Consider the following 72089-nt stretch of genomic DNA (forward strand, 5'->3'; position numbering starts at 1 on the left):
AAAGAGGCTATTTTAAATGTGGGTCATTGAACCATTTTATTTTTAGCTGTCCCGAAAAGGTCGAGAAAGATAAGGATCAAAGTATGAGATCAGGTAACGTTCCTTCAAGGGGTAGACTACATAAGAACCCAGGAAGTGGGGCTAGCAGTAGAGGTGCACCTAGAGATGCTACTGTGAGGTCCGAGGGTAGAGCGCCTACAAGGAATTATGCTATACGTGCCTGTGAAGAGGCAGAGTCTCCCGATGTGATTACGGGTACTTTTTCTATCCATGATATATCTGTTATTACTTTGATTGACCCGGGGTCTACCCATTCCTATATTTGTATGAAATTAATACCCCGTATGAACATGCTAGTCGAGTCCACTGAATTTGTGGTAAAAGTGTCCAACCTGTTAGGCAAACATGTGTTAGTTGACCAAGTATGTAGAAATTGTCCTTTGATAATTAGAGGTCATTGTTTTCCGACTAACTTGATGTTATTTCCATTTAAAGAATTTGTTGTAATCCTTGGGATGAATTGGTTGACTTGTCATGGTGTTGTAGTAGATTGTGGACGAAACGTTTTCAAGATAAAATGTGGGAACGGGGATGTTCTTCAGGTTGGAACGGGTGAATTAGATAATTCTCCTGTAGTGATATCATCCATGTCGAAAGTGAGATATTTAAGAAAAGGATATGAAACTTACCTCACTTTTCTATTGAATACCCAAGCATTTGAATTGAAGAATGCGTCAGTACCAGTGATATGTGAGTTCACAGATTTGTTTCCAGAAGAATTACCCAAATTGCCTCCAGTGAGGGAAGTTGAATTTGGAATTGAGTTAGTTCCTGGTACGGCACCCATCTCGATTGCTCTGTATAGGATGGCTCCGACGGAGTTAAAAGAGTTGAAAGTTCAACTACAAGAGTTAACGGGTAAAGGTTTTCGAAGATCGAGCTATTCTCCGTGGGGTGCTCCGGTGCTTTTTGTGAAAAAGAAAGCAGGTCGATGAGGTTATGTATAGACTACAAATAGCTTAACAAGGTGACTATAAAGAACAAGTATCCCTTGCCAAGGATAGACGACCTGTTTGACCAATTGAAAGGCGCCACTATGTTTTCCAAGATAGACTTGAGGTCTGGTTATTATCAGCTCAGAGTAAAGGAGCAAAATGTATCGAAAATCGTGTTTAGGATGAGGTATGGGCACTATGAGTTCCTTGTTATGCCCTTAGGTTTAACAAATGCCCCTGTGATATTTATGGATTTGATGAATCACATTTTTCGGCCGTATTTGGATAAGTTCATGGTGGTATTTATCGACGATATATTGATTTATTCTCGAAATGTGAGTCAACATGTAGAGCATTTGAGAACTATTTTGCAGACCTTGAGGGATAAGCAGCTGTATGCCAAGTTTAGTAAAAGTGAATTTTGGCTCTGAGAGGTCGAATTCTTAGGACACATCATGTCAGGTGATTGAATTAGAGTTGACCCAAGTAAGGTCTCACTATTGTAGGGTGGAAACTGCCGAGGAATGTGTCAGAGATTAGAAGCTTTCTGGGCTTAGCTGGGTACTACAGACGATTTGTTAAAGGATTCTCGATGATAGCTACTCCGATGACTAGACTGCTACAAAAAGAGGTCAAGTTGAGTGGACAGATAATTGCCAGCAAAGCTTTGAGACATTAAAGACCATGTTGACTGAGGCCCCGGTTTTAGTGCAACCGAAATTGAGAAAGGAGTTTGTGGTATATAGTGACGCCTCATTGAATGGATTGAGGTGCATACTCATGCAAGAAGGTAAGGTCATAGCTTATGCTTCGAGACAGCTAAAGCCACATGAGAAAAACTACCTGACATACAATTTAGAGTTGGCCACTATAACGTTCATGTTGAATATTTGGAGACATCATTTGTATGGTGAGAAAGTCGAGTGTTCACCGACCATAAAAAGCCTCAAGTATTTGATGACTCGGAAGGAGTTGAACCTACGAAAATGGAAATGGTTGGAGTTGATAAAAGACTACGTGTTTATAATCGACTACCACCCAGGAAAAGCAAATGTAGTCGCCAACACTCTGAGTAGAAAGTCATTATTTGCCTTGAGGGCCATGAACGCTCAATTGTCTATGGCCAATGATGGTGCGGTTCTAGCAGAACTGAGAGCTAGACCGATGTTCCTTCAAGAGATCTGTGAAGCTTAGAAGGGTGATGAGGAATTGCAAGCCAAGATGACTTAAAACAACACAGATTGTGAATCAGACTTTCGAATTGGTACTGATGGGTGTATAATGTTCAAAGATAAGGTTTGTGTACCTAAGGACAATGAACTTATTCAGAAGATTCTATGAGAAGCACATAGTGGTTGCTTGTCTATCTATCCGAGTAGTGTAAAAATGTATAATGACCTGAAGAAATTGTATTGGTGATCGGGAATGAAAAAGGACATTTCTGAGTTTGTTTCTAAGTGTCTAGTTTGTCAGCAAGTAAAGGCTGAACACCAAGTATCTTCGGGTATGCTTCAACCCGTAATGGTTATCGAATGGAAATGGGACCGTGTAACCATGGATTACATGTCAAGGTTACCTTTGACGCCAAGGAAAAAGGATTTTGTTTGGTTTGTTGTTGATAGGCTTACCAAGTCGGCATATTTTATACTAGTGTGCACAGACTATTCCCTTGAGAAACTGGCTGCATTGTATGTTTCTAAGACGTGAGACTTCATAGAGTACCCTTTTCGATTATTTCTGATACGTGATAATCGTGACAGGTTTTAAAGATTTATGAAAGAATTGTTCTTGAGACTAACTTATTATCACGATTAAGGCAAGTGTACCTATCGAACAGTAGTATAGTTTGGCAAGACCGGATTGTCGAACCCAAAGGAGCTACGGGTACTAGTATTTACTTCCTTTTTATTATCTAGCCTAAAAATTAAGAGGTTTGGTTATCTAAACTAATTATTAACTAAGAATGCACAGAAAGAAAATTTGGGAAAATATTTTTGGGAAAATTCGATTGATTAAGACAATACCTAAGGAAAAATCCACCTAGACTTCACTTGTTATTTGACTCTGAATCAGACGATTTATTCATTTGGCTTGATCCATAGAAATCTTTAAGTTATATTATTATCTCTCCGATACTAATAACGTCTAAACCTAGGTTGAATAATTGAAATCTCTTTCTAATTAACACCCTAGAATTGCATTAACTCAATCTATAGATTCCCCTATTAGGTTTCACCCTAATCTGGCAAAATCTTATCACCCTATCTCTAGGCGTGTAATCAACTCCGCTTAATTATGACAAATTTACTCTTAGACAGGGTCTATTCCTCCTCTGAATAAGAGCTTAACTTGAATCAATATCCTGGAATATCAAAACAAGAATTAAGAACACATAATTAAGAACAAGTCAAATATTTATCATACAATTCAGGTAATAATAATAAGATCCGTCTTAGGTTTCATTCTCCTTAGGTATTTAGGGGGTTTAGTTCATACTTATGAAAGAAAACATCTCAAAAGCATAAAGATAACAAAACATAAGAAAGCCCAAAACTCCTGAAGGAACTTGAAGGGAGATCTTCAGTCTTGATGATGAATCAGGCTTCTGAGATGGATCAATCGGCTTTCCTTGAGTAATTCCTTGCTTCCTACTCTGCGCCCCCCTTCTAAGTGCCTCCTCAGGTGTTTAAATAGGCTTTAGAATGCCTAAGAGCCCCTAAAATTGGCCTTTTTTGAATAGGGTTATACTTGGGCTCAGTAGGGACATGCCCGTGTGACACGTCCGTGCGCGATTGCTTTAGACTGTGGTCAAGGCTGTTGAACAGGCACGGATGTGTTGTATACCCGTGTAAGTTGTGCTTCAATCCTTCCAAAGGGACACAGCTGTGTGACACGCCCGTGTGAGAAAGCCCAGGCCGTGTTGATTTCCTACGTGGGTCAATTTTCACCGTTTTTGGCCCGTTCTTGCTCTTTTTACTCTCCTATACTCTCCAAGTATAAAAAATGAAATTAAATGATTAGGAGCATCGAATTCACCCAATATAAGGAGAAACCATTCATAAATAGGCTAAGCATGAGATAAAAATATGTATAAATTACGGTTTATCAAATACCCCCACACTTAAGCATTTGCTTGTCCTCAAGCAAAAATCCTCAACTCATAATCAAAATAAATTCTTCTCAATTTATAATATCTATCAATAATATCTCATAATAATCCATAAGTACTCATACAATGAAAAATGAACTAAAAGTACATCAAAGTTTCAAACATTCCAAGTTGAGCATTTTATCACGAAAACATAGGTGTCTCCCTTCATCTAAGTGATGACCTTTGATCAAAATATCACCGAGTTTAACATCCTCACTAAAGATTCACTCAAATCACTCAAGGTGTTTAAGGACATCAATAAAAGCACTCATTAGTCAATATGAAAAGTTATTACCATAGGCTTGCTTGAAAATCAAATCTCCACCACTATATATTGAGTTGATACATCAATCAAATAGGTCTTTTAGAGGGTTGTAACGTGGCTTTGGTTAGGGGTGTGGTCACAAGCTAAAATAAGATGTTAGAATCGAGATTGAATTGAAAATTTACCTAGCTAGAAAAATAACTAGTCATCAGTTGACTACAAGTGAGCTTCTTTTCAGAATATGGAATTAACACTCAAGCTCAAAAATGACGAATTACTACTAATATGTATGTAAGTATTGTTTTTTTTTTCTTTTTTTTCTTTTTTTTAAGAACAAGTCAAATATTTAGAAGAACAAAACATAACTAAGCAATTTGTTCAAATCAAATCTTGACAAAAATATGGATCAAATTAGAGGATTTCAACAATAATGGGTTATGGGTTAATATTGAGGGTAAATCAATTAATGGCTTTGTTAGGCTCAAAAGGGGTTCACTAAGGGTTAATTATGGAGGTAGGCTTCTGTGGAGTGAGTGGGTTAAACCTAAGTACCTTTATCATCTTAACATATCAAATCAAATGGTGTGGTCTTGACATGCATAATCAAGCAAGTTCTAGAATAACAAATCAAAACTGACGCACTCATAATGAAAATGAGCATGAAAGGAATAAAATATGATCTAAAGGCTCAAGATCTCACAAAAATTATGGCTTTTTGATGTTTAAACTTGTGAATTTAAACTCAAGATAATACCTAAACTTAGAGAAACAACCTACAGGTTTTTAATTATTCAAAAATCAACTTATCATGCTTGATTCCCTAATTTCTTAAAGTTTAAACAATCAATGCATAAATAGCTATGTTTTAATTCAAGGCATATCAATAAAAATCATAAATTAATCAAAATTCATTCTAATAGTGATATGAGTGATTCACATGAGAATAAGACAAAATTCAGGGATTTCTAATGATGATATAAAAGACGCCCTACACTTAAGATGTACATTGCCCTCAATGTACAAAGAAAGTTATATTGATAAAGCTAGATTTATAATCATAAGATAGGGAGAGAAGTGAAACTTCCTGAATGATGAATGAGCTCTTTGAATTGGAGTCATAGAGAATAAACAGCTAAAGCAATGATGAGGGTGGAGGAGGATACTCCAATGGTGGTAGAGGTTAGGTTCCACAAATGCTATGCCAAAAGATTATTATATCTTAAGTTGGCTATGGTCGTGGTCGAGCAGGGCATGGCAGTCGTGGATAACCTTTCCCAGTGGAGTTCCAAGTTCCTAAGTAATAGTGAGCTTTGGAGCTCTTTATAACTGTGATAGAATCAGGAACTTTTTTAGGAAATATATAAAAAGAATAATTACTCATAATGAAATTGCCAAAATTAAAAATTGTAAAATAATAATTATAAAACCTAATAAAAATAAGCTTAAAGAAAAATAAAAAGTAGTCCTAAAATAGAATAAAAGTAACAACATAAAATAATAAATAAAAGTTTCTAAACATCTTCATCGCTAGATGGTTTGCGAGGTGAGTGTGGCGATGAGATGTGGAAGTATTGACAAATCTGCTATAGAGTAGCATCAATGTTATCGAAGCATTGAAAACACTGCTGCTCGAATCGAGTAAGGCGCTCAGAGATGTCAGCTATGAAGCCCCCGCATGAACTAGACAAGAGGGGGGTGGTGGCTGAGACGGTGGGTCCTCATGACGTGGAGGGACATCATCAGTAATGTCCTCTGGATCCTCCTCCTCGGTGGACTGGACGAGGCGGTACTGAGGAGGGTAGGTGCCACGTCATTTCTCGATCATCCTCATACTTAGCATGCTCGAGATGCTCTGTGGGGACATCTGGCCAATGAGAGTGAGGGAGGATGATTGGGTTGCTGTGTTGAGGAGCCCGAAGTGCCGAGCCAGTCGAGTCACATGAGGCCTGATAGAGATGACCCATTTCCTGTGTCGCTCCGTCTGGTGGCAAATGGCGAGGGCAATAAAGTAGGCGAGGTCGATGACGTGCCCATTTGCCATACTCCATAAGAAATAGGCGTCGTGAGTGGTGACGACACCGGTGCTCTCTTGTCTCCCTGTCAGAGTGTGAGCCAAGTTGGCTTGTAGATAACTCAAGGATGGAGGAAGAGCCGATACCTTGGAGCGGCTAGGGTCATAGGTGGCCAAGGCAGGGATGAGGTCCCTCCAGCATTTTGAGGGGGAGTAGTGGATGTGGTGGTGGAGAGTGTTGAGTTCATTATCGTCCATGAATTCCTCCGTGTATAGCCCTAGTGCAATCCCAAACTCGGGTACGCTCAACTGGCGTACTAGACCATCAAGACAAAACTAGACCGTTCTAGGATCGTCGAAGTTTGTCATGAAGGTCTGAAGATGGAACGTCGAGCAGAGTTTCAATGTAAACTCGAGATATGTTGGATCAACGATCTCAAAGAAGAGCCCCCACGGGTCAGTCGTTAGAAGGGCTCAGACCGCGTCAGCCAATTGAATCTGCTCTAGTACGACCCAGTCAATGCAGCGGCCCACACCTAGGGGTTGGGCCTGTAATATCTGATATAATTCCTCGTGGGGTCCCAAGGGAACCTGGAGGAACGGGTGCCTAATATCCATGGTAGGACCCGAGGATGACGCTGCTCCTTTCCTCTTCTTCGAGGCGAGAACAGCTGTCTTATTACCACGTGAGGATGACATTGTACCTGCATTGAAAAATCGATGTTCAACCAATATGCCCCAAGAATAGTATGGAAAATCAAGGCTAAATATGTAACGCCCCAATTTTCGAGAATTCTGTGAATGTTGGCATAGGTTTAATTATGTTAGTGGGCTTCTAGAAGGCCCAAGCTTAAGATAGAACTCGGCAATTTTAGTTAATTTTTGTTCCATAAGAAAAAGGGGGTGAAATTAAGAAATAGGACCTATGTGAAAATGTTTGAAAATGCTATAGGCTAAATTGAAGTGGCCAAATAGGAGTGCAAAATAGGAGGATTTGCATGACAAACCCCCCATTTTACATTAAGTGGCCGGCCATCATGTTGTTGTAGACAAAATATGCACTTGATATCCATAATTTATGGTACAAATTGATACAAATTGATAATGGGTTAGGTAAATGTTCCATGATAATGGGTTAGGTAAATGTTTCATGATAATGGGTTAGGTAAATGTTCCATGATAATGGGTTAGGTAAATGTTCCATGATGGGAATTTCATGTCTTTTGTATTAAAGAATTAAATGGATGAAATATGAAATTTTATTGAAAAAAATGGGTGAAAAGAACAAAGTTTTGTCCATCTTTGTTCATCATAGCCTAAAGTTAGAGAAGAGAAAGGAGAGGAGAAAGCTCTTGAATGTTCGGTCACTTGGGGAAGAAAATTGAAGGTAAGTTCATGGTAGTTTGCTTCTATCTTGATGTTCATGAGTTCTTCTTGATTCTACCTCAACTCTTGAAGCATATTTTGATTTTTGGTTGTGTTGTGAGCATTTGGTCATGAATTAAAATGAAGGAAATGGTTGTTGTTTCATGTTCTTTTGATGAACAATGGATGATATGTGAAGTTGAGCCAAACAAATGAGCATGCATGTGCTTAGATGCTAAGGGGAAAAATCGGCTAATATGTTGTGCTTTAAAATGATGAAATGGAGATTATACTTAAGTAAAATCATAGATATGTGATGATTGATTGGTGATATACATGTTTAAAAAAACATGCATGCAAGTTATGTGTGAAAGAGTGATTTGGTAATAAATCTGCTTGGGACAGCAACAGTAACGTGAATTTGGAAAATCACCATAAATTGTGGGAGATGAGTTAGAAGCTGAATAAATTATGTAATTAAAGATTAATGAGTCTATTTTCAAATGAAATAAACGAGAACATATTTTTAATTCTGTACAATGAGAAATTTGATTCGTGATGAAGAGTGGTTAGATTAGTCAAACAGTGAAACATGAGAAACTTTAAGAAAAATCTGGTATTGATTGGCTAAACCAAAAATTCTGAAAATTTTATGGATAGAAGATATATGAGTCTATTTTCAGGTAAAATTAACGGTACTTGATTTAGAGTTTCGTAGTTCCAGTTATAAATGATTTAGTGACTGTTGTTTAGGAAGACAGCTTGCAGTGAGATTATGATTATGTGGTAAACATTGACAAAAATTTGTTAATGAGTTGCTTATTGATTTCTTATAAGCTTACTATGATCTGTAGGTGTGGTTGGTCGAATATTGTAAGGGGTTTGTAGACACTCAATTTTGCCCGGCCCATTTTAGTATTTAAAATAATAAACCCCCCAAAAAAACGAAGTCCAAGTTCAGTCCAGAATTACAAATATAATTTGGCCCGATCGGAATGGCCCATTACTTGAAAAGATTTAAGGTTCATCTACAAGCTTGACTCATATGGAAATATAATCTTCAATGATATGCAATCTTAGATATGATACAATCTTAGATATGATTGCAATCTTAGATATGATATACAATCTTAGAAGATATGATTTTGTAATCTTAGAGACTTAATTTGTAGATATCCTTTAATCTTAACCGTTGATGTAATTGATCTGTATCGTTGGATTTGGGGAGGCTCAACTATAAATAGAGGCCTCTGCCTTCATTGTAAAGGGACTGGAGTTTTGGGAAGCAATAAGAATTCTTGAGAGCATTCACTCAAATTTCTCTCCCTCTTGCGTTCTTACTCTCTCTGGTTTGTTCTTATTTTATTCTTCGTCTATCTTAGTTTTTCAACTTTTTTTTTTAATTTCACCCCTTTTTTATATACTTTTAAACTTATTTTTAATTTATTATATATATTATTTATTATATTATTTATATTTTCAAAATTTGTAAATTATTATTATATATTATATTTTAACTTATATATCTTATATATTTATTTATTTATATTATACATTATTTTGAAAACTTACATTTTTATATTATATATTATAAATTATTTCATTTATTATTATTTTTATATACTATCATATATTATCTATTTTAAAATTCACTATTAAATATTATATTTTTATGTATTATTAAATGTTTATATTATTTGATATAACACAATATCATATTTTTTTATTATTTTATCTTAAAATTAAAGTTTATCTATAATATATTATTATCACCCATTTCTAAATTGTATTTTAATTATCACACATATATATCCAAATTACTCACTTTATTTTATTAAACCTTTTTATATTTTTTATATTATAAATTGTCCATGTATTAAATGCTATTTTCATGATTTTATAAAGTGTTGATTGCTTGATAACATATGTTACTATATTATTATTATTATTATTTTTATATATTATTGTATTTGTTTGTCTTCTTTTATTTTTATACAATCATACATCATGCATCATGCATCATTTTCTCGTTTATTAATTTGTTTAAATATATGTTGAATTACATGTTTATATGTTTTATCTATTCTTCTTTAATATATGTTGTTTTTTTGGATGTATATTTTACTTATTTAAAATTTGCCATATTTTATATTTCTTATATATATATATATATTAATTAATGTATGACATTTATGTTATTGTTATTATGCTTTTATTTACCTATTTCTATAATATGTTATCTTGTATGTTATGTTTTATTATGTTGATGTGCTCCTTCATGCATCAGTTTTAAAAACGAGACTTCAAAGTTTTCAAAAATAAAAAGGCAATGCTAGGTGTTTGGAAGCTTCAAAAAATTAGTGCCCTAACTTATTGGGTTGCAACTTTTCTCGTTGAGTTCGAATAGACAAGTACCCTTCTAATTTTTTTTAAGGTTTTCAAAATACGAGCAACTGTCTTGGAATTTCAAAGCGTTGTGTCTTAAGTTATTGGATGTGGCATTTTGTCGTTTCGAGATAGGGATTTCAAAAAGGGGGGCTAACTTAGTGTCAATATGTTGATACGAGTGAACCCAAATTTTCAAAATCAAAGTATTTTAAAGAGGATTACATCTTAAAATTTTTTAAATTTCCGACATTAAAGACATTTGATAATCAATTAGGTACCAATTTTTGGGCATTACGAGGGTGCTAATCCTTCCTCGTACGTAACCGACTCCCAAACCTGTTCTTTTATTTCGTGGACCAAAACTAATGATTTTAAAACAAAATGTTTTAAAGGTGATCCAATCACACCTAAAAAGATTGGTGGCGACTCCCGTTTTCGTTTTTAAAATCGATTCTCATTTTCCAAAACTTGATTTAAAATGGTTTCGACAGCTTGGTGACTCCACTGGGGAACTAATAAGAGAGTCAAGCGTGTAATTGATTATTTCTTGTCTTGATGTCGGAAATTAAAAATTTTAAAATTTAATCTTCTTTGCATTACATGTGTTTGTGTTATTGGATGTGTTGCTATATTCTAATACGCATTGCATTTGGATGACCGTTGTGGTCACACCCTTAAGTCGGAGTGAGAAGCTACGCCTTCGTGAGGTTTTCGCCTCCGTGCAGGATAGTGGATCACTTTCGGGATACATCCGTACCTATGGTTTCGTGAGATTTTCATCTCCGTGTAGCCATAGGGAAATGTGTCCCCCTGAACTGAACTCGATTCAAATGAGCCTATAATGGGTGAGGATCGAGGAATCTGCTGGTTCAGGTACCTCAACTTTAGAACTAAACCACATATAGAAGGACCGTAAGAGCTCAACCTAGATAGAATTATACCGTAATTATTACCCTTGCAGGTTATTTTTGAGTTTATTGTTATCATGTGATACTAACTATCTCCTTTCTTTTGTTGCATATCATTTCGCATTTAAAAGGTATTGATTTTCAGTCAGTTTCTAAGTTAGAGAGTTTTATTATGGAGAACGGACTTCTTGATAGAGTGGAAGACAACGCTAACGTCCATATATGGTCAGAGCAAACTCAGTTAGTAAAGGAAAATAGTCTAGCCATGGGATATGTGTCAGAGCTGTCAGACTACATTCGTATCAAACAGGATAATCAGCATGAGTTAAAGGAAATATGGGATCAATGGGGTAGCGAAGCCAAGCAGTTGTTCTACAACAACCATGGGGACTTGCAATACTTGCTTGACTTGGGAATAGGCGAGAATTTGTTTCGGGCCATCACTCAGCATTGGAATCTTGTATACAATTGCTTTACGTTTGGAAAAGCCTATATGGTACCCGTGGTGGAGGAATATTCAATTTTGTGGCGTTGTCCTATGACTCAAGTTGATAAAGTTTACTCAAGGGCTAATTGTATTCCAACTTTTGTGAGGAAGTTGATGAATGTCATAGAGATAGGGAGTGAGCTAAAATGGAAAGAGCAGGAGGGAAAAGAGGCAGTCTTGGAATTCCTGCCTTTTCCGCCACTAGTGCGTCTTAATGTTGTTTCCAATCAAAGCAGAATTGGATACGAAAAAGATTGTTCGACACTCTATGGCAAGGCGTGCTGCATGGCAAAAGGTAATGTATTCACCAATCATTTTAAGGTGAACAAGAAGAGTATTGATGGACATTTCCACCATTACAACATTTCTCTTTCATAGGAAGATGGTCGATGGTAAGAGTGTTGGAAGAAAAGTGATTGACAGAATGCATGGACCTACAAAGGTGAGTTGGATGGAAAGAATTGTGCCTATGATGGTAAAAGGCTTACTTATTATAGGACCAAACAACAAGCATGAGTTCACTATGTTGCACTTATCAGAGATAATGGAAATGCAAGCCCTGATGATTTTTCAAAATGGACGCAAAAGAATGAGATTAAAGAAGTCCATATCATTTAAAAGACCTTTAAAGTAGAGATTAACTATACTGAGAAGATACCCATCTAAGCATTTCAAAATGCTTTGCATGGACAGGAATCTGAAAGCTCTCAAGAAACCCTAAAGGTGTTGGATATCATTTTAAGGTAGCATGTTAAGCAGGAATGCCCACTTGTTTGCCAATCTTTCTTTCAAGATAATCACAACAACTTCACAGACATTGGAAGAGGTGTCCATAGATGTAGGGATTATCTTATGGGTGAAGCCATTGCTCAAATTCGGGATGGTAGTAGATCATTTACGGACCATGAAGGTACAAGCTGATACATTGAGCACAGTCAGATCATTGTCAAGAGTTAGCTTTGTTGAGTTAAAACTTTGGGCCATGGGATGAAGGCATATTTGTAATCCATTCATATATAAAGATATTCTTTTTCTAAATAAAGTTTTCTAAATGAAATTAAGTCGAGATCGATACCTTTTTGCATTCATGCATTTGTATTACATCACATCGCATTATATGCATTTAAATTATAAAAAGACCATAATTAGTTAAAGTTATTAAAAAAAGAAAGAAAAAGAGAGAGAGAGAGAGAAGAGGGTCACGGCTAAGTGAAAAAGAGACGTTCCCTTACATATCCCTGACTTTTGTGTCAAGAGGGATAGCTTACCCGAAGAAGGGGGTGTTTGGAAATGAAAATAATCCCATCAATGTCATACATGAGGAAGGGACTGAACAAAGAAACCTTGAGGGCATTCGCCCTTACGAACCGGGAAGTTCTTTAAACAATTGGACTGTAGAAGAACTTCCTGTAATCTTTAGGAATTTTACGGAGTAATATTCAGAACACTCTTGTTGCTCTAAAGCCTAGCAGTAATGAGATTTCTTTTGAGAAGTGGGCTCATGTTCAGACATTTTTATTTTCAATAAAACATACTTTTATTATTTATCCGAGTAAATATTCTTTCATTCTGATTCTTTTGACCTTTGACATTCTTTATAAATTTTCATTTCATGTAAATAGTCATTTTTGAATTCATTTATTCCTTGTATATTCTTTTGTGTGCCTATCATAGATCCCTAGATATCAATGACACAAGCAACGATACTATAGATTCAGAGTTCCTTTTGAGTGCGATATGTGTTTAGAGGAATCTCAGTACTTTAAAGGTGACAGAAATTGTGACTAGTTTCTAAATTTGTTGAAAATGGTTTTTACCCCATGAAGTGGTGGTAGGAAATATAGCCTTAGAGGAAGGAAAGATTGCGAAATTGGAATTAGCCGAGGAGACAAAACAAGACCTTGTTGAGACTATTATGGGAATTCAGAAATATGGTCCAAAGACGCATGCAGGAGGATTTGCAATTGCCAGGATAAACATGAGGTTTTAGGGCACTGTTGGTCCACCATGGAAAGGGATCGCATTAGTTGTACAATGAATGCCAAATTTAAAGGAGTAAAGACTTATGGGGCATGTATGTTATGGGCCCGAGCTCATCAAAAGTTTCAAGCTGACAATGACTCATCTTTGTAGACGTCAACTACTCCATTAAGAGGGGGAGATAGCTTCATATACCAATATTACAAAGTCAAAAGTCATCTATTTCAAAAAAAAAAAAGAAAAAAGATTATATATAACTGCACAATGCCAAAAGTTTGCAGTCTTTTCAAAGATAATGCGCCATACCACAGTACAACAAAGGTTGCCAAAAGAAAAAAAAAAGAAGAAAAAAACAAATTACAAAAGATGACCGAGACTGGTAAAAATTGGCATAAAAAACTACCGCCTACTCTCTATGCTTACGCTGGGGAAAACACCTTCAATTCCAGTTGTTTCAAAGGTTCCAACCATTATCCTTGGAATGGGTGCATTGTTTGGCTTTCCTGAGCAGTCTGATGTGCCATCAATAGCTGTGATGGTTAGCTCCAGGCAGTGGCCATTGATTTCAGCTATGGGGCGTCAGGCCGTGCACAGTCTCTGAAGCTTAAAATGATAGATTCTTTCTTCAAAACCAGTTTCTGACAAAGTTGATGACGGTATCATGAAGGAAGCTCTCTTAGACTTCTATACAAGTTCAGAGAAGAGGAAACTTGATCAAATCATTATTTTCAGGGAGAGGGTTAGCGAGTCTCAATTCAATCAAGTTTTGATCAAGTTATTGAGGCTTGCAAGTTCCTTGGCGAGAAGTGGAACCCTAAAGATTGTGGTTATTAATTGTACGAAAAACCATCATACCAAGTTTTTTTTCAGCAGGGATCTCCTGACAATGTGCTACATGGTACAGTCATTGACAACAAAGTATGTCATCCAAAGAACAATGATTTTTACCTTGGTCCCATGCTGGAATGATTGGAATCACGAGGCAGACCCACTATCATGTTCTCTTAGACCAGGCTGGGTTTTCGGCTGATGATCTGCAAAAGTTTGTTCATTCTCTATCCTACATGTATCAAAGGAGCACTACAACCATATTTGTTGTGCCTTCTATTTGCTATGCTCATTTGGCAGCTTCACAGTTGGGGGCAATTTATGAAGCTTAGGGATGCTTCAGAAACATCATCGAGTCATGGTGGGATGTATGCTCCAAGAGTAATCTCTGTACCTCAGCTTTCCAGGTTGAAGGATAAAGTCAGTAATTTCATTCTTGTCTGCTGAGAATCATTGAACCATCTTTTTGTAGGGTTTGACAAACAACAGCCAGGACGGCTGCTGGGGTAATCCCTTTCTCATGGGTTTATGAATCAAGATTTTTCCTCCAAGCTTTGATGGAGTCAAGAATTGAATACCTCTAGTAAACTTAACTTGAAAGTATTCATCCTAAGCAAATGTACCAAGAATGGATGGCACAGACTTATGACAAAGAAGGTTCGTCCAAAAGAATCTCATAAAGGAAACCTTGCCAAAGGATGTCGAATTGGGAAGGGCCATATGTTACGAAAAGGGCTTTCTCTAGAGGTGCATTGATTTTGACAAGAAATGGATAGGAAGAATTTATCTGATCCAGTGAATTCGAACTCAGTCAAAGAGTACTTTGTCTGAAGGAGAAGGGAAGCCAAGGTGAAAACCCGCAAAGGGCACTTTGGGACTTCTATTTCAAAAAAAAAGAAAAGAAAAAGAAAAGAAAAAGAGAAAAAAATAAAGAGAAAAAAGAAAAAAATGGAGAGGCCAAGGTGAAAACCCGCAAAAGGCGCCTTGAGACCAGAGGGGTTTTGAGTTGAAAACCCGAAAGGGCAGCTCAAATTTGGAAAGTCATGCAGTGACCTTGCTATACCGGATTCGACGAGAAGTGAAGTATGTTACATATCGAGGCATCAATGAATTAATTTGGATCTTTTAAACACATGTTGAACTCAAGAAAGTCTTCATGGAGCTGGTGTATAGACACTCAAGCGGCGATATCTGGGGCATTTGATTTTTTGTCCTATTTACTATCTTTGGATTCTCTTTCTTCTCAAAGATAGATTCCTAGATTAACCTCCTTTGTCTTTTTGATAAATCATTATCTTCAAGATCAATTTATTCGTCCCATTATTCATACAGTGTGTTGCATAGAAATAATAATTGATGAACTAAAAATCTTTACAAACGAAATTTTGCATATTACTCTGGAAATTTCTAGATAATACAAGAAACTGAAACAAGACAATTGTTTAAAGAATTTCCACATTTGAGGGTCGGATGTACTCGGGGAAATTTCTTCTTCAGTCCAAAAGGTGGTTGGACATTTTAAATTGATCTTAAGAAAGGATCGTTTCATAAACATCTCCAGTGGCTCACAACATTTGGAGAATGGCACAATAGGACTAAGTTGATTCAAAGCATACAAGAAGAGTATGATTGATACATCAAGAAGTATAAAGTTAAAACTTCGATGAGGGAATGAGTGATAACGCCCGAAATATGGGTCATATTCATAACATTTTGCATTATAACATGTCTAATTAGGCGAATTTGACTCACTTCGATAATAGGCATGAACTCATACGCATTCTACAGGTTATGTCTTTTATGGGACAATGTAGATCAAAGAAACAAGATTTGGCATCCCTATGTTTATAGGGAACAGATCGAAGATAGTAGATCTGACATTCCTGTGCTTACAGCGAAGTAGATTGAAGATTTCAGCATGGCATCCCTGTGTTTATAGGGAACAAGTTGAAGATAGCAGATTTGGCATCCCTGTGTTTATAGGGAACAGATCGAAGATAGCAAATCTAACCTTCAGATGTTTATACTGAAGCAGATCCAAGATGATTTGGCATTCTTGTGTTTACAAGGAACAAATCGAGGACATAGCAGATTTGACTCTCAGACGTTCTCAAATATAACAGATCTAACCTTCAGATGTTTATACTGAAGCAGATCCAAGATGATTTGGCATTCTTGTGTTTACAAGGAACAAATCGAGGACATAGCAGATTTGACTCTCAAACGTTCTCAAATATAGCAGATCTAACCTTCAGATGTTTATACAGAAGCAGATCCAAGATGATTTGGTATTCTTGTGTTTACAAGGAACAAATCGAGGACATAGCAGATTTGACTCTCAGACGTTCTCAAATATAACAGATCTAACCTTTAGATGTTTATACTAAAGCAGATCCAAGATGATTTGGTATTCTTCTGTTTACAAGAAACAAATCGAGGACATAGCAGATTTGACTCTCAGACGTTCTCAAATATAGCAGATCTAACCTTCAGATGTTTATACTGAAGTAGATCCAAGATGGTTGGCATCCTTGTGCTTACAAGGAACAAATCGAGGACATTGTAGATATGACTCTCAAATGTTCTCAAACAGACTCAAGATGGTTTGGCATCCTTGTGCTTACAAGGAACAAATCGAGGACATTGCAAATATGACTCTCAAATGTTCTCAAACAGACTCAAGATGGTTTGGCATCCTTGTGCTTACAAGGAACAAATCGAGGACCTTGCAGACATGACTCTCAAATGTTCTCAAACAGACTCAAGATGGTTTAGGCATCCTTGTGCTTACAAGGAACAAGTCGAGGACCTTGCAGATATGATTCTCAAATGTTCTCAAACAGACTGAAGATGATTTGACATCCTTACAAATCGAAGAAGCAGACTCAGTGTCTCTGTGTTCGGCAGAAAACAGATCAAAGATATCAACATAGCATTCTTGAGGTCGTAGGGAGAAGGTAGAAGACCATTCGAGGAAAAGATCGCAAAGATTGGGCTAGGCCGGGCAAATTTGGTCCTTTATGGTCTTTGCTTAATTCCTATTACATAGCAATGAGCAAAGAGGGGCAGCTGTAGACACTCAATTTTGCCCGACCTATTTCAGTATTTAAAATAATAAACCCCCTAAAAAAACGAAGTCCAAGTTCAGTCCAGAATTACAAATATAATTTGGCCCGATCGGAATGGCCCATTACTTGAAAAGATTTAAGGTCCATCTACAAGCTTGACTCATATGGAAATATAATCTTCAATGATATGCAATCTTAGATATGATACAATCTTAGATATGATTGCAATCTTAGATATGATATACAATCTTAGAAGATATGATTTTGTAATCTTGAAGATTTAATTTGTAGATATCCTTTAATCTTAACCATTGATGTAATTGATCTGTACCGTTGGATTTGGGGAGGCTCAACTATAAATAGAGGCCTCTCCCTTTATTGTAAAGGGACTGGAGTTTTGGGAAGCAATAAGAATTATTGAGAGCATTCACTCAAATTTCTCTCCATCTTGCGTTCTTACTCTCTCTGGTTTGTTCTTATTTTATTCTTTGTCTATCTTAGTTTTTCAACTTTTTTTTATTTCACCCCTTTTTTATATACTTTTAAACTTATTTTTAATTTATTATATATATTATTTATTATATTATTTATATTTTCAAAATTTGTAAATTATTATTATATATTATATTTTAACTTATATATCTTATATATTTATTTATTTATATTATACATTATTTTAAAAACTTACATTTTTATATTATATATTATAAATTATTTCATTTATTATTATTTTTATATACTATCATATATTATCTATTTTAAAATTCACTATTAAATATTATATTTTTATGTATTATTAAATGTTTATATTATTTGATATAATACAATATCATATTTTTTTTATTATTTTATCTTAAAATTAAAGTTTATCTATAATATATTATTATCACCCATTTCTAAATTGTATTTTAATTATATACACATATATATCCAAATTACTCACTTTATTTTATTAAACCTTTTTATATTTTTTATATTATAAATTGTCCATGTATTAAATGCTATTTTCATGATTTTATAAAGTGTTGATTGCTTGATAACATATGTTACTATATTATTATTATTATTATTTTTATATATTATTGTATTTGTTTGTCTTGTTTTGTTTTTATACAATCATACATCATGCATCATTTTCTCGTTTATTAATATGTTTAAATATATGTTGAATTACATGTTTATATGTTTTATCTATTCTTCTTTAATATATGTTGTTTTTTTGTATGTATATTTTTCTTATTTAAAATTTGCCATATTTTATATTTCTTATATATATATTAATTAATGTATGACATTTATGTTATTGTTATTATGCTTTTATTTACCTATTTCTATAATATGTTATCTTGTATGTTATGTTTTATTATGTTGATGTGCTCCTTCATGCATCAGTTTTAAAAACGAGACTTCAAAGTTTTCAAAAATAAAAAGGCAATGCTAGGTGTTTGGAAGCTTCAAAAATGTAGTGCCCTAACTTATTGGGTTGTAACTTTTCTCGTTGAGTTCGAATAGTCAAGTACCCTTCTAATTTTTTTTTAAGGTTTTCAAAATACGAGCAACAGTCTTGGAATTTCAAAGCGTTGTGTCCTAACTTATTGGATGTGGCATTTTGTCGTTTCGAGATAGGGATTTCAAAAAGGGGGGCTAACTTAGTGTCAATATGTTGATACGAGTGAACCCAAAATTTCAAAATAAAAGTATTTTAAAGAGGATTACATCTTAAAATTTTTTAAATTTCCGACATTAAAGACATTTGATAATCAATTAGGTACCAATTTTTGGGCGTTACGAGGGTGCTAATCCTTCCTCGTACGTAACCGACTCCCGAACCCGTTCTTTTATTTCGTGGACCAAAACTAATGATTTTAAAACAAAATGTTTTAAAGGTGATCCAATCACACCTAAAAAGATTGGTGTCGACTCCCGTTTTCGTTTTTAAAATCGATTCTCATTTTCCAAAACTCGATTTAAAAATGGTTTCGACAGGGTTAATACGTAGTTCGTATTTGAATAGTTAGATTAATGTGTTAGTAATCAAATTGTAGGCAGTTCGTGTGTAGATCTCGTCAGCATATCGTCGCAAACAAGTGTGTAACTAACACCCTCTTTCTTAGTCTGGATCGGCAAAAGCGAAAAGCCGAAATGCCGAAAACCGGTGTTTTGTAGATTTGCGAGTGTGCGAATGCTCGTGAGGTAAATCAATTAATGTTTTTGGTAAGCTGCACAATTTGGACTGCAAAGTGCATGATTTCTGTGCCCTCGATATTTTTGGGCTTAATGGGCCAAAATTGGAATGATGGGCCAACGGGCCCAATTCGGTAAGAACCCTCGGTACGTGATTCTGTTAGTACGTGAAAAGTAGGAATATGCATGAAAAACCCTAAAATAGATAAATTACTGAAATACCTTTAAAAGGGGAAAATTTACAGTTTTACCCCTAGTAGATAAATTACCGAAATACCCCTAGGGTTAAATTGACCTAAATGCATGTTTGACTATTGTTATTTACTGCATGCCATGTTGTTATTATCTAATGCATGGGATTGGGATATTGACGGAGGAAGTACTGAAAGTGGCTTGTCCATGTACTGGAGGCTTTGCCTCAATTTACTGTTAATTGAGCAGCAAGGCTGCAACTGTGAAGTGTTGGGCTGGGTGGGTTGAGCTATTCCCCACATGGAGTGTAAGGCTGGTACGGGTGGAGTGTAGTGGTTGGTGGGTTGAGTAGTCTCCCCAAATGGGCTTGCATATGTTATTGATGTTGCATGTATTTTGAAATGGGCCTATGGGCCATACTGTTATCTGAATAAGGGGCTAAGGCCCAGTTTATTGTAATCTGAAAAGGGCTATGGTCCAGTACCACTGTTACCTGAATGGGCTTAGGCCCAATAGGCTTGAGCTGACTTGGGCTTTGAATGGGTTTTCCTTACACACTGAGTTCCCCCAAACTCACCCCTTTTATTTTCATCCACGCAGGAAATCCCCAACCACAGTGGGCTTGGAGCTGTGAGGGAATTCGGAGTGGCCACCCGTTCTGAAAGTTTGGTGTTCTTCTGGTGAACTGGACATCCTATTATTTACGTTGAGGTTTGGGTTTTTAAATGTAATAAGGCCGCTTAATTATTTTTGATGGTTTTAATATGTATTACTAAGGTAGGTATTACTTATTTTAACTGTTGAAATTGGATAGTTTTAGGGCGCGTTTTCAAAAAAAAAACAACAACAATTGATTTCAAAATAACACGACAACAAGCAAAGCTTCCGCAATGAAATTATTTTCCAAAATTAATCACTTTTCCTAAAAATGACTTAATCAAATCGGTTTCCTAGAAATATACATGACGTTAAGGTGTGGCAATGGCGGTGTGCATGTCTAGGATTGGATCCGAAGGGAGCTTGGTACTTAAGTAGTCCGATAGACTCACCTCCTCTTTTTCGGTTTCCTACCTGGTGCACAGCTTCCATTCACTTTAACCTATAATGAAATTATCTTTTATAACACAAAGTAGATTTTTCTGGATCAACAATATAAAATGTTTTGAACGCTTCGATGTGGCATGTCGGATCCGGCCATAACGTCTGGGCTGGGTTTGGGGTGTTACAAAATATGAATATTTTTTGAGATTTATGTACGAGATGATACAAACTAAAACCACTAAATATATCAAGTTAGAGGATTATGGAAATAATGAATGAATGTGGGTAGGCATAAATTTCATGACAAGGAAAACTGAAAGAGTATAGCATAATGTAGTAACTAAAATGAAAATTTTTTTATTAAACAAGCATGAGTATTTTAATATTCTAACTATGAATATTCATTCAAAATAGTTAAATATAGCAGCAGAATCATGAAATAAGCAACATATTTAAAGAAAATAGAGAGAAAAGAGTAAACAAACACAAAAATAAGGAGCTTGGGGCGTCAGAATCGGTGTTATAGGCGTCGGACGAGCATGGGGGTAGGACATGTGAAGTTGCAGAGGCTAGGGTTAGGGTTTTTTGGGGAGGGAGATGATGAATAGTGAGGGGTTTATAAAGATTTTGGGGCACACGACCGTGGGGCACATGACCGTGGGACACGCCCGTGTGGCCTAATTTTTGCCTGTGTATTTTGCGAATTTTGAATTTGGGCGCATCTGACATTTGGCCCACGCCCGTGTTCTTTGGGCGTATGGGTGCACACAACCGTGTCGCATGGCCGTGTCTTACTTCGCTCGCTTCTCCCACGCCCGTGTACATAGGTCCACGTCCGTGTTCGTTTTGACAGTGTCGACCACGGGTGGATGGCATGGGCGTGTCGCACGCCCGTGTTACATTCACGATTTTGAGGGACGGGCGTGTCTAACACCTGTGTTGTTTTGGCAGTTTCGTCTACAGCAATGTCGCATGGCCGTGGCAACTTATTGCATCCCGTGTTAGGAAAAAATCTTGCCCAGTTTTCACACGGCCTAATGCATGCCTGTGTGTCTGGCCGTGTGGTCTTTTGAAAGTCTGTGTTCCATGATTCGATTAATATGTTAGATGTTAAAAACTAAATTTTAAAGAAATTAACACTGTTAGTGCTCGGGTTGTCTTCCGATAAGCACTTATTTATAGTCTAAGCTCGACTTAACTCTCTTCTGCATGGTCAAGGTGGTACGAGAAGTTTACACTCCTCATCCCTGCTATCAACTTTATCAACATAAGGTTTAAGATGGGTACTTTTTACCTTAAATGTGCCAAATTTGGAATGAATTACCTCAACTATACCATATGGGAAAATACTGAGTACCGTAAGAGGAATTTCTTCATTAGGTTCAGGAGTGGCAAAGCGAGGATCTGCTGCATCTAGTAGTACTTTGTCTCCAACCTTAAGTTGATTTGGTGAGGTATTGAGCTTGTCCTGGCTCGGTTTTGGTTCATCGGGTGTTCTCAGTTTCTGTGTCCGCCACTCATCTAGCTCCTCGATTTGTAACATTCGTTCTTCATAGATAGGTCTTTTGTTGTTGTTTGAACACGGCTCATATGTATTCTTCGAAACTGTTTCCTGCATAGAGGGTGTCACCACATGATCAGTACTAGTAGAATGATTTATACAACCATCTTCAATTTTTGATGTGTTACTCGAATTACGAGCTTGAAGAGTGATTGTTTCGTCTCCCACACAAAGAGTGAGTTCACCTGCACCAACATCAATAATGGTTCTAGCAGTCGCTAAAAAGGGTCGTCCTAAAATTAAAGGTGCATTACTATCTTCTTCCATGTCTAGAATAACAAAGTCTACTGGGTATATAAATTTATCAATCTTAACAAGAACATAAACAATGATACCCCTAGGAAATCTAATGGTTTTATCAGCCAATTGAATACTCATCCTAGTTCGTTTGGGTTTCCCAAAACCTAGCTGTTTAAACATTTTATAAGGCATAACATTAATGCTTACCCCTAAGTCAGCCAATGCATGATGAACATCTAAACTACCAATTAAACAAGGAATCGTAAAACTCCCTAGATCATTCAATTTGTTGGGTAACTTATTTTGTAATATGGCTGAGCAAACTGCATTCAACTCGATATGCAACGCCTCATCCAACTTTCGTTTATTTGTTAAAAGCTCGTTCAAAAAGTTGACTGCGTTTGGCATCTGTGAAAGGGCTTCAAAAAACGGTAAATTAATATGTAATTTCTTTAAAAGTTTGAGGAATTTACCAAATTTTTAGTCTGATCAGTCTTTCGTTGTCGCATTGGGGTATGACAGACGAGGTTTATATCCTGTACTCATCGACTTTGGGTAATTTTGGCCAACCTCATTCTTACCTTTGCTTACCACCGTTTTTGCCCTTGGTTTTGCAACTAACCCTTCCTCATCTTGAATGGCAATCACATTGAGTTGCTCCCTTGGGTTAGATTCAGTGTTGCTTGGCAGGCTACCTTGTGGTCGTTCAGAAATCAGCTTGGCGAGCTGTCCAATCTAAGTTTCGAGCCCCTAGATTGATGTTTGTTGATTATTGAATGTTGTCTCAGTATTCTAAAAACGAGTTTCTGACACCGAGATGAATTTGGTTAGCATCTCCTCAAGGTTTGGATTTTTCTCCTATTGGTACAGTGGTTGCTGAAAGCCTGAAGGGGGTGGTGGTCTCTGATTTCCTTGGCCTCCCCATGAAAAATTCGGGTGGTTCCTCCAACCTGCATTGTAAGTATTACTATAAGGATTATTTTGATATCGAGGATTATTACCCATGTAATTTAACTGCTCGTTCTGCATGTTGTGGCCATAGGGTGGGTAATCTAGATTGCTCGATCCATCTCCACTTGCTTCGCACTGCATTATTGGGTGAACCTGTGAAGAACTAAGAAAACCGTCAATTTTCTTGTTCAAGAGTTCTACCTGATTAGAGAGCATGGTGACTGAACCGACGTTATAAACACCGACTACTTTTGTTGGCTTTGTCCTCATGACTTGCCACTGATAGTTATTCAGTGACATCTTCTCTATAAATTCATAGGCATCTTCAGGTGTCTTATTATTGATGGTTCTGCCAGCAGCTACGTCAACCATATGCCTTGTCAAAGGATTCAGGCCATTATGAAAGACTTGAACCTGTAACTAGAGTGGTAACCCATGGTAAGGGCATCTTCTCAAGAGGTCCTTGTATCTCTCCCATGCATTGTAGAGTGTTTCTAAATCCATCTGCACAAAATAAGAGATATCATTACGTAATTTAGTTGTTTTAGTCGGCGAAAAATATTTTAATAGAAACTTTTCGGTCATTTGTTCCCAAGTAGTGATTGACCCCCGTGGCAATGAGTTCAACCACTGTTTAGCCTTATTTCTCAACAAAAAAGGGAATAACCGAAGGTGAATGGCGTCATCAGAAATGCCATTAATTTTAAATGTATCACATAGTTCCAAAAGTTTGCCAAGTGAGCGTTGGGATCTTCGTCCTGTAAACCATCAAATTGAACAAATTGTTGTATCATTTGAATTGTGTTAGGTTTCAGGTCAAAAGTATTTCCAGCTACAGCAGGTCTAACTATGCTTGATTCAGTTCTTGTTTTTAGCATAATCATACATAATGCGCGGATCAGGATTCTAATTAACAGCCATGGCAGGAGGTAGCGGATTTTTTTAGTTTTCAGTCATCTCCTCGGTTGTGGTTGAAGTATCGTCCTCTTGCTCTTCCTCTATGTATCGTAAGCTTCGCCTTATTTCTCTTTAGTTTCTGTGAACTGTGCGATCGAGCTCACTATCAAACAGTAATGATCCTGACGCGTTTCTTCTAGTCATAAACTAGAAAAACCTGTCAGAAGAAAATAAATGAAGAATTAGAAAAGAAAATAAAAATTTAAATTGCAATAAAAGTAAAATGGCTAAAGTAATAAAAATCTAGTGTTCTTAATATCCTAGTTCCCCGGCAACGGCGCCAAAAACTTGGTACGTGATATTCGTGATAGGTTTTAAAGATTTATGAAAGAATTGTTCTTGAGACTAATTTATTATCACGAGTAAGACAAGTGTACCTATCGAATAGTAGTATAGTTCAGCAATACCTGATTGTCGAACCCAAAGGAACTACGGGTACTAGTTTTACTTCTTTTTTATTATCTAGCCTAAAAATTAAGAGGTTTGGTTACCTAAACTAATTATTAACTAAGAATGCACAGAAAGAAATTTTGGGAAAATACTTTTGGGAAAATTCGATTGATTAAGACATTACCTAAGGAAAAATCCACCTAGACGTCACTTGTTATTTGACTCTGAATCAGACTGATAAACCATAATTTATACATATTTTTATCCCATGCTTAGCCTATTTATGAATAGTCTCTCCTTATATTTGGTGAATTCGATGATCCTAATCCTCTAATTTCATTTTTTATACTTAGGAGAGCATAGGAGAGTAAAAAAAGTGAGAAACAGGCCGAAAACAGAGAAAATAGACCTACGTGGGAAATCAACACAGCCTGGACTTTCTCACACGGGTGTGTCACACAGCCGTGTCCCTTTGGCAAGATTGAAGCACGATTTACACGGGCGTGTCCCTGCCGAGCCCAAGTATAACCCTATTTGGAAAATGACAATTTTAGGGGCTCTTAGGCATTCTAAAGCCTATTTAAACACTTGAGGAGGCACTTAGAAGGGGGACACAGAGTAGGAAGCAAGAAATTACTCAAGGAAAGCTGATAGATCCATCTTAGAAACAGGATTCATCATCAACACTGAAGATGTCATTCAAGTTCCTTCAGGAGTTTTGGGTTTTCTTATGTTTTGTTATCTTTATGCTTTTGAGATGTTTTCTTTCATAAATATGAACTAAACCCCCTAAATACCTAAGGGGAATGAAACCTAAGACGGATCTTGTTATTATTATCTGAATTGTATGATAAATATTTGACTTGTTCTTAATTATGTGTTCTTAATTCTTGTTTTGATATTCCAGGATATTGATTCAAGTTAAGCTCTTATTTAGAGGAGGAATAGACCCTGTCTATGAGTAAATTTATCATAACTAAGCGGAGTTGATTGCACGCCTAGAGATAGGGTGATAAGATTTTGCTGGATTAGGGTGAAACCTAGTAGGGGAATACATAGATCGAGTTAATGCAATTCTAGGGTGTTAATTAGAAAGAGATTTCAATTATTCAACCTAGGGTTAGACGTTATTAGCCTCGAGAGAGATAATAATATAATTTAGGGATTTTTACGGATTAAGTCAAATGAATAAATCGTCTGATTCAGAGTCAAATAACAAGTGAAGTCTATGTGGATTTTCCCTTAGGTATTGTCTTAATCAATCAAATTTTCCCAAAAGTATTTTCCCAAATTTTCTTTCTGTGCATTCTTAGTTAATAATTAGTTTAGATAACCAAACCTCTTAAATTTTAGGCTAGATAATAAAAAGGAAGTAAATACTAGTACTCGTAGTTCCTTTGGGTTCGACAATCCAGTCTTGCCACTATACTACTGTTCGATAGGTACACCTGCCTTAATCGTGATAATAAGTTAATCTCAAGAATTCTTCATTCATAAATCTTTAAAACCTGTCACGAATATCATGTATCCTAGACGATTTATTCATTTGACTTTATCCGTAGAAATTCCTAAGTTATATTATTATCTCTCTCGAGACTAGTAACGTCTAACCCTAGGTTGAATAATTTAAATCTCTTTCTAATTAACACCCTAGAATTGCATTAACTCGATCTATGGATTCCCTTTTGAGGTTTCACCCTAATCTGGAAAAATCTTATCACCCTATCTCTAGGCGTGCAATCAACTCTGCTTAATTATGACAAATTTACTCTTAGGCAGGGTCTATTCCTCTTCTGAATAAGAGCTTAACTTGAATCAATATCCTGGAATATCAAAATAAGAATTAAGAACACATAATTAAGAACAAGTCAAATATTTATCATACAATTTAGATAATAATAACAAAATCCGTCTTAGGTTTCATTCCCCTTAGGTATTTAGGGGGTTTAGTTCATACTTATGAAAGAAAACATCTCAAAAGCATAAAGATAACAAAACATAAGAAAACCCAAAACTCCTGAAGGAACATGAATGACATCTTCAGTCTTGATGATGAATCTGGTTTCTAAGATGGATCAATCGGCTTTCCTTGAGTAATTTCTTGCTTCCTACTCTGTGTCCCCCTTCTAAGTGCCTCCTCAAGTGTTTAAATAGGCTTTAGAATGCCTAAGAGCCCCTAAAATTGGCCTTTTCCAAATAGGGTTATACTTGGGCTCGGCAGGGACACGCCCGTGTGCGATTGTTTCTGATCGTGGTCAAGGCTGTTTAACAGGCACAGGTGTGTAGTATACTCGTGTAAGTCGTGCTTCAATCCTACCAAAGGGACATGACCGTGTGACACGCCCACGTGAGAAAGTCCAAGCCATTTTGATTTCCCACGTGGGTCCATTTTCTCCATTTTCGGCCCGTTTCTCGCTCTTTTTACTCTCCTATGCTCTCCTAAGTATAAAACATGAAATTAACGGATTAGGAGCATTGAATTCACCAAATCTAAGTAGAAACCATTCATAAATAGGCTAAGAATGGGATAAAAATATGTATAAATTACGATTTATCAATTTCGGATAGAGATCCAAGATGTACTTCGCGGTTTTGGAAAAAATTGCAAGAGGCATTGGGAATAAAACTGAATTTCAGCATGGCATTTCATCCGCAAACTGACGGTCAGTCAGAAAGAGTGATTTAGATCTTAGAAAAAATGTTGCGGTGTTGTATTCTCAAGTTTCAAGGCAGTTGGGAAAAGTACTTACCATTGGTAGAGTTTGCCTACAATAATAATTATCAGTTAAGTTTGAAAATGACACCTTATGAGGCTTTATATGGATGCAAGTATCAGACGCCCTTATATCAGACCGAACTTAAATAGAATCAGATTCACGGGGTTGTTTTAGTCAAAGACACCAAAGAGAAGGTTAAGGTGATTTGTGATTACTTGAAAACCACTTCAGATAGACAGAAATCCTACGCAGATTTGAAACAAAAAGAGATAAAGTTTCAATTCGGTGATAAGGTGTTTTTGAAGGTATCCTCGTGGAGGAAAGCCCTAAGATTTGGTAGAAAGGGTAAGCTGAGTCCTCGATTCATAGGACCCTATGAGATTATCGAGAGAGTAGGACCTGTTGCCTACTGATTGGCTTTGCCCTCAGAGTAGAAAAAGATTCACGACGTGTTTCATGTATCCATGTTACATTGATATAGATCAGATCCTTCGCATGTGATCGCGCCAACAGAGGTTGAGATTCAGCCGGATATGACTTATAACGACAAGCCGATTAAGATTTTGGCTCAGGAGGTCAAACAACTGAGGAATAAAAGTATAGCACTCGTGAAAGTTTTATCGCATAGACATGGAGTCGAGGAAGCCACATGGGAACCTGAGGAGACTATGAGAGATCAATACTCGAACCTATTCATTAGTAAGATTTTCAGGGACGAAAATCATTAAGGGAGATAATTGTAACAGCCCGATTTTGGGCTTAGTCAGAATAGTGGTTTTGAGACCACAAATCTGAGACTGAGGAATTATTTTTATTATTATTTTGGTGTCAAAATATGAATATGAGAGTGTATAAAAATTTTGGTGAATTAATTTTAGCGTTTATGAGCTTAATTGCGAAAAAAGACTAAATCGCATAAAGGGCAAAGGTATTATTTTACTAGGCGGATATACCAAATAGCTAGAGAACCAAAATTAGGGGGTTTTTAAAAGAAAAATTAGACCTTTAATTGAGGGATGGCAGGCCATGAGACAAGGAATTGAGATAGTCAAATGTTAGGCGAAATTTGGTGGCTTGTTTGACTAAAAAGAAACAAAATAAACAAAGAATGATATCATCCCTTTCTCATCTACTTCGTCATCAAAATTTTCAACAAGAGTAAGGGTTTTGAAGCTTGAAACTTTCAGCCACTTATTCCTCTCTCAAGTAAGTGATTTAGATGATTATTTTTGATAATTTTTGTACTTTCGGGACCCTTGTAGCATAAGCTAATTAATGAGAGGACTATTTTACAAAATGGTTGAGAGTCTAGGGTTTTGCCATGAAAGCATATATGTTGTTAACTGAAATTTTATGGAGGAATATGAGTTATGGTTTGTGAAAGAACTTCTCATGAAAACCCTAATAGGACCATTTTGTAAAGATTGTAAAATAGATAGTAATATGGTGAAATAATGGAAATTTAAGGTTGCTATAAGAGTAAAAAAAGGTTCGGCTAGGCTTAAGGCTTGAAGAAATTCAATAAAAATTGATTTTCGAGCCTAGGGGTAAAATGGTCATTTTTTAAAAATTTAGGGGCAAAATGGTCTTTATAACACCCCAAACCCGGCCCAGACATTATGGCCAGATCTGGCATGTCACATGGACTTACGACTTAGTATGCATTCGTTGGTTTAATTGATTGGGGTGGTCTTTGTAAAAATAGTGGTTGAATGAAAAGTCGGTTTATCAATCTTTGGGCTATCCATTTGTTGTGCTTGTTGAGTCTTGGAAAAGTTTATTAATTTTGAAAACTCGCGCAGCCTAACACCAGCAATTTCGACATAGTATAAATATAATCAGAAAATAAAACCATAGCGGAAAAAAATAAATTTAAATAGCGGCCTTATTACAACTTAAAACCCAAAATTAAATCAGAATATAAAATAATAAAAATAAACTAACTTAGAAAAACCAACTTTGCAGATGATGTGGCCACTCCGAATCCCTCACAGCTCCAAGCCCACTATGGTTGGGGATTTCCTGCAGAGATGAAAATAAAGGGTTAGTTCGGTAAACTCAGTGTGTAACATAACCCAACCATAGCCCAAAACAGATCAAACCTCAGAGTCAGACTTATCTGGGCCTTGGCCCAGTACAGAAATCAGAATGAAAGCTATAGGCCCATAGTAGATACAGAACAAATATATCATGAATGCAGAAATCCCAACCTAGAGCCATCCATAACACCTCCGTACCAGCCTTACACCATGTGGGGAGACTACTCGACCCACCCAACCGCTACACACCACAAAAATTGCAGCAAGGCTGCCAGATATTGTGACGAAGTCACCGGATACAAATATTGTGGCTAGGCCACCAGAACAGATATATGTGGCGAAGCCACCAGATTGCAGCGAGGCTGCCAGATATTGTGACGAAGTCACCAGAACAGATATATATGGCGAGGCCATCAGATTGCAGCGAGGCTGCCAGAACACTTCCTCCATCAATATAAACCCATGTTCCATGCAACAAAAATAACATGTCATGGCATACGTATACAGAAACAGAACATCATGCTTTTCAGAAAAAAATAACCCTAGGGGTAAAATTGTAATTTTGCATGCATAAGGGTATTTTAGTAATTATTACCTATTGCCAAGGTTTCATGCTCATTCTAATGTTTACCAAGTAATCAAAAGTACTTACCTCGTCTTTTTACCAAAGTGGACCCGTTGGCCTATTAGCCCGTTTCAGCCCATTAAGCCCAAAAATACCGTTGTGCACCAAAATGCACACTCTGCACTATAATCATCCAAATGTACCATATTCATTAACAACTCTCTAACGAGTGCTCGCACGCTCGTGAGTTCACAAAATACCAACGTTTCGGTATTTCAGCTTTTACCGATTCAATCTAAGGGAGGGTGTCGTTTACACACCTGGTTAATGACGATTGATGACGATATCTCCCATGCGATAATCCTACAATCGATCACTAACACATTAGACTTACGAATTAACGATAACTAACATAAATCCATGTCAACTAACCCAATCGTCACACAAGTTAGTCATTTACGCACGAGGGGCCAAATAGTCATTTAACACCCTAGGGGCAAAATGGTAATTTTACCCCACAAAGGTATCTCGGTAATTCTACCTTACAGGGGTATTTTGGTATTTCTACCCTACAAGGGTATTTCGGTAATTTTATCCTATAGGGGTATTTCAGTAATTTTACGTTACAGGGGTATTTTAATAATTCTACCCTACAGGGGTATTTCGGTAATTCTACCTTATAGGGGTATTTCGGTAATTCTACAACTTATCCACTTGGGCCTACGGACCCATTGGGACCACATGGCCCATTTCAGCCCATCGCGGCTCGAAATAGCCGTCCTACTGCTAGAGTAATGAGAAATACACACCTGTTAGGAGACTGCAGTTAATCTGCGCTCCAAACACTCTTAGCTAACGCCCAACCCAAACGAACACGTAACAAAGTGAAAGGGATCAGCCAAGAAGGGTATGCCTACTCTCCTCATGGTTTGCTCTATTTAAAGCCAGCTCTCCATCTACTCTTATGTTAGCTTCCTGATATGGGATCCCTCTATCACTAGAGTTTAAAACCAACACCAACTCTTGCCGTCCCAACATAGCAAAATAATCAACCTTTGCGTGCCAAGGGATTCGAACCAAAGTCCTCTCACATGCCAACTCACGCCACCACCACTAGGCCATCAACTCATTTGTGTCATAAATCCAACACATTAAACTTTAAAGCGCACCTACTTGCTTCCAAATTTATTGAAAAGAAAAACCAAAATATATTGCAAGAGCCAAGATTTGAACCTTGGACCCCTTGCTTCCTCTATGGCATCACTTCCTTGTCCCCTAAGTGGCGCCACCTTGCCACTACACCACACTCCTTTTTGTGTCATCTTTTACCCCTTTACTCTTAAAAGCCCAAACGCCAATTGCATCACCTGTTCATAAAATTAAAATTCTGAAGACTACCACGGATTTAACTTAAGTTTGGGCCTTCCAAAGGCCCACTAACCTACTAAAATATATATTAACCAACCAGAACACATACAAATTTTAAAAATCACAAAAACACAGAAAACCCGAAAATTGGGGCGTTACAGTCATTTTGCCAAAATATAAATTTTTGATTGTATAAATTATCTAGTGATTAAATGGATGAATTTTTATTATTTTAGATTAAGAAATACAAAATCTGAACTTAGACTGGGGGAAGGCCAAGCAAGTAGACTAAAACATACTAGTCGCCTACGTTTTGTAATCCGAGGTAAGTTGTATGTTAATAATGCAACTATATTGTTATGATATGTGATTGAATTGATATTGTAAAAATTGTTTTGTTTGTGAGTATGGGTATGCATGTTGAGAAATTAATGTAATAAAGAATCTCGGTTGAACATTAGAAATAGAATTGGGTATTCATGCCATGACATTGGGTGATACGTGTGCCAGTGTAAGACATGTCTGGGACATGCATCGGCCACATTATGAGAGCTAGTGAGATATGTTTGGGAAATGCATCGATCTCGAGATATACCAACCAGAGTAAGACATGTCTGGCACATGCATCGACTTTTATATGAGAGCTAGTGTAAGATATGTCTGGGACGTGCATCAGCCTCGAGACATACAAGCTAGTGTAAGACCTGTCTGGGACATGGCGTCTGCTTGTTGTGTGTCAGTGTAAGACCTATTTGGGACATGGCATCCACATCGATAGATGAGAGCTAGTGTAAGACCTATTTGGGACACAGCATCAACCTTGATATATGAAAGTCAATGTAAGACCTGTCTGGGACATCACCTCGGCATCTTATTCCATGTTTAGGGCTATTGAATATCCTATGGTATTCCAAATGGTTCAGCGAGAGATTTATGGTTTATGATAAACCGTAATTTATACATATTTTTACCCCATACTTAACCCATTTTGTGGGTGATTTTCCCTTAGAATTGGTGAATTTGATGCTCCTAATGCCTTAATTTCATGTTTTATACTTAGGAGAGCATAGGAGAGTGAAAGGAACGAGAAACGGGCCAAAAACGGAGAAAATGGACCAAAGTATGAATTTAACATGGCTTGGACCTCCTCACACAGGTAGACCACACGGCCGTGTCAATTTTGCAGAATCGAAGCACGACACACGGATGGACCACACGGCCGTTCCTATTTAACAGCTCATGCATGGCCTGAAGTAATCGTACACGGGCGTGTCTCTGTCGAGCCCAAGTTGAGTCCAATTCTGAAAAGGATAATTTCGAAGGTTCTTAGGCATTCCAAAGCCTATAAGTACACCCTAGAGGAGGAAGAAAAGGGGACACATAGAGAGGAAGGAAGAAATTACTCGAAGAAAGCCGATTGATCCATTTCAGAAGCCAGATTCATCATCAAGACTGAAGATCTCCCCTCAATTTCCCTTCAGAAGTTTTGGTTTTCTTTATGTTTTGTATTCATTATTATTCTGAGATGTTTTCCTTTTTAGTTATGAACTAAATCCCCTAAATACCAAAGGGGAATGAAACCTAAGATGAATCTTGTTATTATTTTCTGAATTGTATGATAAATATTTAACTTGTCCTTAATTATGTGTTCTTAATTCTTGTTTTGATATCCCATGATACTGATTCAAGATAAGCTCTTATTCATAGGAGGAATAAACCCTGTTTAAGAGTACATTTGTCATAATTAAGCGGAGTTGATTGCGCGCCTAAAGATAGGGTGACAAGATTTTGCCGGATTAGGGTGAAACCTAATAGCGGGATCCATAGATCGAGTTAATGCAACCCTAGAGTGTTAATTACAGAAAAGTATCAATTATTCAATTTAGGGATTAGATGTTATTAGTCTTGAATAGGGATAATAACATAACTTAGGGATCTCTACGGAATAAGTTGAATGAATAAATCGTTCGTTTCGGAGCCAGAATAACAAGTAAAGTCTAGGTGGATTTTTCCTTAGGTATTGTCTTAATTCAATCGTTTTCCAAAAGTAATCCCTCAATTCTATTTTCTGTGAATTCTTAGTTTAGATAATTAGTTAGTTAAAACAAAACCCCTTTATTTTTAGGCTAGATAATAGAAAGACATTCATTACTAGTACTTTTAGTTCCTTTGGGTTCGACAATCTGATCTTGCTAAAACTATACTACTGTTTGATAGGTACACCTGCCTACATCGTGATAATAGTTAGTTTCAAGAATGATTCATTATAAATATTTAAAACCTGTCACACGAAAATCGCGATCAAGTTTTTGGTGCCGTTGCAGGGGAACTAAGATATTAGGGACGCTCAATTTTTATTACTTAAGCCATTTATTTTACTTGCAATTTAATTTAATTTTTATTTTTTATTAATCTACTTTTTCTTTTTCTTGGCAGGTTTTTATAGTTTAAGGTTAGAAGAAACCCGTCAAGACCACTACTTTTTGACGAAGAAATCGATCGCACAGTTCGCAAAAACCAAAGAGAAATAAGGTGAAGCTTAAGATACACAGAGAACGAGCAAGAGGACGATACTTAACCCCCAACCGAAGAGATGGCTAAAAACCAAGACAATCAACTACCTCCTGCAATTGCGGTTAATCAAAATCCTATTCCACGCACTATATATGATTATGCTAAACCTTCTTTAACAGGAACTGAATCGAGCATAGTTACACCTGCTGTAGCTGCAAATACTTTTGAACTAAAACCTAACACTATTGAAATGATACAACAATTTGTTCAGTTTGATGGTTTGCAGGATGAGGATCCCAATGCTCACTTAGCAAACTTTTTGGAACTATGCGATACATTTAAAATTAATGGTGTTTCTGATGATGCCATTCGTCTTCGGTTATTCCTTTTTTTGTTGAGGAACAAAGCTAAACAGTGGTTGAACTTGTTACCACGAGGGTCAATTACTACTTGGGAGCAAATGACTGAAAAATTTCTAATAAAATATTTTTCGCTGGCTAAAATGGCCAAATTACGTAATGATATCTCTTCGTTTGTACAGATGGACTTAGAAACAATCTATGATGCATAGGAGAGATACAAGGACTTTTTGTGAAGGTGCCCTCACCATGGGTTAGCGCTTTGGCTTCAGGTTCAAAAATTTCATAATGGCCTGAATCCTTCGACTTGAAAAATGGTTGATGCAGCTGCTGGCAGAACCATCAATAATAAAACACCTGAAGATGCTTATGAGTTTATAAAGGAGATGTCACTGAATAACTATCATTGGCAAGTCACGAGGACAAAACCAACGAAAACAACCGATGTTTATAACATCGATTCGGTCACCATGCTCTCTAATCAGGTAGAACTCTTGAATAAGAAAATTGATGGTTTTCTTAGTTCTTCACAGGTTCACCCAGTAATGCAGTGCAAAGCAAGTGGAGGTGGATCAAGCAATTTGGAATACCAACCTTATGGCTACAACATGGATAACGAGCAGTTAAATTACATGGGTAATAATCCTCGATCTCAAAACAATCCATATAGTAACACTTACAATGCAAGTTAGAGGAACCACCCAAATTTCTCATGGGGCAGTCAAGGAAATCAAAGACCACAACATCCTCCAAGTTTTCAACAGCCATCCTATCAATAGGAAAAGGCTCACAAAGTTTATCTCGGTGTCAGAAACCCATTTTCAGAATGCCGAGACAGTACTTAAAAATCAACAAGCTTCAATCCAAGGGCTCAAAACTCAGATAGGCCAGCTTTCTAAACTAATCTCCGAACGACCACAAGGTAGCTTGCCAAGTATTACTGAACCCAACCCAAGGGAACAGCTCAACGCGATTAATGTTCAAGATGAAGAAGGATTCGTTGAGCCTGAGCCAGAACCAAGGCAAGAAACTGTGGTAAGCAGAGGTTAAGGTGAGGTAGGTCATAATAAAAACAAATTAGTGAATTTTGAATATAAACCTCGTGTGCCATACCCCAACGCGACAAGGAAAGACCGCTCAGAAGAACAATTTGGTAAATTCCTTAAACTCTTAAAAAAATTACATATTAACTTACCGATTATTGAAGCTCTATCGTAGATGCCAAACGCAATGAAATTTTTAAAAGGAGCTTTTAGCAAATAGTAGAAGTTGGACGAGGCGTCGCATGTGGAGCTAAACCCAGTTTGCTCAGCTATTCTCCAAAATAAACTACCCAACAAACTAAAAGATCCAAGGAGTTTTACGATTCCTTACTTAATTGGTAGTTTAGATGTTAATAATGCATTAGCTGATTTAGGGGCTAGTATTAATGTCATGCCCTACAAATATTTAAACAATTAGGTCTTGAGAAACCCAAACAGACTAGGATAAGCATTCAATTAGCAGATAAAACTATAAGATTTCCTAGGGGTATTATTGAAGATGTGCTAGTTAAAATTGATAAATTTATATTTCCCGTTGACTTCATTGTTCTAGACATAGAGGAGGATACTCCTTTGATTTTAAGAAGGCCCTTTTTAGCAACTACTAAAATGATTATTGATGTTGGCACAGGTGAACTCACACTCCGTGTGGGAGATGAAACAATCACCCTTTAAGCTCGTAATTCTGGCAACACATCGAAAATTGAAGGTGATCGTCTAAACCATCCTACGAAAATTGATAATATGGTGCAACCTACTTTGCAGGAAATGAGTCTGAAGGAAGTACATGAGCCATTCTCAAGTAATGGTAGAGGACCTATTCATGAAGAACGAAGGCTACAAATCGAGGAGCTAGATGAATGGCGGACGCATAAACCAAGAACACATGATAAACCAGAACTACGCCAGAACAAGCTCAACACCTTCCCACATTAGGTTAAGGTTGGAGATAAAGTCTTATTAGATGCCGCAGATCCCCCCATTGTCACAACCACACTGAATGAAGAAATCCCTCTTACGGTACTTCGCATTTTCCCATTTGGTACAATCGAGGTGAGTCATCCCAAGTTCGGCACTTTTAAGGTAAACAACACCCGTCTAAAACCTTATTGTGATGAGAATGATAGCAGGAATGATGAGTATAAACTCCTCAAACCACCATGATCATTCAATGGAAAGGTAAGTCGAGCTTAGATTATAAATAAGAGCTTCTCGGGAGGCAACCCGAGCACTAACTGTATTAACTTCTTTAAAATTTAGTCTTCAACACCTAACTTACTAACAGAGCTCTTGAATACAAGTTTTCCACAGAGACATGGCCAAGCACACGGGCTTGCTTAGGGCCATGTGAAAATAGGGCAAAGATTTTCCCAAGTACGGGCTACGATAAAATACCACGGCCGTACGACATGGCCGTGGTCGAACCTGCCAAAACAACACGGGTGTGCAACACGTCCGTGTGGAAGAATCGTGGTTGAACCTGTTAAAACAGCACAGGTGTGCAACATGCTCGTGTTTAGCACCCATGGTCGAACCTGTTAGATTTACATGGGCGTGGGTCTAAATACACGGGCGTGGGAGAAGTGAACAAAGCCAGACACGGCCATGCGACACGGACGTGTGCACCCACACGCCCAAGGAACACGGGCATGTACTAAATGACAGACGCGCCCAAATTCAAAATTCACGAATCACACGGGTTGGAATTGGGGAACACGGGCGTTTAACCTGGCCGTATGCCCCAAAATCTATAAATAGGCTACACTATTCATTGTCTTCTTCACCCAAAAACCCTAACCCTAGCCCCTACAAATCCACACGCCCTCCCTACCACGCCCTTACGCCACTTCCAACTTCATTCTTGACGTTTTTTTCTATTTTTTAGCATTTGTTCACTCTTTTACCTTTAACTCCACTCATTTTTAATGCTATAATCTTCATGTATCTCACACTATGCTATCATTCAAGTTTCATTTCTTTTAGATTAGTTATCATTCATTCCCCATGACATATTTTTATGAAACTCTCATACCTTATTCACCTATTCTAAATCAATATTCATAGTTTCCAATTGCTTTTTCTTATTTACCATTACAGCTCATGCCATATGCTAAATTTATGCTCTTTATCATTCCATTAAATTCTTTGCCATTTTTACTCATATCACCGTGCTAATGCCACAAAAGTATGCTATTGAACTTATTGTTTTAGTTAGTTTTAGTAGTTGTGGCTGAAATTATGATTTTTATTTAAAATTTGTCTTTGTTTTACTTTGACCACTCATCAAGGCGACTTGATAATTCTAATTACAGCAGATTTGTCAGCACCTCCACATCTCATCGCCAATCCCACCTCGCGAACCATCCAACGATGAAGATGTTTAAAAATATTTATTTATTATTTTATGTTTTTAATTTTTATTAAAACTACTTTTTATTTTTATTAGACTTTAGAATTTTTTTTAATCATCAATTTCGGTTATTTCTTTATAAGTAATTATTCTTCCTAATATCCTCTAGAAAGTTCCTTATTTTATCACAGTTCTATAAAGCTCCTAAGCTCATCATCGCATAGGAACTAAAAACTCCACCGGGAACAGTTCTCCACAACTACCATGTCTTGATCGACCACGACCATAGCTACCACTAGATATAATATTCTTTTGGCACAGGACTTATGGACTAATGAACCTCTACCACTGCCGGAGTATCCTCCTTCACTCTCGTACCGATTACTCTCCAAAACTCCAGTTCGAGGAATTCATCATACAGGAAGTTTCACTTCTCCCGCTATCTTATGATTACAAATTTATCTTTTCCTATCTATCTTTGTACCTTGAGGGCAATGTACATCTTAAGTGTGGGGGGTATTTATTTCATTATCAGAAAAATCCCTGAATGACTGCCTTATTCTCTTAAAAAGCTCTCATATCGTATTTAGGATAAATTTTGATTGATTTATGACTTTGATTGATATATCTTGAATTAAAACATAGGCATTTATGCATTGATTGTTTAAACCTTAAGACATTAGAGAATCAAGCATGATAACTTGATTTTTAAGAATTTAAAATTTTAGGTTGTTTCCCTAAAGTTTAGGTATTACTTTGAGTTGGAATTCACAAGTTTTAAAAATCAAAAAACCATAATTTTTGTGAGATTTTTGAGCCTTTTGAGCATCTATTAATTCTTTCATGCTCACTTTTATTATTGCTTTGAGTGCATCAGTATTGAATTGTTATTCTAGAACTTGCTTGATTATGCATGTCAAGACCACACTATTTGATTTGATATGTCAAAATGAGAAAGACACTCAAGATTAACCCACTTATGCCATGAAAAGCCTACCTCCACGATTAAGCCTTAGTGAACCCCATTGAGCTAACAGGCCATTTCTTATATTACCCTTAATATTAACCCTTAACCCATTATTGTTGAAATCCCCTAAATTAATTTGATCCCCATTTTTTGTCGAGATTGGAATTGAAATAGTTGCTTAGTTAATTTTTATTCTACTTTGTATTTAACTTGTTCTTAAAAAAAATGTATACATCTTAATAGTAGTAATCTTCTGAGCTAAAGAAGTTAAATTTCATATTTTGAGAAAAGCTCTATTGTACGTAATTGATGACTAGCTATTTTTCTAGTTAGGCAATTTTTCAAGTTAATCTTGATTCTAACCTTTTCTTTCAGCTTGTGACCACACCCCCTAACCAAGCCTCATTACAACCCTTTAAAGACCTTTTGCTTGATGTATCATCTCAAATTATAGTGGTAGAGATTCGATTTTCGTGCAAGCCTATGGTAATGACTTTTCATTATTGACTATTGAGTGCTTTATTTATTGACCTTAAACACCTCGAGTGATTTTAGTGAATCTTTAGTGAGGATGTAAAACTATGTGACATTTTGAATACAAGGTAATTACTTAGACGAGGGGAGACATCTATGTTTTCAGAATAAAATGCTCAACTTGGAATGATTGAAACTTTGATGTTCTTTTAGTTGAATTCTCAATGTATAATTACCTATGGATTATTTTGAGATATTATCGATAGAAATTATAAGTTGAGAAGAATTTATTTTGATTATGAGTTGAGAATTTTGCTTGAGGACAAGCAAATGTTTAAGTGTGGGGGTATTTGATAAACCGTAATTTATACATATTTTTACCCCATTCTTAACACGCTTTATGGATGATTTTCCCTTAGAATTTGTGAATTCGATGCTCCTAATGCCTTAATTTCATGTTTTATACTTAAGAGAGCATAGGAGAGCGAAAGGAACGAGAAACGGGCCAAAAATAGAGAAAATGAGCCAAAGTACGAATTCAACACAGCCTGAACCTCCTCACACGAGCAGACCACACGGCCGCGTCAATTTGGCAGAATCGAAGCAAGACTCACACGGATAGACCACACAGCCGTGCCTATTTAACAGGCTCGAGCACGGCCTGAAGTAATCGTACACGGGCGTGTCCCTACCGAGCCCAAGTTGAGTCCAATTTGAAAAAGGTAACTTCGAGGGTTCTTAGGCATTCCAAAGCCTATAAATACACCCTAGAGGAGGAAGAAAAGGGGACATATGGAGAGGAAGGAAGGAATTATTTTAAGAAAGCCGATTGATCTATCTCAAAAGCCGGATTCATCATCAATACTGAAGATCTCCCTTCAATTTCACTTCAGGAGTTTTGGGTTTTCTTTATGTTTTGTATTCATTATTCTTCTGAGATGTTTTCCTTTTTAGTTATGAACTAAATCCACTAAATACCTAAGGGGAATGAAACCTAAGACGAATCTTGTTATTATTTTCTAAATTGTATGATAAATATTTAACTTGTTCTTAATTATGTGTTCTTAATTCTTGTTTTGATATCCCATGATACTGATTCAAGATAAGCCTCTTATTCAGAGGAGGAATAAACCCTGTTTAAGAGTACATTTGTCATAATTAAGCGGAGTTGATTGCGCGCCTAGAGATAGGGTGACAAGATTTTGTCGAATTAGGGTGAAACCTAATAGGCGGATTCATAGATCGAGTTAATGCAATCCTAGAGTGTTAATTAGAGAAAATTCTCAATTATTCAATCTAAGGATTAGACGTTATTATTCTTGAATAGGGATAATAACATAACTTAGAGATCTCTACAGAACAAGTTGAATGAAAAAATCGTCCGATTCGGAGCTAGAATAACAAGTAAAGTCTAGGTGGATTTTTCCTTAGGTATTGTCTTAATTCAATCATTTTCCAAAAGTAATTCCCCAATTCTATTTTCTGTGAATTCTTAGTTTAGATAATTAGTTAGTTAAAACAAAACCCCTTTATTTTTTTGCTAGATAATAGAAAGACAGTCATTACTAGTACTTTTTGTTCCTTTAGGTTCGACAATCTGGTCTTGCTAAAACTATACTACTGTTCGATAGGTACACTTGCCTACATCATGATAATAGTTAGTTTCAAGAACGATTCATTATAAATATTTAAAACCTGTCACACGAAAATCGCGATCAGTTTATATCGAAATAAGAGAACTTATGACCATGTGGTGAGTGCTACAAGTACCTAAATGAGAATTATGACATACGAGCTTCATTTGCGTTGTATGTTTAGTAAAGGAGGAAAGTGAGTAAGTTATGCATATTACTACTTGTGTATTTTACACGAATTATGAAATGTGAATTCAAACCAATGTTGTATGATTGGTGAGGAACAAATATGAGCAAGTAGTTGTTTCTAAATCCTTACTTTCATGTGCAAGTCGAGATATGCTGGGAGTGTGATCCCTTATGGTAGCTTATAATTACTCATTTTTTGCATGCGACTTACTGAGCTTTATGCTTACCTCTTTTCCTTTCCATTTTCTTATAGTGCCACCAAAGTAGCTCGTGGATTATCGCCTTACGTCAGAGAAACGAGTCACACTATCCTTGAAGCAATTGGTATAGTTAGTTTTATCATTTTGATTATGGCATTTATAGGAACTAGTCATTTTTGTAATGGTCACATTGTTTTGGGCCAAACGAGTGGCTTTTCATAGCTCTTTAGTCATTTTGTATAATGTCATGGATGGTGGCAAATATTGGTTATTGATAAGTGCAAATGATGATGATTTCATAGATGAGTAAATTGCATGACTAATCAAGTTCTTGTTAGATTGTTAAATGTAATGTAGTTGTATTAGATATCTTGTTATGGTTGAATTGGCCTTGTGTTGCCGTATGAATTGGTGCTATGTATTGTTTTGTAGGCAGGTGTAAGTAAGGGTGGCAAAAAAGGCTTGGTAGATAGCCTATTTTTGTCCACACAGCTAGACACACGGGCGTGTGCCTAGGCCATGTGTGACACACGGTTAGTCCTATGGGCATGTTGTCAGGCCGTGTGTCCCCTGCACCCTGAATTTACAAGTCAGTATGCGTGGTAGTAAACACACGGGTAGAGACACAGTCGTGTGTCTTAGTCGTATGGAGGACACAGCTTTTGGCCATGGGTGTGTTCCTTGGCCGTGTGCCCCTCAATTGTTGCTGACGTCAAAAATAGAATGTCAAGGTTTTTACATACGGGCTGCGACACGGGTGTGTCAAGGCTGTCTGAAAGACTCAGGCCATAGACACAAGCGTGTGCTTGGCCTTGTAAAAATCCCTGTAGGTTCGAATTAGAAAATAAATCCACACGGGTTTGGGGCACGGGCGTGTCCCCTTGTGCTCAAGCCGTGTGAACCACATGTGCCATCAGCACGACCATGTCGAAATGGTCACATAGGCGTGTCGCCTTTCTCACACGGACGTGTGTCCTTATTTCATGTGACATTTTTCAAAGTTTTCAAAAGTTCTTGGATTAATCCCAAATCATTTCCAAAGTGTGTTTTGAGCCTCGTTGGCCCATATTAATAATTTCTTGATTAAGAGTGAAAAGTTTTAAATTTGATCTAGTTTTTATAACACGAAAATAATTTTATGCATACGTTTAAGTTAAGTAATGCCTCGTGCCTAGTCCCGGCTTCAGACTTAGGTGAGGGGTGTTACAGTGTTACCCTCATAGGATATCCTTAATCTCTTTGGGATAATGGCCGTTCTTTGAATATGATCCTATTTTATCTCATTGGTAACCATTATATCTTCCTTCGTGAAACGTCAATTACTATCAACTAGTAATCAAGTCATTCATCACAAAGACGAACGACCCATGATCATGTTTACTTTTCATCAACCATGTAATGCCAATGAGAAGATATCATTTACCCATGTCTTGGGCTATGAATTCCACTATTGTGGATGGCGTTACATATTGCAGAAGTCGTGCACCCAACGCACCAACTTTTGATTCCTTATCTATTCGAACTCAAGCTTTTACTTACATCAAAGTACACAAGTCACACATACATAGTCCTTCATCCACTCAAAATTCATAGGTGGATTCAGGATCTATTCTTCTTAGGTCTAGTTAGATGTACTATCAGCTAGTTAGTCACATCTATGTCTCTATTTTTTAGGAGTCATCCGCTTTGATGCTCAAGACAAAAAATTTCCCCAATTGGACTTGATACATGCCATATGAGTCTTTCAGTTGGTTTGCTCATTTTCGATTAGAATAAGGACATGTTTAGGTTTGTTTACTAATATAAGTTGTCTTTTTATATTACTATCTGACCATATAATACCACTTAGTATTAGTGTAAACATTAGATAACAAGCGAGCAACATTTGCTTCAATTTTTCTTTGTGTGCAAAAACCACATGAGGAAAATTATACAAAGTATATTAATTTAATCCATGAATTGTTTTTTTTACCAATCTGTTCGAAAAAATTACAAGTGTACATAGACAAAAATACTACATTTATGGTACTAGATCCAACATAATGGAACCCACCGGATATTTAGCTAAAGGAAACAAGCATAAGGTTTGCAAACTACATAGATCTATATATAGTCTTAAGCAATCATCCCACTTATGGAATCAAAGGTTTGATCAAATGATCAAAACTATTGCAATTGAGCAAAATGTAGATGATCCTTATATTTATAAACATATTGGGGATGGAAAGGTGGTCTTTCTCATTTTATATGTCGATGACATTTTACTAATTAGAAATGATGTAGGGACATTGTTATCAATTAAATGCTGGTTAACTCAATAGTTTAGAATGAAGGACTAGGTAGAAGTTAATTTTGTTCTAGAAATTCAAATCTTAAATGATCGAAAGAACAAAGTGATAGAATTATCAGAAGCTTCATACATATACAAGATATTGGAACTGTTGGATCTAGTGCCCTGAGTTTAATATATTCGTTTGTAAACTTGTAATTTTTTCGAACTGATTGATTAATGAAACAAATTCATTGATTATATTAATATACATTGTATGATTGTCCTCATATGGCTTTTTCACACGAAGCGAAATGAAAAAAAATGTTCTTCAGTGGTTGTCTAATGTTTAAACTCATACTAAGTGGTATTACATGGTTGGATCGTAATACGAAAAGACAACTTATACTAGTAGACGAACCAAATATTTCCTTAGTCTAATTGGAAATGAGCAAACTGATTGAAAGACTAATATGTTGCCTATCATGTCTAATTGGGGTGATGCTTTGTCTTAGGCATCAGAGCGGATGGCTCCCAGATGATAGAGACATAGATGTAATTGACTGGAATGACAGTAAATTGGATTGGACCCAAGAAGAATAGATTCTAAATCCATTTATGAATTTATTCACTTGTAACATTCATAGTGTGGCATACCTAAATCTTGAGTGGATGAAGGACTATGTATGCATCACTTGTACACTTTGATGTAAGTAAAAGCTTGAGTTCAAATAGATAAGGAATTGAAAGTCGGTGCATTGGGTGTACAACTTTTGCAATCTGCAATGTCATCCACAATAGTGGAATTCATAGCCCAATAGATGGGTAAATGATATCCTTTCATTAGCATTACATGTGTAACAACCCATTTTCAATGAAATCATAGTGGTTTCAAGACCACAAACATGAAGTCAAAAAAATTATTTTATTATTATTTTATAGTCTACAGTATGATAGTAGTATCGTATAATAATTTTATTAAGAAATTTTACCGTTTACATGGTCAATTTGATAAAAAAGATTAAATTGCGTTAAGTGCAAAAGATGCGTTTTAATAGCTAAAGGTATTAAATAGATATAGAACATTAAAGTGGAAGTCCTTATATGGTAAATACACCATTAATGGTGTTATTGGATGAGCATGGCTTGGCATTTGTGTAAATTTGATTAATTTTTAAGGTTAATTAAGTAAATAAGTAAATAATGATAAAAAACTAATTAAATAAAATATGCTATTATTTTTTATTCATCATCATCAACATAAAATTAGGTTTGGGGAAGCCATTTTTGTGCTTAAGCTTTTTACAACTTTATTGTGCTCTTAGGTAAGTGATTTTTGTCCTATTTTTAATGATTTCTACGTTTTTGGGATCATTGTAGCTTAATCTAGCTAGCCCGAGGACTAATTTGGGAAACTGTTAAACAATTAGGGACTTACCATTGATGTATGTGTATGTGTTTTGATGTTTTATGGAAGAAAATGGTTAGTTGTTGTTAGATAAACAACCTTTGTTAATGGAATTTTGATGAAATTGTCAATTAGGGGTTAAATTTTGAAAAATGTGATAAATTCATGGTATAATTTGTGAATTTATGAAATATGTGGGCTGCTATAAGCTTGTATAATAATTGGCTAGGCTTGGGTAGGGGTGAAATTGCATGAATTTTATTTTTCAAGCCTAGGGACTAAATTGTAAAAAAATTAAAAGTATAGGGCCAAAGGGTAATTTTTCCAACAATTAGTTTTGGATGAAATTGAATGAAATATAAGTTTATTTGAGTTAAATTTATTCATATAGATCCAGTTAGACCTCGTACGGAGTTAGATCGGGGCAAAGAGAAAGTCTCAGATTAATCGCCTTCATATCTACGTATACTTGTCGAGGTAATTTCGTGTAATTAAATTGTGTTTATATATTTTTAATTGAAATATATAAATGTTATGATTTGTTATAAATAATTACTGAGTGCATATCCAACGACGTACGATGATTACCGAGCCTCGTTTGAACCATAGGAATCCGTAAGATACAAATGACATGTCATTAGGGTTACCGATTTGGCTGAGGTCCTGCATGTGTTGCGGATACTCCACAGCTCATGAGAGCATACCGATCTATGGCTCAAACGAGCATACTGATTCACAGCTCGTATGCGTATACTTGTACATGAATTGACGGATTACAGTTATATGAGCTAGCACACTATGTGTGAGCTATCCCGGTATCTAACGGTATTCTAAACGGCTCAACGGACAATGTTCTGATACGAAATGATATGAGTTTGATACGAACTATTACAGGTATACACATGAAATACATGGAAATGATGTTACATGATATATAGATATATGAAATGGATGATACATGTATATGGAATTTGATTAATTGTTGAGCTTATCCATGATTATTGGTTCATATATGTATATACATGGCTAATATGGTTGGTGTGTATGTGCTTAGGCATTTGACCAAAATGTGTCGGGTTATGCTTTGTTACTTACCTATTACTTGATCAGATGGTAAGTTAAATTCTAAGTTATACAAACTTACTAAGCTTAAATGCTTACCTTGTGTTATTTTTCTGTGTTTTATAGTGAATCAGAAGCTCGTTTGGGTTGGAAGCTTGTTGAAGCTATATCAAATTACCCACCGGCTCATTTGGTACTTTTGGATATGTAATTTTGGTTATAATAGCATGTATAGGTATTTTGACTAATGTTGGCCTATATTTTTGGTTGTGAATATGGCCATTTGGTTTGGCTTGTGATTTGGCACTTGATGATGTTTTGAGCTTAGTTTTGGCATGTAAATATTAGCCTTAATATGGTTGATAATTTGCTTAATATGTTTGAATGATGAAAGGGGGAATAATAGTTGAATGTGTATATTATAGATGTCTTATAACTTGTTGTGAATTGGTATTCTGATATAGAAGACATATATGTATGTTAAGGTTAGTGATTGAGTGGTTACTTGGAACCATTTTCTATGCTTTGGTAATGTAACCAAATTTCATGTATTGTTACTAATGTGCCTATAAGTTAGTTAGGTATTTTGAACAAATAAAGTGCATGATTGAACATATTTACATGTTGTCATTTGAGGTGCCCAAGGGCATATTGGTTGTATGAAACTTTACCATATGTATATATCTTGTTTATGCTTGATTTGGATGACTTATTATGGCTTGGTTATATATGCAATAGTGCTTGTAGGTACATGCTAGTTTGGGTGAGAAAAATGGCTTGTAAAATGACCTATTTTCGTCCACACTGTAACACCCCTTCCCGTATCCGTCGCCGGAACAGGGTACGAGGTATTAACAAATTATAGTATATACTATTAAATAAAACCCAACAAAAATATGGCGTGCAATTTGATCATGAATCATTATAACATATGCCATTAACAATACAAACCAATTTCAAAGGCTTCGTACAAAATGATTAGTTTGATACTATAAGTAGTAATTTAAACCTAGACAATTATGACACGTAACAAAATAACTAAGTCTGCTATACATGCCATATTTCAAAATGTTGAGTTCAGATACCAAGAGTATTGATAGTGCGGGCGGATCTTCTACAATCTCTAACTCCAGTGCTAGCTGGATGACACTATAAGACAAAGGAGAGAAAAGAAAGTAAGCTTATAGCTTAGTAAGTAAGTATATAAATAACAAATAAGGAATCTAATATGTTTACAACATAACTCAATTATATCATATTTTTAATTTTTCTGTTTACTCCAATTTGATCAAGCTGTCCCTCATGCATCATGATCACTAAATAAATCATAACTCGAGTTACGAAACTCAAAATTCAAATCCATAAAATTTCCCTGAATCTAGACTCATAAAAATTCTTAATAATTTTTTTCTAGAATTTTTGGTTTAGCCAATTAGTACAGTTTATTAGTTAAAGTTTCCCCTGTTACACAGCTCAACTGATCTGACCTCTGTTCACTATGAATTGAATTTCTCTCAGTACACAATTAAAATAACCATGAAACCTGTTTCATTTAAAACTAGACTCAATAAGGAATTTAGGCATATAAACTATATTTCTTAATTTTTTTTGTATAATTTTTAATTATTTTTCAAAGTTGAAACAGGGGATCACATAGTCATCCTGAGCAAGTCTCACACAATTGTAAATATCTCAAAATATAGAATTCCTTTGCTTGCTGTGTTTCTTTTATATGAAAATATACTAATTCAGATTTAATTTCACATCTCATTCAACCTCTAATTAAATTCCTTCTATTTTTGGTGAATTTCCAAAATCACGTCACTGCTACTGTCCAAAACAGTTTTAATGCTAATTTCACTCTTTCACACATTCTTTATACTAACCTCATTTTAACTTACATATATATATACCACAATTCATTTTCACCACATTTCATACATCACAAGTGTAGGTCCATGACTACAATGTCACCACAAAACCATCCCGTTGAACAATTCGAATTAATCCTCGATACTTGATGGTTTCAGCACACAGCCCCACCATCATATTTCATTTAATTCGGCTCTCTTTACACATGGTGAACACTTAGTACCACTCATGCGACCTAGCCGATTTGTCTCGTAGCTCTCTTGTCTACATGGTATCCTTCACTTGGAATCACGCATGCGACCTAGCTACATTTATCTCTCACGTAGCTCTCTTGTCTACATGGGATACATCCCGTATCACACATGTGACCTAGCTACTACATAGTATCTCGTAGCTTTCTTGTACACATGATGTGCACTCGGCACTATACATGTGACCTAGCTACGCTCCTTCTATTTTATTCGATCTTTTCGAATGTTCAACCGGGATCTCTCTCACTATTACTTATTTCCATTCTTCCAATAGTCGATTTATACTTCAACATCAGCTAGTATATATATAATAGGCTGAAATATAAGAATGTAAATGAAATTAATGTATTATTTACATACAAACTTACCTCGGTGCAAAATATGGGAATTTTGCAATTTAGTCCAAAACTTTCTCCTTCCCCCGTTCGAGGTCGATTCCACGCCTTTCTTGATTATGAAGCTTGAAAGTTGAAGAAACCCTAGCTATGGAGGAGAGCAATTTTCGGCAGCAACTAATGAAGATGATAACCAATTTTGTGTTATTTTTCCCATTTTATTTCATTTAATATACAAATGACCAAAATGCCCTTACTACTAAACTTTCAAAAAAATTCCCTCCATGTCCAACTTTTGTCCATAACTTAAGAATGGGTCAAATTGCAATTTAAGACCTCCTAGTTAATATCCCAAAGCAATTTCATACTAAAAACTTCTAAAACATGAGTTTTACAATTTATTCGATTTAGTCCCTAATCTCAACTTAAGCGCGCAATGCACAAAATTTCATCACGAAATTTTCACGAAATCATGAAATCATATCATAAACCATAAAATAATTATAAAAAAATTATTTCTATCTCGGATTTGTGGTCACAAAACCACTATTTCGATTAGGCCCTAATTCGAGTTGTCACACACACAGGCAGAGACACAGGCGTGTGTCTCAGTCGTGTGTGACACATGGCCAGGTGACGCGGCCGTGTGTCCTTTGTAGCTTTAAAAGGATTGCAAGTCAGGCTGTTATTTGGCCTAGCACATGGCCTAGCACATGGGCATGTGAGGTTATTTCGAAAGGTACATGGCCTAGCACACAAGCGTGTGGCTTGGCTGTGTGACCAACGTAGATAGTTATACGGGCACGGACATGAGTTGGGACACAACTGTGTGACCCCTAAGGTGTTGAAAAATTTTACTACTTTCTGAAAATATTTTTCACTTTTTGATTTAGTCTCGACTTGTTTCAAACACATATTTTGGGCCTCGAAGGCTTGTATAAGGGGCAATATGTTTGTTTTGACTTCGTTTTAATATGCTTATTTCTATAATATGAAATGCTTGAAATTCTTATCTTTTTTATTTGTAAACTCTGGTAATTCTCCGTAACCCTATTCTGGTGACAGATATGAGTTAGGGTGTTACATTTATTGGTATCAGAGCCATGGTTTAGTTGATTCTTAGACTGTACGTAGTGTGTACGAGTCTAGCTATACATGCCATTATATGACCTGTGATAGTGTGATATCTCTTGACTGTTTGAAACGTCTTTTTATATAGCAATGACATCCAACCAAGCTGACTCCGATGAAGTAGAGAGCAATGCTTAAGCCTCCATTCACGGAGTAGCATCGAGTGGTACAAGGCCGATATCTATGGGCAAGGAAGGAGAGGATAAGGTAGCTTTCTTCCAGATGATGAATGAAAGGTTTATCGAGTTTGTGTGGACGAACCCGATTGCTCAACAACCTCCACCCCTTCTACTCTTAAATTGATTCCCGTTATTCCTCATGGCTTGGAACCAATCCAAATTAGTAAGCCACTTGTCAATAAGATTCGTAAGCATGGGGCTGAAGAATTCTGAGCTACTACTGAAGATGATCCCGATTGAGAAAAATTCTGGCTAGAGAATACAATCAGGTTTTTGGAAGAGTTATCCTACCCACCGGCCAAGTGCGTTAAATAGGCGATATCGTTATTGAAAGATTCAACTTACCAGTGGTGGAACACGTTAATTTTTATTGTACCGAGAGAGCGAATCACCTAGGAATTTTTCCAAGTTGAGTTCCGAAAGAAACATATTAGTCAGAGATTTCTGGATCAGAAATGTAAAGAATTTCTCGAACTCAAACAGGTCATATGTCTGTATCAGAGTATGAGCAAGAATTTGTTAGATTCAGCAAATATGTCTGGGAATGTATTCCGACCGAGATTGCTATGTGTAAAAGGTTTGAAGAATGGCTGAACGAAGACAAAGCTTTTGGTTGGAATTCTTGAGCTGAAAGAATTCATTGTATTGGTTGATCGAGCATATAAAGTCGAGGAACTGAGTAAAGAGAAGAGATGTGTTGATTTTGAAGCTAAAGACTCAAGAAAGAGATCGACTGGAAAGTCATATCAGTCGGTATTAAAGAAATCAAAAGAATATCACAACTGTTCTACAGCTTCTGTAGGCTATTTTGGTAGAGTACCCGACAGTCTAGTCAAAAACTACAAGCTACATCTGTAGTAAGTGTGTGTATTGTCAGAGATGTTTGGCTTGAGTGCAAACATTGTAAGAAACCACTATCTTAGAGAATGTCCATAGAAATCTGAGAAAGAGAAAGTTCAGACCACGAGGCTGAGTAACACTACTGCGAGAGGTAGACCACCTCGTAATCCTAGAAATTTGAGTGGTAGTCGTGGTGTAATAAAAGATTCTACTGTAAGATCTGAGGCACGAGCACCAACTAGGGCTTACGCTATTCGCACACGAGAGGATGCTTTTGCGCCAAATGTTATTACTGGCACTTTCTCTATTTTTGATCTGATATTACTGCTTTTATTGATCCGAGACCCACTCATTCATATGTGTGCATGAATTTAGTGTTTAGTAAGAATTTACATGTTGAATCCACTAAATTCGTGGTTAAGGTATCGACCCCCCTAGGTCAGTATGTGCTAGTTGATAAAGTCTACAAAAATTATCCTTTGATGACTCGGGGTTACAGTTTTTCGGTTGATTTGATGCTATTACCGTTTGATGAATTTGATGTGATTTTGGGGATGGATTGGTTAACTCTACACGATACTGTTGTGAATTGTAGATGAAAGCTTATTGTATTGAAATGTCAGAATGGTGAGACACTTCGTATTGAATCAAATAGTCCGAGTGGGTTGCCTATGGTTATATTAGCTATGTCAGCGTAGAAATATGTGAAAAAAGGTTGCGATGCGTATTTCGATTATATTTTGGATTCTAAAATATCTGAATCAAATCTTGAAACAATACCAGTGGTTTGCGAGTATCCTAATGAATTTCCAGAGGAGTTACCTGGATTACTGTCGATCAAAGAGGCTGGGTTTGCTATTGAATTGGTATCGAGGACATCACCGATATCGATAGCACCTTACAGAATGGCTCCTAATGAGTTGAAAGAATTGAAAACACAGTTGCAAGAGTTGACAGATAAGGGTTTTGCTCGACCCAATTTTTCACCTTGGGGTGCATTAGTTTTGTTCATTAAAAAAAAGGACAAATCAACGAGATTGTGTATAGACTATAGTCAGCTCAACAAAGTTACAATCAAGAATAAATATCTACTGCCTCGTATTGACAATCTGTTCGATCAGTTAAAAGGTGCTTTAGTATTCTCGAAGATTAATCTTCATTCTGGTTATTATTAGGTACGAGTAAAAGATTCAGATGTATCCAAAACTACATTCAGAACCAGGTACAGACATTATAAATTTCTTGTGATGCCATTTGATTTAACTAATGCACCTGCAGTATTCATGGATTAGATGAACATAATCTTCAGACCATATTTAGACAGATTTGTTATGGTGTTTATTGACAACATTCTGATTTATTCTTGAGACGAGTCTGAAGATGCTGGACACTTGAGGATTGTGTTGTAAACTCTGCGAGATTAACAATTGTTTGCGAAATTTAGCAAATGGGAGTTTTGGCTTCGAGAAGTTAGTTTTTTGGGACATATAGTATTGGCTAAAGGCATCAGAGTTGATACGAGTAAAATTTCTGTTGATTGGAAACAACTAAAAATGTATCCGGAGTCAGAAGCTTTCTAGGATCAGCTGGTTATTACCGAAGGTTCGTTAAAGGGTTCTCGATGATAGCTACACTAATGACGCAACTCTTACAGAAGGATGTGAAATTTGAATGGTCAGAAAAATGTCAACAAAGTTCAATTAGTTGAAAGCATTGTTGACTAAAGCACCAGTTTTGGTTCAGCCTGGATCAGATAAAGAATTTGCATTTTTCAGCGGAAAATCTTTAAATGGTTTAGGTTGTGTTTTGATGCAAGAAGTAAAAGTAATAACTTATGCTTCCAGACAGTTAAAGTCACATGAAAAGAACTATCCGACACATGACTCAAAGTTGGCAGCAATTGTATTTGCGTTGAAAATTTGGCGACACCATTTGTTCGGCGAAAAATGTCATATATTTTTCATTTCCAGACCGTATCTGTCGCCAAAATAGGGTTACGAAGTATTACCAGACTAATCTCATAAACAAACATACATTTCACATACATTTTTCATTTACAAATAAAATTCATTCACAATCAATCATATAGTCCCTAACACAAGCCCTCGAGGCCCAAATCATGTATTAAAAATGGTTCGTGACTAAACCGAGAACTTAAGAAAAATTTTGGAAAACATAGAACATTTTCAAAGTATAGGGAACACACGCCCGTGTGGCCCAGCCGTGTGTTTCACATGGCCAAAGACACGCTAGTGTCACAGGCTGTGTGGATGTTGTCCCAGCCCATGTCTAGCCCCATGTAACCCCCTGACTTGGGTCACACGACCAACCACACGCTTGTGTGACTAGCCTGTGTACCCTTCGAAATGGCCTCACACACCCGTATGCCAAACTGTGTGCTAGATTGTGCCAAAACTGTAAGGTATACTGACTTATGCCACACAACCAAGTCACATGCCTGTTTGCTGGGCCCTGTGGAGCATATTGACTTGGTCTCTAATAAACATCAGGGGACACACGGCCATGTCACCTGACCGTTGTCACACACGACTGAGGCACACAACCGTGTCTCAGCCCGTGTGGACAAAAATTAGGCTATTTTCCAAGCCATTTTTCTCACCCAAACTTGCATTCAGCTAAACATGTCAAATGGCATATAGCATAGCATCAAAAGGCATTCAGACCAATCTCATCTAAGCCTAAATCATGCTATTTCCATACCAACAACTACATGGCTCATAACGTCATGTTTTGTCAATTCAAAGAATACCAATTTCACATCTAAAAATCACCTAAATGGTCACTTTCAATTATGCATTATTTTGCCTATACCATATGCATACCATATCTCAAAATTCAACCATTCGGTACTTAAAATACCAATTCACAACAAGCATTCACATAGCAATTTTAAACGACATAACAAAAGACCATTTGTACATATATATACATAACCAAATATTCTAAAATAAGTCAAATCACATGGTTATAAACATAACCAAAACATACTTAATTTACAAGCCAAATCAATTGGCTAAATCCATTACAAACATATAAACCATATTAACTACAACTCTTATACATGCCACATAACCAAAAACACAAGTTCAAAAGTACCAAAATGACAGTTGGATAGTGTGATGAGATCTCTGACAACTCCTAAAATTCTAGCAAGCTTTGAAATCATTATAAAACACGGAAAAGTAAACAAAGTAAGCTATAAAGCTTAGTAAGATCGTATGATTATTAAATATAACTTATCATTCATTCACAAATTAAGTTATCTATCATACTACAATACAATTCAACTTAATCACAAACTAACATATGTTCATCCACATAGTAGATCATGCAACTCACCAATTACATAGATTCAATGCTTATATGATTTACATACATACCTGCATTGATACGTATCAATCTCTTACCCTTTCATATCTTCTTTATACCCGTTGAACCATTTGGAATAATATCAGATACTCGAGACTCTCGCACCCTAAATGCCAATACATGGTCGAAACCATCTCAATCTCATATATCATATAATACTCACTCTCGAGCTATCAACGGGTCAAGACATAACTACATAGTGCTGCTCACACAAGCTGATGAGAATCTGCAACACATGCTAGAAAACTCAGCCACCGGTAGAACGTACGGACCAGCACCCAAACACAATAACCCCTAATGACATGTCATTGGTATCCTATCTATTCCTAAGGTTCAACAGGGATTTCACATTACCGAATCTTCGTCAAACATTTCTATAAAGTCGTAATCACAATTAATACAATTATAAAGCATTTAAAACACAATTATATTAATGCTTATTAACATACAAACTTACCTCAATCACAAAAACGACAAAATAGGACCGATTGATCCAAAACTTTATTTTTCCCCGGATCTAGATTTGTACATTCCTTTTCTTGATCTATATAATCATGTTTAACTCATTTAAAACACATTCTATTCAATTCAGTCCAAAAATTCATATTATGGAAATTTTACACTTTTACCCCTAATATTTCAACTTCTTTACAATTTAGTCCCTAACTCATAAAAATGCAAATTCATGCAATTCAACTTATATCGATGCTAGCTGAATATCAATTAAGTCCCTAGCAAGCCCTATATTCCATTTATTTCACAATTCAACCATGAATATTTTCTACTTTTCAATTTAACCCCTAATTGACAAATTCATCAAAATTTCCTTTATTAAAGTTTCTCAACTATCATCAAGCATCCATTTTCATCCATTAAACATAAAAAACACTAATATAAATTCATGGTAAAACCCTATACTTTTAACAGTTTCACAAATTAGTCACTGGGCTAGCTAGATTAAGCAACAGCGACTTCAAAAACATAGAAATCATTAAAAATGAGACAAAAATCGTACCTAACTGGAAAATAATGCCTTGCCCGAACTTAGGTCTCTGAAAATGTCTTCTTCTCTTTGAATTTTCAATGGAGGAACAAAGAAAGATGACCTTTAGTTTTGTTTTAACTTATTTTATTATTATTAACCAAATTACAAATTTAACCTTTATAAACATTAATTATTTCACTAAATGCCAAGCCATTATCATCCACTAACTCATTAATGGGCGAATTACCACTTAAGGACCTCCACTTTAAAGTTCTATAGTTATTAGACACCTTTAAATATTAGAACACAACTTTTACACTTTAAACTATTTAGTCCTATTTATCAAATTTAAGCAGTCAAATGATAAGATTTATTTAAGAAATTTTCATAAAATTATACTATCATGTTGTAAACATTAAAATAATAATAAAATAAATATTTTCACCTTGGATTTGTGGTCCTAAAATCACAATTCTGATTTGACTAAAAACGGGCTATTACACTCATAGTGGTAGCTTGACTGTTCATCCGGGAAGTAATAAAATGTACAATGATTTAAAAAAAATGTATTGGTGTCAAAAATGAAACGTGAGATATCTGACTTTGTATCTAAATGCCTAGTATGTCAGCTAGTTAAAGTTGAACATCAGGTACCTTCTGGATTATTGCAGCCAGTGATGATATCGGAGTGGAAATGGGATCGAGTTACTATGGATTTTGTATCAGTTTTACCACTATCTCTGATAAAGAAAGATGTTATTTGGGTTATCATTAATCATTTGACGAAGTCTACACATTTTATTCCAGTACGTACAAATTTCTCCCTTGACAGATTAGCTGAGTTATATGTATATGAGATTGTCAGATTACATGGAGTCCCAGTCTCCATTATTTCAGATAGAGATCCATGGTTTACATCACGATTTTGGAGAAAGTTACAAGAAGCTCTTGGTACGCGGTTGCATTTTAGCACTGCATTTCATCCTTAGACTAATGGTTAGTCCGAACGAGTAATTCAAATTCTTGAAGATATGCTTCGTTACTGTGTATTAGGGTTTAAAGGTAATTGGGAAAAATATCTATCGTTGGTTGAGTTTGCGTACAACAATAGTTTTCAATCAAGTATAAGTATGGCACTGTATAAGGCTCTGTATGGTCATAAGTGCTGAACTCCATTGTACTAGACTGAGCTCAGTAAGAAAAAGATACACAGGATTGATCTGATTCGGGAGATTGAAGAAAAAGTAAAAGTTATCCGAGTCAGTCTGAAAGCAGCTTCAGATTATCAAAAATCATATGCGAATCTTAAGTGTAAAGATATAGAATTTCAAGTAGGCGGGAAAGTATTCTTGAAAGTATCGCCCTAAAAGAAAGTTCTTTGATTTGGTCGCAAAGGAAAGCTAAGTCTCCGATTTATTAGACCGTATGAGATTACTGAAAGAATCGAACCTGTTACATATCGATTAGCTTTACTGTCAGAATTAGAAAAAATTCATAATGTCTTTCACGTATCTATGTTACGGCGATACCAATCTGACATTTCACATGTTATCTCCCAGACGGATGTTGAGATTCAATCTGATATGTCATACAGTGAAGAACCAATCAGAATCTTGGCACGAGAGGTGAAAGAATTAAGAAACAAGAACAAAGCTTTAGTAAAAGTTCTATGGCAACGACATGATATAGAAGAAGCCACCTGGGAACCCGAGGAAGCAATGAGAAAGCAATATCTAAACCCCTTTTCTAGTAATATTTTCGGGGACAAAAATCCCTTTAGGGGGAGAGTTGTAACAACTTGTTTTTAGTGAAATTAGAATAGTAGTTTTGAGAAAACAAATCTGAAGTCAAAAAACTTATTTTATTATTACTTTATTGCCTACAATATGATAGTAATACTGTATAAAAATTTTGTTAAGAAATTTTACCGTTTACATGCTCAATTTGATAAAAAGGACTAAATTGTGTTAAGTGCAAAAGTTGAGTTCTAATAGCTAAAGCTATTAAATAGCTATAGAAATTTAAAGTGGAAGTCCTTGTATGGTAAATAGACCATTAATGGTGTTAGTGGATGAGCATGGCTTGGCATTTGTGTAAATTTGATTAATTTTTAAGGTTAATTTAGTAAATAAGTAAATAATGATAGAAAAACTAATTAAATAAAAAATGTTATCATCTTTTGTTCATCATCATTAGCCGAAAAGTAGTTTTTGGGGAAGCCATTTTTGGTATTAACCTCGAACCTCCCGGCGGATGGCCAGTGACCCAAGGAAACGAAAGAATCGGCTACATTTTTCATATTTTTCAGCTTTTGGCAACTTCATCTTGCTCTTAGGTAAGTATTTTTGTCTTGTTTTTAATGATTTCTACGTTTTTGGGGTCGTTGTAGCTTAATCTAGCTAGCCCGAGGACTAATTTGTGAAACTGTTAAACTATTAGGGACTTACCATTGATTTATGTATATGTAATTTGATGTTTTATGGAAGAAAATGGTTAGTTGTTGTGAGGTAAACAACTTTTGTTAAGGGAATTTTGATGAAATTGTCAATTAGGGGTTAAATTTTGAAAAATGTGATAAATTCATGATATAATTTGTGAATTTATGAAATATGTGGACTGCTATAAGCTTGTATAATAATTGGCTAGGCGTGGGTAGGGGTAAATTGCATGAATTTCATTTTTCGAGCCTAGGGACTAAATTGCAAATAAATTAAAAGCATAGGGGCAAAATAATAATTTTGCTAAAAATATGTTTTGGATTAAATTGAATGAATTATGAGTTGAATTGAGTTAAATTTATTCGTATAGATCCAGTTAGACCTCATACGGAGTTAGATCGAGGCAAAGAGAAAGTCTCAGATTAATCGTTTCTGTATCTACATATATTCATCGAGATAAGTTCGTGTAATTAAATTGTGTTTATATGTTTTTAATTGAAATATATAAATGTTATGATTTGTTATATATAACTACTGAGTACATATCCAATGACGTACGACGATTACCGAGTCTTGTTTGAACCATAGGAATTCGTAAGATACAAATGACATGTCTTTAGGGTTACTGATTTGGCTGAGGTCCTACATGTGTTGCGGATACTTCACAGCTCGTGAGAGCATACTGATTTATAGCTCGTGAGAGCATACCGATCTACAGCACAAATGAGCATACCGATTCACAACTCGTATGAGCATACTTATACATGAATTGACGAATTACAGTTATAAGAGCTAGCACACTATGTGTAAGCTATCTCGGGTATCCAACGGTATTCCAAAGAGTTCAACTGGCAATATTATGATATGAAATAATATGAGTTCGATACGAAATATTACAGGTATACACATGAAATACATGGAAATGATGTTACATGATATATAGATATATGAAATGGATGATACATGTATATGAAATTTGATTAATTGTTGAGCTCGTCCATGACTATTGGTTCATTTATGTATTTACATGGCTAATATGGTTGGTGTATATGTGCTTAGGCATTTGGCCAAAATGTGTCGGGTTATGCTTTGTTACTTACCTATTACTTGATCAGATGGTAAGTTAAATTCGTGTTTTATAGTGAATCGAAAGCTCGTTCAGGTTGGAAGCTTGTCGAAGCTATATCACACTATCCACCGGCTCTTTTGGTACTTTTGGATATTTAATTTTTGTTATAATGGGATGTATAGGTATTTTGGCTAATGTTGGCCTATATGTTTTGTTGTGAATATGGCCATTTGATTTGGCTTGTGATTTGGCACTTGATGGTGTTATGAGCTTAGTTTTGACATGTAAATATTAGCCTTAATATGGTTGATAATTTGGTTAATATGTTTGAATGATGAAATGGGAAATAATAGTTGAATGTGCATATTATAGATGTCTTATAACTTGTTGTGAATTAGTATTTTGATATAGAAGACATATCTGTATGTTAAGGTTAGTGATTGAGTGGTTATTTGGTACCATTTTCTATGCTTTGGTAAGGTAACCAAATGTCATGTATTGTTACTAATGTGCCTATAAGTTAGTTGGGTATTTTGGAAAAATAGAGTGCATGATTGAACATATTTATATGTTGTCATTTGAGGTGCCTAAGGACATATTGGCTATATGAAAATTTACCATATGTATTCTCTTGTTTATGCTTGATTTGGATGTCTTATTATGGCTTGGTTATATGTGCAAAAGTGCTTATAGGTACATGCTAGTTTGGGTGAGAAAAATGGCTTATTTTCGTCCACACGAGCAGAGAGACAGGCATGTGTCTCAGTCGTGTATGACACGTGGCTAGGTGACATGGCCATGTGTCCCTTGTAGCTTTAAAAAGGTTGCAAGTCAGGCTATTACACGGCCTAGCACACGGCTTGACACACAGGTGTGTGTGAGGTTATTTTGAAGGGTACACGGCCTAGCACACAGGCATATGGCTTGGCCGTGTGACCAAGTCAAATAGTTACACAGGCACGAATATTGGTTAGGACACGGCCGTGTGACCCCTACAATGTATAAAAGTTTTACTATTTTCTAAAATATTCTCTAAGTTTTCAATTTAGTCCCAACTTGTTTCTAACACATATTTTGGCCTCGAAGGCTCGTATAAGGGACAATATGTATGTTCTGACTTGGTTTTAATATGTTTTTTTCTATAATATAAAGTGTTTGAAATATCTGTCCGTTTGATTTGTAAACTCTAGTAATGCTCCGTAACCTTGTTCCGGCGACAGATACGAGTTAAGGGTGTTACAACATGGTTGATGAAAAGTAAACGTAATCATGGATTGTTTGTCTTTGTGATGAATGAATTGATTACTAGTCAATAATAATTGACTTTTCACGAAGGAATATGTAATGGTTAACATGAGATAATATTTGATCCTATTGAGAGAATGGATATGATCCTAAAGAAATTAAGGATATTTTGTGAGGGTAACACACTTATGACAATATAATTGGAAAAGCATTGATCGTAACAGCCGATTTTTTAGTCAAATTAGAATAGTGGTTTCGGGACCACAAATCCAAAGTAGAAATATTTATTTTATTATTTCTTTAAGGTCTACAGCATGATAGAATAAATGTGTGAAAATTTCGTTAGGAAATTTTATCGATTGAGTGTTCAATTTGACTAGAAGGACTAAATTGCAATATGTGTAAAATTTGAATTCTATAAGTTAAAGGTGTCTAATTGTTATGAAATTTTAATTAGAGGTCCTTAAATGGTAATTAGACCATTATGCTTTAGGATGGACAAAAATGGACATGGTTAGGAGAAATTTTAAAGTTATGCATAAATGGTATTTTAGTAATTTGGTAAATAAAGACAAAATTAACAAATAAAAGTGTCCATCTTCTTCAATTTAGTCCCCCATAGCCGAAAATTGCGAAGGAAGACATAGCTAGGGTTTTTTCAAGCTTTCAAGCTCGATTGTAAGTCCGTTCTTGTCCCGTTTTTAATGATTTTTACATTTTTGAGATCATTGTAACTTGATTTATCTATTTCAAAGACTAATTTGAAGGAAAGTAAAAGTCTAAAATTTTACCCATGTTGAATATGTTTGTATTTTGATGTTTGATGGTAGAAAATGCATGTTCGTTGTTAGTTAAACAACGTTTGTAAAATGATTTTTGATAAAAATGTTAAATAGGGACTTATTTGTAAAAGTCTATAAAATGTGTAGAAAGGTGTGAATAAATGAAAAATGTGGGCTATTATGAGTACAAATAATATTCGACTAGGCTTGAGTTGTGATGAAATTGAAAGAAATTCATTTTACGAGCCTAGAGACTAAATTGTAAAATGTTGAAAAGTTAGGGGCAAAAATGTAAATTTTGCCATAATGTGTTTTTGGGCTAAATTGAATAATGTGATGATTAAATAAGACAAATGTGGTATTATAGATCAAGAAAAACAAAGTTTGGTTGTGGATCGGAGGAAAAATAAAATAATTGACAAATAGATCCTTTTGCCGTTTTTGTAACCAAGGTAAGTTCGTATGTTAAATAAGCTATATTATAATTGTATCTTAAATGTTTTAATACTTCATGAATTGTGTAAATGACTCTACGGACATGTTCGACGATGTTTCGGCAAGCGAGAAATTCGAGTCAAACCTTAGGAATAGATTAGGATACAAGTGACATGTCACTAGGGTTTTATGTTATGTGATCTGGGTACTGGTCCTGTACGTCCTACCGGTGGCTGAGTATACTGGCATATGTTGCGGTTACTTGACAGCTTTTTTGAGCAGCACTGAGTGGCTACATCTTAACTAACAGCTTGTATGAGCAGGCCAGTTGATGGCTCGAGAGTGAGCATATATGTGTTATGAGATAGAGGTAGCAATGGCTACATATGTGACACCTTGTGTGCAAGACTTTGCCAAGTATTCGATATTATTATTCTGAGTGGTTCATTAGGTATAACGAAGATGAGACTAAGTATGAAATTATTACAAGATAGTACAGGTATGTGCACAAAGCTTGTGATTATTAAATTCGCGAAATGATGAACTCAAGGTAAGTTGTGATGGAATGAATTATGATCATGAGAATATGGTAAAACACATTAAGTTATATTAATTGCAAGTTAATGTATGGTAAGGTTAGCTTATTGCTTTCATACGAGCTTACTAAGTTATATAACTTGCTGTATTTTATTTTCCATGTTTTATAGTGTCACTAAGCTAGCTCGGGTTGGAGATTATCGAAGTTTGCATCATACTATCAAACTGTTATTTTGGGTACCGAAGATTTTAAACATTTTGAGAATATGCCACGTATAGGGACTTGGTCATTTTGTTATATGTGTCATCATGATTTAGCCAAATGTATTGGCTTGTAATTGTCAAAGGCTTGATTTGGCATTTTGGCAATGTAAATTGGCTCATTTTGATTAAATTGGTTGTAAGCTTAAGTATATTTGTACATGTGCAAATATTTCCTTTATGATGTGGTCTATAAATGATTGGTGAATGGTTGAATGTGAGTTAATGGTTTTTTTGTTGAATGGTTGAGATTGGCTCATTGGTATGCTAGGAAAACTAAGTAAAATTATGCATGTTATTGGTAGCCATATTGGAACTTATAGAATGTGAGTTTGGTATGATTTGGTTTGGCAAAATATGATGTTGCAAATATGTTGAGTGTGGATAATGGAATGACATGATTTGGCCTTTTTTGTAGATGTTTTGGTTGCCTAAATATGCCATGATTTATCCCATTAAAATTGTGGGTGTGTATGTGCAAATCAAGGTGACAAATGGCCTTGTAAATAGCCTTTATTTTTCCCACACGGGTAGACACATGGGCGTGTGTCTAGGCAGTGTGTGACACACCACTTGCCTCACGGGCATATGTTTTGGCCGTGTGTCCCCTGCACCTTAATTTTGAGAAATAGAATGCTCAGAATTGAGCACACGGGCATGTGTCTCAGCCGTGTGAGGGACACGACCTCAAGAACGGGCGTATGTCCCGACCGTGTGAAGTCTGCACCTATTTTGTGAAAATTAAATTGACCACACGGCCTAGCACACGAGTGTGTGACTTGGCTACGTGACTTCAATTTTTTCATGCTTTACAAAATAGAGAGTTACACGGGTTAGGGACACGGTCGTGTGTGACCACAAGGCCTACCACACGGGAATGTGACCCCTGTTCATAGCACAAATTTTCTAAGTTTTGTAAAAACTTCTTGAGTTATCAGTTTAGCCTCGAACCACTTTCAAAGCATGTTTTGGGCCTCGTAGGCTCATATTAGGGACTTTATGATTGAATATAAGTTTTTTTAATTTGGATGCAAATTTATGACTTGATTTGGATGTTTGTGTGCGATGTAAGTCTGGTAATGCCTCGTATCCTGTTCCGGCATTGAATATGGGTAAGGGGTGTTACATTGATCGAGTTACTTGCATAATGGTCTGTCTTTGGGGAGAGCTCAATCATGATACTATAGTAGAATGATTCTATAGGCGGAAAGCTAGAACTTAATTATGAATCAATTGCATGTTGAATCCAATGAACATAAATGAATAGAAATGGTGAAAATGGAGTAATGGAAACATTTGGAAATGATTATAGTTTTCTCTAAAATGAAAATGAGAATAAGAAATGAAAATGAATTAAAAAATGAATTTATTTTTTTTGAATTAAATGAAGTTCGAAAATGGAAATAAATCATTTGGTCATAGTGAGCCATTGAATACGAAAATATTAAATATATTTTCTGATGGATTCTTTTACGGTAAATTCGTCATGATTTTAACAGAATTAAAATTGGATTGAGAAAATTATTTAATTGGAAATATATTGAAGTTTATTTTGGGAAATAGAAAAACAAATATTGGGTTGAATAAAATTATATAATATTGGTTTAAAATTTCTGGAAGCATTTGTAATTGGACCCAATATGGAAGATGCCGAAAAGCATTTTCTATAATAAGGTGGGATGGTAAACCCTAGTATTATTAACTAGGGTTGTTGCCCCTTATACTCCTATTTAGATTAGAAGTTTGTTTTTCTGATTGAAATAAACCTCTACAATTCAAAAAGGGTTTTACCTTCTCTCCCTATAAATAAATGGCATCAGTAGGATTATTTACACAACTTTCATATGTCATTATTCTACGCAAAAATAGAGAGATTTTTATTCTCTAAGAATTTAATATATTTTCTAGAATAACGATTCTGTCTGTTTCTATTTGAGAATAGAATTTTTGTTTTCACATTAAAGAAAAGAAAACTATTTTTAGTTTTGTTTTTGATTCGAATCATTCGAGCCTACACTTGAAGCAGTTTATGGTATGAGAATAGCGGAGAAGATCGATTGGTTGAAAGTTGGGAACGAAAATGATCCGTCTATTCGGAAACATAAGTGTGAATGTCCAGTGTTTATTACTATAAATATCATAAATCGAATTGGTTTTCAAAATTTTTATTTTTTTCCTATACATGAAAATCATTTTCAAATCATATTTTTTTCCAATTGGTATTAGATCGCCAAGTTGTGTTATGTTTATAGTGTAAGCAGAGACCGAAATTCTCTCTCTTGTTCATGAATGATTATATTTGATAAGATGCAACATTCTTATAATTTTATGCATGTTTAGGTGAATGTATGTGAATGAATTATGATATAATTTTACTATTATTGATGATAAAGTATTTTTCCAAAGTTCTGATTCCTAGAAATTAAAATGTAATTTATTATTATCTCGGACATGTATATTTTAAATCATGGACTATCATCTCCACATAGGGTTTATTTTGTTATCTTAGAATAAAATATGTGAGCCAGAAACAGACATAGCTATTTTGTAATGTTTTTCTCGGCAAAACCAAAAGAATTGAGATGCATCCAGACCAAACGAGACGACACAAACCTGACCCAGCCAAACTGACACGAAACCACGGTGGTCCAGCAGTAGGAGGTAGCCGATGGTCCGATGATGGTGATCGACAGCAAGGTCACCAGTGGTGGCTGACAATGACGACATAGAATTAGTGGCAGAAAGAAAACAACGACAACAAAAATGTGAACTGGTATTACAATAGAAGTCCGTGGTGGCAAAATAAAGACCCAAAGTATGTTTTGGGATGAATTTTATAAATTTACAATATCTTTTAAAAATTTTTCTAGGATGGAATCATGGAAACTTTGTTTGGTCAGAGTCATTTAATTTTATGCTTTTATTTATTAGATAAGCATGATGATATTTATATGATTGCGAATGTATGTTCATGCATATATGAGATAAGCATGGCATATATCGATCAAATGTGCTTTTCATGCATATATTGATCATTTATGATTGAAATCAAACATTAAAAATCTTACATGTTTTTAAAATATTGAGTGGGAGAAGGTTCCTACATAAGAGATATGGCCTCTAGCAATGGTCTCTTGTGATGTCATGACAATTTAATTACCCCATGGTAAAATTGCCATGTAGATCTCACTGAGGAGATTTTCTAAATGTAAGTAGAAATTTCTTTTGATTGTATAATAGTTGGATCAGCTTTTGTGGTAGGGGTACTATCAGACGATATTAAAAGAAGTTCTGTCTTTAAAGAGGATAACTAGTCACAACTTGCTACTCGGTAAGATTTACCATGATGACTTGTTTGTGGTGCATGATGTGATAGATGTTGAGTTGATGGTTATACACTCAAGATCTTCTAGTTAGGTAACTCTCTGTGAAGCTCTACTTAAATTAGAATGATGGCCAAATGTTACACAATTATTAGTACGTTTGAATGTCTAAGGAATTAGGTTCATGTAATAATCGGATTGAAATCCATGTTCTTACTATTTGATCATGACCACCCCATAGTGGCTTGATTCAATGGGTGTATGAATTATCATTGCTACGGTTTACAAATGTTTTCAAGGTTTAATGTAAGACACATGTATCATCTTAATGCATATCATAATGTTACAAAATATTTTCAAACATTTACTTAATACAAATATATTAATATATGAATGTTTTATTTTTAGTCCGAGAATGACACCAACTCCCTTATTAAACATACTCACTGAAAGCAAACTTAATGAAAAAAACTATAAGGAATCGAAAAGGAACCTAATGATTTTCTTGAGCTATAAGAAACTTAAAATAGTCTTTTGTAATAAGTCCCTCTAGAAACTCAAGCTAAAGCTAAAAGTTTTTTGGAGGAGTCTAATGAGATATGTCGTCGCTATATGCTAACAAACATGACCAACATCCTATATAAACAACTGGAGAGCTATAAGACTGCCAAAGAAATTTTAGTTAAGCTAGAAGACATGTTCAAAGGGCAAGTTGCCTTGGCTCGAACTTTACTATGGCTAGCTTGATGAATTTCAAACAAAAGCTCGATACTTCAGCCAAATATCATATGATAACTCTTATGTGATACTCTGCTTAGGCCGCAAACAGTGAGACCAAGTTAGACCAGAACACTCAAATTGAGATAGTGTTGAAAAAATTGTCCAAGGACTTTGCTGGTTTTCAAGTTGCATATAACCTTGGAAACAAGAACCTAGCGCTTACATAACTCATGAAGGAGTCATAATCCTATGAGTTGATTTTGAATGGCGGTTAGCTAGTTTAAAGAGCAGAAGCAAATATAATTGTCATTTCTTCCTTAAAAGGGAAGAGAAATTGTGCTAAGAAAGAAAAGGCTAAGGTCTCTAAGCCACTACAAGTGGAAAGGAAGAGAACCAAAAAGACTAAAGACTTTTCTAAGTCTAAATGTTTCTTCTGCAGTAACAAAAGGCACTTCAAGGTAAACTGTAAAGAGTGAAAAAAATACTTGGCCATCAAAGGCAAATGTATGGAACTCTTTATGATAGAAACTTATTTAGTTGAAGATTCAACAAACCACTAGGTCATTGATTTGGGAGCCACTAATAATGTTTGTGTTTCTCTATAGGGGTTCGAGGAGACGATAGATCTTGGAGATAAAAATGTAACATTACAAACCAGAAACGAGACAACTATGACAACTAAAGTAGTGGGAGATGTACATCTTTATTTTGATAATTTTAGAAAGCTTATTTTGAAAGACGTTTTCTACATACCAACTTTCAAAAGAAACTTAATTTCAATTGCTTGTTTATATAAAGATAGATTGATCGTGTTTAATAAGGGAATTGCAATATTTAGAAATCACAATCTTATTTGTAATAGATGGATGTAACATAATCTCTATTATGAAACCAAAGATGTACACACTACTTGGGACTGAAATAACGAATAAAAGACTTAAAATTTCTCACTCTAGTGAGGCATACCTTTGATGTTTGAGACTTGGTCATGTTAATCAAGAAAGAATCACTAGACTTGTGAAAGATGACATCTTAAGTTCATTTAAAGAAATCGATCTTCCACAATGTGAATCTTGCTTAGAAGGTAAGATGACCAAGTGATCTTTTAATGCAAAAGGAATGAGGGTCGTAAAACCCCCAAAACTTGTGCACGCTGATGTATGTGGCCCCATGAGCGTCAATGTAAGAGGTGGTTACGAATATTATGTAACATTTATTAATGATTATTCAAAATATAGGTATGTATGTCTTATATTAGATCGTCGGTAAATATTCTGGTGATCACCAGCCATGGATCCATGTACGAGGAACGAATTGGTGTTGAAACAAGGGTTGAAAAATGTACCTTTTGAAACTAAAAAGTAACGGATCAAGTTGTTGATAAGACCCCTTTTGGAGATGTTGATTCCAAGCCACAAAAATAATGTCTTGGCCTCTACATAATCCACCCAGTCAAAAAATGAACAACATCAAACTCTTGAACTTTTTCAGAGAGTATGTTAAAAACAACTACTAGACCTTTTGTTTTATTTTTTCACTTAGTAACCGTAAAATATCAGGGATTCATATACCTTTTATTTTTTTTCTTTGATATCACATATAAAGAAAAAACAGGATTATTCCCTATTTTTTAGAGAAACAAATGGAAAGTCGGAATAAAATTATATTCTTTCCAAAAGAATATCAATTTCCATGTCCTTTTATATTTTGAAAAATGATAATGCTCTAGAATAACGTATTTTTATGTATTAATCATGTGTTTATTCTGATTTTGATCCTACTAATTTAAGCTATTTATGTCTTTTTATCTTTAAGGGACTGATTTGGAGGCAAAAGCAAAATTAAGGGACAAAAGTGCGAATTTGGAGACACATTGGGCTGATATGCGACACAAGGAAAAGATTGTGCGAAAAGTGCAAGCATGGGAGACACAAGGACTAAAAACGCAAAAAGACGAGATTTTATTTTATAAGACTCTTTTTTATTTATATTAGGATAATTAAATATTAAGATAATTATTAGGATTATTTAAATTTTAGGATTTTATTTTAATTATCTTTAATTATCTTTAATTAAATGTATTTATCTTTTTAGAAGTTGAGTTCAATTAGACTATCTTCCTAGCACTATAAATAAGGGGTGAAGTGACTCTATTTGTGTTCATCTTTTTCTGTAAACACTCTCCCTCTGAAAGTCTAGGCTTTTGTTTCTTCATATTTTCTTTCAATAAAATTCCCTTTTCCATTTTTATATTTATTTTCTTTTCCACCATTATCACGAGCCACTAAAACCTATCTAGCCGAAAGTTGTCAATATTCCCCAAGAAGGGTTCTTGAGGCCTAGAACGCGTACTTAGCTTTCTCGCCAAGTATTCATCCTTTCTCTGCACTATGGGCTGACGCTTCCGCCCATAGCCGTTAAGAAGTAAGTTTTTCAGCATATGCAAAGGCGGCCGCTTTGTATGTTTTGGAAGGATTGCACAGTCAGTTCGTTAACTTACTGCGTCAGAGGTTGGCGAGCCAAAGAGACAAAATGGCATGGTATTTGCCATTAAGAAGCGTTGATCTAGCATAGATTACTAGCTAGAGTCAGGTTCCCTAAAAATCGTCAGTCTAATCTTTGGAGCTGGTGGTCGTAGGCGTCCTCTTCCACTATAACTGGCTTACTTGAGTTGAGAAGGGTTACTCAAAAGCCAAGGACTGAACCCAAGGCGGAACGAGACAATCGGAGGCTGGAATCTCGCCACATAAGAAACTTTCTCTTTTCCCAACTCTATTTATTTTTCCTTATTTCAATTTCTGCAATTTATTTAATTTCGCAATTTCAATTCACTTTAAATTCTATTTTTATTTTTCCAGATTCTTAATTTTATTTTTTTTATTTTTCAGGAACGCAGGTTTTCTTGGCTAAAAAATTGTCCAGGATTTCAAGGAACGAGCATTCGTACAATCCGGTCCCTGAGGATTCGACCCTACTTCCCTTTTACTATTATTTTTACTATTTTACAGGGAATAGGATATTTTTGGTGCTCTCAACGACACATCAACCAAAATTATTATAATTGTTTATATTAATAATTTTTGTAAACTATATTCAATTAATATTTTGTATGAATTAAATTCATATATTTATTTTATCTATGTTCTCTATTTGTGTACAACAAGCTTGTACATATAATGTGTTTAATATTTAACTATCAAATTAAATTAAATTTAATAATTAAATTTAATTCATGTGACAACTAAATACAATACCAAATGTATTTGGTTTCTGTTTGCTTCAACTATAGGATGTGACCCTACAGGCTCTTGTAACGTTAGTAGTAATACTAGAACGTTTCTAATATTACAAGCAATGAGTGGCATCTAGCAATGCATCATTATTACCTATGTCACAATCTATATAAAGGGATATGGTTGATCAAGATAGAATTTGTCCCTCCTATATTATGGGAATAATATATTAGGCCTCTTGATAGAGTGGGACTAGAAATACATGGCCATACTCGAATAAGTTGATATGAGATATATCACACTTATTTGTTTATTGTAGTGTACTCAAAACATAAAGAAATATGATATTGGGCTATACAAGTGTGGCTATTCCATGACTTGTGTCCAATCTAGATATTAAGGATAAAAGGATATAAAACATGAAAATTATCACATAAAGTTTATGTTGAATCACAACTTCTTGTAACTTGGGTAGCAATGATGCATTGCTAGATATCACTCATTGCTTGTAAGTTCTAGTATTACTACTAATGTTATAATAGCCTAGAAGGTCACACCCTATTGTTGAAGCGAACAGAATCCAAATACATTTAGTATTGTATTTAGTTGTCACATGAATTAAATTAATTATTGAGTTAATTTAATGTGATAGTTAAATATTGAACAAATTATATGTGCAAGCTTGTTGTACACAAATAGAGAACATAGGTAAAATTAATATAATAGTTTAATTCATATAAAATATTAATTGAATATAGTTTACTGGAATTATTAATATAAATAGTTATAATAATAATTTTGGTCAAAATATAAAAGCATATGGAAATTGATATTCTTTCGGAAATAATATAATTTTATTCTGACTTTCCATTTGTTTCTCTAAAAATAAGGAAATAATCTCGTTTTTCTTAATATGTGATATCAAATAAAAAAAATAAAAGGAATATGAATCCATGATGTGTTAGGGTTATCAAGTGAAAAAATAAAACAAAAGGTCTAGCAGTTGTTTTTAACATACTCTCTGAAAAAGTTCAAGAGTTTGTTGTTGTTCGTTCTTTGACTGGGTGGATCATGTAAAGGACAAGATGTTATTCTTGCGACTTGGAACCGACATCTTTGAAAGGAATCCTATCAACAACTTTATTTGTCATTTTTTTAGTTTCGAAAGGTATATTTTCAACTCTTGTTTCAAGACTGAATTATTCCTCGTACATGGATTCATGGCTAGTGATCGTCAGAATATCTTTTCACTGCACCACGAGGCGTACCGGCGATCCAATATAAGATATACATACCCATATATGGAATAATCATGAACAAAAGTTATATAATATTCGTAACCACCTCTTACATTGAAGCTGATAGGGCCACATACATCAGTGTGCACAAGTTCTAGGAGTTTTTAGGGCCCTCATTTCTGACAGCAGATGGGTAAGTCTGATACAAGTCGTGCCCAAGAAAACGGGCATGACAGTAAAGAAAAATGTTGAGGGTGACTTATTACCGGTCCGAGTGCAGAACGGGTGGCGTGTCTGCATCGATTACAGGAAGTTGAACGTTTATACTAGAAAAGATCATTTCCCTCTTCCTTTTATAGATCAAATGCTTGAACGTTTAGCTGGTAAAACTCACTTTTGTTGTCTTGATGGATATTCAGGTTTCTTCCAGATCCCTGTTGCGCCAGAAGACCAGGAAATGACCACTTTTACATGCCCATTTGGCACATTTACGTACAGGAGGGTGCCATTTGGAATTTGCAACGCACCAGCTACCTTCCGGAGATGCATGATGAGTATATTTTCCGAATATGTAGAAAAAATTATTGAAGTTTTTATGGATGATTTTACCGTGTATGGGAACTGCTTTACTGAATGCCTTGAAAATCTTACGATAATTTTAAACAGGTGCATAGCATTCAATCTTGTCTTGAACTATGAAAAGTGTCATTTTATGGTAGACAAAGGTTTGATTCTAGGTCATATAGTCTCGTCTAAGGGAATTGAGGTTGATAAGGCCAAAATTGACATTATAAATTTTCTGCCATAACCCTCTACTGTTAGAGAGATACGTTCTTTTCTTGGCCATGCAGGATTTTACAGGCATTTTATAAAGAACTTCTCAAAAATAGCTGAACCATTGTGCGAGTTGTTGCAGAAAGATAAGAAATTTGAGTTCGGTCCAAAATGCAAAGAGGCTTTTGACACACTCAAGCAAAAGTTGGTAACTGCTCCTATAGTGCAAGCACCAGATTGGAACTAACCCTTTGAAATTATGTGCGATGCAAGCGAACGCAGCGTGGGAGCCGTATTGGGACAAAAGATAGCCAAAGAGCCTCATGTCATCTGCTATGCCTAAAGGACCCTAGATGCTGCACAAAGCAACTACACGACCATAGAAAAAGAACTTTTAGCTATTGTGTTTGCTTTAGATAAATTTCGATCATATTTACTGGGATATAAGGTGATTGTTTTTTCTGACCATGCAGCTCTTAGGTACTTGATAGCAAAGAAGGAAGCAAAGCCAAGGCTGATTAGGTGGATTTTACTGCTCCAAGAATTTGACATCAAGATTCGTGACAAAAAGGGGTGTGAAAACCTGGTGGCCGACCGCTTGAGTAGGATAAAAACTCTGTTTGATGATGTTCTCATTAAGGATGAGTTCCCTGACGAAAGCTTATTCTTAACCGAGGCTCAGTATCCGTGGTATGCTGACATAGTTAACCTCTTAACCACAGGATCGTTGCACACTGAGTTAGCTCGATCCGTAAAAAACAAGCTTAGACGCGAAGCTCGGAATTACATATGGGATGATCCATACTTGTGGAAACATTGTTCAGATCGGATAATACGACGATGTGTTCCAGAAACCGAGGTAACCTCTATCCTTACTTTTGTCATACAAAAGCTGGTGGAGTTCATTTTGGCCCTAAGCGGACAGCTCACA

General features: G+C 35.6%; 2 non-coding genes across 2 annotated transcripts; one reads left to right on the forward strand and one right to left on the reverse strand.

Annotated features, from left to right (window-relative positions):
- The first annotated feature begins 24045 nt into the window (after nt 1–24045).
- Nucleotides 24046–24152, forward strand: LOC121217423 (small nucleolar RNA R71). The gene has a single exon (XR_005913526.1). It is a non-coding gene; the product is annotated as a small nucleolar RNA R71 (small nucleolar RNA).
- Nucleotides 24153–34673: 10521 nt separating this feature from the next.
- On the reverse strand, nt 34674–34780 carry LOC121217257 (small nucleolar RNA R71). The gene has a single exon (XR_005913369.1). It is a non-coding gene; the product is annotated as a small nucleolar RNA R71 (small nucleolar RNA).
- Between the last annotated feature and the right edge of the window lie 37309 nt (nt 34781–72089).

This window comes from Gossypium hirsutum, chromosome A02, assembly GCF_007990345.1.
Source record: "Gossypium hirsutum isolate 1008001.06 chromosome A02, Gossypium_hirsutum_v2.1, whole genome shotgun sequence".
Lineage (NCBI taxonomy): Eukaryota > Viridiplantae > Streptophyta > Magnoliopsida > Malvales > Malvaceae > Gossypium > Gossypium hirsutum.